Raw genomic sequence first — 72,089 nt, 5'->3', positions numbered from 1 at the left:
AGATAGGAGATAGAATAATAAATTTGATTAACAGGCTTTTAGAATTTTGTTACCAAATACATAATTATTTAAAAAAAGATGATTAATTGGATTACTTATATTGCATTTCAACCGTTAAATTGTATAAATTTAAGGAAACTTTAATGAAAAACTCTTATTACTATTTATTTTAACGAAAAATCATATTTTTACACTAAAAAGTCAATCCTAATACTATTCATTTTACCCTTTATTTTGTTCTTATCTTAAAATTCAAAATTTTAAACTATTTTCAGTAGTTTTCCTTAAATTTAATTATTTAAGATTTGTGTCAATATGTGTCAAAAATTTGGTGTCACTAATCCGTATCCTTTGTAAAACCCAAATTATGTGTCAAAATTTGGTGCCACTGATCCGTAACTATTGCGAAACCCAGATTCACTTGTTTTAAAAAGTAGCAACCTTCCAAATCAAGCCAATTTGTACTCAAACTTGGTCAACTTAGCCATGCCTAATAATATGGGATTAAGATTCTCTCCCTTCATCTTTTCATCCCCTTCCATCTTCTCTTCTTACATTCTTTTATTTTATTTTATTTTTGTTATAAAAAATTAATATAAGATGTTGACGTGGTTTAACCGTGACAATTCAAATAAAAAGAGAGGGAAGGGGAGAAAAAAGAAAAAAGGAAGAGAATCCTACTTCAATAATATGATGTAATGCCACCATATCTCTGACTCATAATCTTCTAATTGCTATCATTATCGTATACTTTTCTGGTAAATATGCAAACAATAAACTCAAATATCTAATGGTTGATATAAATTTTGTATTTATTTTTGATAATTAATTAAACACTGATGTCGCTTCTTGTCTAAAAATTAAAAACATAACTTAAATTCGCTAACCTCTTTCAACATTGAGAAACGATGTGCTTCAAGAGCTAATTCATACTTGATACTTGTTGTTTGTGAATAATCAGCACATTTTGATTACACTAATGAGGTTTATGGCTTATAAATTAAGGTGCTCTTTTTGACTCCAAAAGAGAATGTTGTGGTAGAAGGGGATAACAATATAAGATCATCTCCAAAAGAAATGTCAAATTATAGCACTATGTTTGGATGAGAGAAATAAACTTGGAATTTTGATAAAAGTCAGAATTACTATGCACCCATTCCCTTGTTTGGATTCATAAACATAGAAATTTAGAATTTCCGTGTGGAAAAAAAACTTGGAATTTGTGACCTCTAATTCTCAAGTTTAAATTACATGTAAATATGTGTCATTTTTGAATTTCCATGAGTGGAAGTTTAAAAATAACAAATTCTGTTTCAAATTCCATTGTTCTTTTATGTTAATCAAACAAGAAAACTCACCTATTCTAGAAAATAAAATTATGTTATTTCAATTTCCGTCATTTTAAAATTCTTTAATAATTTTAAATTTCCTCATCTAAATAGAGTATAAGAGTCAAATTACAATTGATGGCTGATGTGACAATTTAAGTCTTATGTCAAATTTTGTACTTCTCCAACCAAATTGTGAAATGTTATTTTATTATTTAGACCTAATTGGTTTATTAGTCCCCGTGGTGATAGGGTAGTTAGAAGATAACCCTATGGTAAAATAAATCAACTAAGATTTAAGCCCCTGTGGTGAAGTTTGTTAGGATTTATTCCCAAAAATTGAAAATTCCGTCAACTCTCCATTAATTATTAGCACGTGAGCCACACATATTAGGCTAGAACATAACTCTCAGTTAATTGTTAGTATTTGAGGTTAACTTTATCTTTTTAGATTCACATGTGAGCCTCTTGTGCTAACAATTAGTAGAGAGTCGACGAAATTTTTAATTTTGGGCTTAAATCCAAGAGACTTCCCTAGGGCTTAAATACTAATTTTTTTTTTTTAATTAGAGAGACTATTTTCCAACTAGTCTATCACCATTAATCCAATTAAGCCTATTATTTAAATAGAGTTTTAAATGGTTGTAATTATTAAAAAAATGTTGAAACAAAATTTTTATTGGTTGAAATGTGAATGAAATAAGGGATTCACCATGAATGAATTAAAAATAAATTTGACATTGATGTCAAATTTAACTCTAAATCACCAAGCCTTTAAATTCAGTTAGCAAATAATATTTCAGTTGAGAGACTTTTGATATCAAATATGCACAGTGGCATACGACCTAGGATTTTGACATCTCCTTTAGAGATGCTCAAAAACACAAAAGACTAGTAAACTTACATAGTCGTATAAGTCTACTTTAATATATATAAACATATATTTGAACCTTTCACGTGCCCCATTTGAATTTTGATATGGTCCACACGTCTCAATTAACGATTAATGTTTTTTCTCTTTTGGCTAGCCGTCTCCCGATTAGACTGCTTCTTCTAGCGCCTACTTCCAAGGAACAATTCCAAACCCCAAGTCCTCCAAGTCCCCCACACCTTTTTTTTTTTTGGAAACTTAATTTACTTATTATTTAGTCCCCCACACCTCTATATATACATACACATTACAAACTCTCCCTCATCACCTCACAATTCCAAACGTCTCAAATCTCTTTTCTTTTCTTTTCTTTTTCATCCGATATATACCCAATATACAAAATCCATTAAAATTAGAAATGAGGACCTCTAGCAAAGCAAAGAAGCAAAGCAAGTTCATGTACATTATTTGTGCACCCGTTAGGATCTTAACCAAGGCAAGAAACTTTTACGTGAGGGGCCTGGAAGATTATGCCGGCAAGGTGGGTTCTGGTGGCGGTGGTGTGAGTGGTTACACTGCTTCACAAGTTTTGCCCAGGAGCTTCAGCGTCAATTCTTCGAGTTCTAATGACGATGAGGACTTGAGTCAGCTTCTAAGAACGGCGTCGTCCAAGAGAAGTAATGCAGAGAAAGAGAGAGAGAACAATAATATTAAGTCTGTTGGGAGATCAGATTTGCACAGAAGACCAATAGTTAGACAACCCACAAACACTATGAATGGAATGGGGTTGAGGAGTTACAGTGTTGGGTTGAAGATGGGAAGAATTGATGAGGAGACCGCTTGTTCTTTTAGGGAAGATGAAGTGGATGTGAATGCTGATTTGTATCCGAGAAGCAGAAGCCATGCTGTTCGGAGAAGAAATGTTGGGTTTGCATAATTAGCCAGCCAAGAACTGATTTCTGAAATATTTTTTTATTTGGATGTAAAAACAAAATGAATTCATTCCAATTCTTTGTTTGATTTTTTGGATGCCAAATTATTTTCGATACAGTATTAGAGTTAATTTGAATTACCCTTATTGGCCGCAAATTTGTACTTTCTAATTCCTAATTATATTTAAAAATGTTACTCAACGGTGAAGCTAGAAATTTTTCACCGGGTATGCTAGCTTAAAGATTTCAATTATAAACAAAGAAATTTGATACTATATTTTTCATATTATTAGTTAGTTTAAGGAAATTTTCACAAAGTGAGCCAAATAATGTTTCGTTATTAAGAAAATACAGTGTTAAAATTCAAATAAATCCAAACTTGAAACATATACGTACAAGCAGTGTTCTAAAATCGCTCTAGGCTGGCCATGGTGGAAGCCCGCTGCGATTTGGGACAGATCGTTTGAAAAATTGGCGAGGACCTAGTCACTCTAAACGTCATTAGGCAGCCCTTTAGGCAGTCTGAAATTCTTGCCGTTGCACAAGGTGCTCTGTAACTCTCCCCACCACAAAAGGCTTTGCAACTCTTGCCACCTCGAACTCTCATCACATCTGCAACTTAAAATTTCCAACTCCCACATTGCATCTCGCATCCTTCACCTTGCATCTCGCATCTGCATCGCAGACTATGGTTGCTTGCTAGAGGTTTATGGAGAGAGAGAGAGAGAGGGGGAGAGGTTTTGAGTTTTTGTGTCATGGGCTCATGGGAAGAAAGAGGATCCTCTAATCACATATGTTCATCATACATCGTGCGGCCAATTTTTGTCATGTATTGTTTATATTCAATTTTGAATAAAGAAGTTTACAATAATTTATGACTGCATGATGTACGATGAATGAATGTGATTAGAGGATCCCCATGATCCTCAAAAAGAGGATTTGGTGAAGATCCTCCTGCTCATGGGAAGAGTGAAAAATTAAGTAGAAAGAGGGATTTTTGTTTGACTTTGCCACGTGTGTGATTTTTTCATGACTAAAACATAAGGGAATAAATTTATTTTTTAATGGGGAAACCAGGTCCAATTAGTGGTGGGCACGGTGCAGTTCGGTGCGATTTCACCCCTAAACCGAAAAATATCTACGATTCGGTTTGGTGCGGTTCCATTTAAAATTATTACTAGAACTGTACGGTTCGGTCTACACTAGTCCCAATTCGGTTCTTACCGGTTTACGATTCTGAATACTAAATTATTTGAACACCAAATCATCATGCATTCAAATACATTTTCTAAAATTGATTATATTAAATTGCATACAACACATATCCTTTTTAATGCAAATGTCTTTGGTTAGTAACACCAAGTCAACAAAAAGGGACAATTAAAAGAAATATGCATTGGTCAGTCAACAAAAGAAAAAAATCAAGAACTCAAAGCAGCATTAGTCTCCTGATATTGGCAGCAGCAACAACAACAACAAGCAAAAGGAAATATTCAATTAGCATTAAAGGAAATAGGCATTGGTCTCTTAATATTGGCAGCAACAACAAGCAAAAACAAAAATCCAAATGTCCTTGGCAGTGGCAGATTCTCTTTCAAACAGTAGCTCCTGTACACAATTAAACAACATATAATCAAATCAAACAACTTATTTCAGAGAGCAAACAAAATCAAACAACTTCTTATTTCAGAAAGCAAGCAAACAACATACATCAAACAACAAGCTTACAATTCAAATTAGTAAGGAAGTTGCTAAAAAACTAAAGTTACATACATACCATCAGTAGTAAAATGTGACAAGTTAGGACTGAATAGTTTCTGAAGTGTCACCATTCTTTTTTCTAGAACATATAAAAATCAAGAACTCATTAGAAAATAAGAAAGTAAGCACACATACATCAACACCTTGTAATATCTCATCCTTGTAAAACACCAACCCACCCCTCTAGCTTCCCTCCCCTTCTAAGTTATAATCCAATTTTCAATACAAACAACAAATCCATTCACACATATACTAAATTATAGAATATACATTCATACATTAGGTGTGGGCATTGTCCTTAACAACCCATGTGATTTTGATTCTCCTTAACGTTGTGTTACCAATGTCGGTTTATAAAATCCCAACCCATGAAAGCCCAACCCACCCGCATAGTATTAAAACAAGCTTTTATCTTTAACGCATGCCACATGGCATGCTCTTAATGGATGCAAGTTAGAACTTTGTGGTCTTTCCCACACCTTAGCATTTTGATTTCTAAAATATCATAAGCCGCTTTCTTTCTCCAAAATCCCTAACTTCAATTCTCTCCATTGCATCGTCCATAGCCACTCCGTTAAATTTCTTCTAAGATTTCTAGTTTTCTATGCATCTTTGTTGGTATTCTGAGCATGTCGGCTCGGCCTATGGGTTGAGGGTAAACCCCGCCCAGTCTACCCAATGTCCAGCCCTACCTTTTAATTCTTGGCAGAAATAATAGATGCTCTTATTGATTACCAAAAGATGGTAGTTTTAAGTGATACTATTACAATTTAGGCTACACATCACTCAACACGAGCTAACCTCACAATAATACAGTAGTACGACAACAAAACAAGAGTAAATTTAATTTAGCCCAAGAGAAAATGGAAACTAGTAGAACTCAACCATATTCCTAATCTCAATTATGAGAAAAGATAGAGAAAATACCAAGGAGGGAGGACGAAAGACGAAGAGTCGTGAGCTTTCGCGGTGGAGGGATGACGTGGGTCGTCGCAGAGAGCTGAGGTTGTGGGCTGCCTGAGGAATCGCTAATGAGAGGTTGTGAATGAGGTGGTCGACTGAGTGAAAAAAGAATGAAAGTCTAAAAGTGTGAAATGGGGGATGTGAGGCCGTGAGTAAGGTGAGGGTGAGGTGGGTGAGCCCTAATTGGGATGGGATCCACTGCTTTGCAACTTGGTGAAACTAATTTTTCAACCTTTTATACCATGACATGTGTGTATATATATAATTTATTTATTTATTATTAATAAAGCGGTTCGGTTTGGTTCCAGCTGGCACTTGTTCATTCGAAATTGAAACCGGTTTGAACTGGTCCGATTCGGTTTTTTACTCAAGTTAACTTTTCCGGTCAACACGGTTCTTTTCGTTTTTTTTTTTTCATACGATTCGGTGTGGTTTTGCGGTTTTTATGCCCACCCCTATGTCCAATTGTTTTTCAAATGAAAAGCAAAGTACAACAATGATTAATATAATGGGGTGAGTAAATGTCACAAAATTAACCAAAAAAAAAAGTCCTAAAATTGTACACATATACTCATAGTTTATAATATATTATAAATTTATGTAAATCCACCTAGGCCGCCTAGGCATCCGTCTAGGCCCCGCCTAACTGCTTAGGCCCTAACCTGCCGCCCAACTAGCGCTTAGCGGTTTTTAGAACTTTGTGTACAAGAAACAATGAGAAAAATGATGTAAGAAAAAAGAGATGGTTTGTAAATAGTATTATATAGTTTTATATAATTAAAGTGAGAGAACTAAGATTAGTGACTAATTATATATATGGTGGGCTACATTAAATTTCACCAAAAGCTACTTGGGTAGCCCTTAATGTGGTTTCGCCAGTGCTTACTAATTATTTGTACCATTATTTGTATCATATCTCTAATGAAACTCACAAATGTTGGTGGACCATAGAAATGCTCTCCTAAGGTCCTCATTTTGAGGACCTGTGAGGTCCTATTTCATTTCAACCCTTAAGATTAATCTGATTGTGAAATAATCCAAAATATGATATTATCCCTATTACAACATAACAAAATAATAATTTTGACTAAAAAAAAGTAAAAAAAAAAAAAAAAAAAAAAAAAAGAATTTCAGGCGTGAATGTCATATATCTGGTATGTTGTAACAAGGGATAATATCATATTTTGGATTATTTCACAGTTAGATTAATCTTAAGGGTTGAAATGAAATAGAACCTTAGGAGAGCATTCTTGTGGTGGACCATACCTTTATTAGATAAATGATACAAAAAATAGTACAAATACGTAGTAACTGTAGCTCACTGAATTATATTACATTTGGATTGGTTTTGCCAAGATGTTAGTCAATTGTCCGAAAATGATATGGTTCGTTATTAGTGGCATCAAAGTAGGAAACAAGAAGGTGGATTTTATTTATTGATAGCATTGAACAAGTCGTCAAGCAATGAGCTACGATCTGCCTGTCGGCCTGACCCTACTAGCCATATGCAATGGAATTGACTCTGTAAATTACTTCCTTTTCTTCCCCTGTTTTAATTAGTTATACTTTTTTTATAAAATAAAAAAAAATATTTCTTAAGTCAAATATATTTTTAATTAATCAAATTTTTTATACAAAGATATACTTCCATACAAAGGGTTTGGAAGAAAAATTGGTTACAAACTCGCTACTTTCGAGATTCAAATCTAAAATCTCTCACTCACAAGTAAAAACTAATACTGCTAGATTAGGATTGGCAACGGTTTGGTTTGGGACAAAAATGCTATGTCCATCTCCATAACCACGAAAATTAATTATATTCATAACCATAAATTAACCAACGAAGTTTATCCATAATCATACCCATTGAATAATGGATTTCCCATCAATTAACGGTTATTTCCATTTTCGTCAATATAAATAATGTATTTGTTCAGTTAACGCACTATAATTTAGTAAATACCAATTTCGTCATTAAATATCCACAAATTTCTTGATTGTAAGACTCTTGAAAAGAGATGATAAACTTGGAATATTTTATAAAATGATTCAATGAACGGATCTTGTAGAGTAGAAAAATTAAAGCATTGAATTTAAAGTATTGATGATGTTGGCTCATCTTTGACATCTCCCACAAGCACCATTGAATTCTCATTGATTTTGATTCAAAACTTTTGAATTTTCCGACAAAATGCAATTCACACGATGCAACTTTTGTATTCTTAAGGTAATGAGTTCGGTGAATAACGATTATAAATATGTGGGAGGCCTTTAAGGGAAAGGATCCCCTTTTTTTTTTTTAAATAATAAAAATGGGGATAGTTGTGAAGTTCACACCACATCGAACTTTAACAATACCAACTATCTATTTTTCACGTTGCACCTCATGGATCATCCTTACAAAAGATTAGCAAAACCGAAAATATTTGAGGCATCTATTTGAGTTTAAAAAAAAAAAAAATTGACAAACACTTTGTTCTAAGAAAACATATAAATTTCATTGTGATAATTAAAAAGGTAGATGGTTTCAAATTAAATAGAATTTTTGCAAAGATAATCTATGAATTGAGACTTACAAAATAGACTATTCAGATTGTTGAAGTTCGATGTAGAGTGGGTTCGACAACTAAGCCCCATTTAAAAAGAAGATGGGGATCCCTTCACTTAAAGGGTCTGTGCATAGGTTTTAGAACCCAAAGGTCGAGACGTGTTCCTTATTTGGCCATGATCACTCATATATCGGATCTACACTATCACCACATTTATTCTACTCGCCGATCGAGTTCAGGTGGCAAATTGGTACACTCACATTCACTAGAAAGACATAGTTAGCTCATTAGCCATTTACTCTGCGCATCACGCAAGCTAAGCAGTTTTTAAGTTCAACAAAGTTTTCCCTTTTACTCCTAAAGAAAATGTTGTGATAAAAGGGGATGAGAATAAAATACAAAAGACCAGTAAACTTAGTTGTACAAGTCCACTCTAATATATTATACACTTATTTGAACCTTTCACATGCCCCATTTGAATTTTGATATAGTCCACACGTCGCAATTAACGATTAATATTTTTCTCTCTTTCGTACTAGCCGTCCCAATTAGACTTTCTAATGCCTACTGGCTACTTCCAAGAAACAGTTCCAAACCCCAAGTCCCTCAAATCCCCCACACCCTTATATATTCGTACACGTTACAAACTCTCCCTCATCACCTCACAATTCCAAACCTCTCAAATCTCTTTTCTCTTCTTTTTTCATCCCATATATACGCACTACAAAATCCATCAAAATTACAAATGAGGACCTCTAGCCAAGCAAAGAAGCAAAGCAAGTTGATGTACATCGTTTGTGCACCCATTAGGATCTTAACCAAGGCAAGAAACTTTTACATGAGGGGCCTGGAAGACTATGCCAGCAAGGTGGGTTATGGTGGCGGTGGTGTGAGTGGTTACACTGCTTCACAAGTTTTGCCCAGGAGCTTCAGCGTCAACTCTTCGAGTTCTAACGACGATGAGGACTTGAGTCAGCTTCTCAGAACGGCGTCGTCCAAGAGAAGTAATGCAGAGGAAGAGAGAGTGAACAATAATATTAAGTCTGTTGGGAGTTCAGATATGCACAGAAGACCAATAGTTGGACAACCCTCAAACACTATGAATGGAATGGGGGTGAGGAGTTACAGTGTTGGGTTGAAGATGGGAAGAATTGATGAGGAGAAGGCTTGTTCTTTTAGGGAAGATGAAGTGGATGTGAAAGCTGATTTGTATCCGAGAAGCAGAAGTTATGCTGTTCGGAGAAGAAATGTTGGGTTTGCATAATTAGCCAGCCAAGACTGATTTCTGGAATATTATTTTATTTGATGTAAAAAAAACATGAGTTCATTCCAATTCTTTGTTTGATTTTTTATGCCAATTTATTTTCGAAAATGCAATTTACAGTGTTAGAGTTAATTTACCCTTATTGGCCATAAATTTGTACTTTCTAATCCTAATTATATTATTTTCCTTTGGATTGATATTTGCCAAGATGCTAGTCAATTGTCCGAAAATGATGCCTAATTCGGCCTGATCCTACTATAGCAAGATACAACGGAATTGTACTTTCTATAAAAAATAAAAAATAAAAAATAAATTATCTTTTTGTTGGGTCAATATGTATTTTTAATTAATTATTTATTTTTACACAAATATGTAATTACATACAAAGGATTAGAATATTTGTTACGAACTTGTCACTTCTTAGATTTAAACTTAAGACATCTCGCTTACAAATAAACAAGAATACTACTAAATTATAATGCTGATAATATTATATTTTAATCGTTAACTTCAGTCTAAGTCCGATATAGAATAGGAGGGGATCGAACCAATTGGGCCAAGCCTTCCTCCCCTATGTACGTTTTTCTAAGGGCCTCTCCTATTAAAGTTATTGAGTGCGACAATTATATTGTTATATGATATTATTAATTAATGTGTTATAATTTCAGTAGACGACATGGTTGATTTGTTATTAAATTAAGATATATTTTAATATGATATTTAGGATATATTATAAAAAAAAATGGACATTCATACTCGTGTTATAACATGAGTAAATTGATTATTGCATGTAAATCGGCTGGAAAGAGCTTGGGTTTAGATTGAGTTTGACTCGTTTTCGGCTTGTCAAATCTCCTCTCGTGCAAGAACAAGCCAAACCTATATTCCGCTTGATATAAAACAAACCAAGCTTGAATGTTGATATGTTGGGCTTGTAAAGCTCGTGAACAACTTTTACGAAAGAGCTCAACCTAGATTCTATTAATTAACTTTTCTTGGGATAAAAGAAAAGGGAACTTTAACAAAAAGTTTTCTCATTTTAACAAAAAACCACATTTTTATACTAAAAAGTCAATTATGGTACTATTCATTTTACCCTTTATTTTTCCCTTATCATTAAAACTCAAAATTTTCAAACCATTTTTATTAGTTTTCTTTTAAAAAAATGATGTTGGACTTTTCCTCGTAACACGGAGCTTGATATATTATATCCCCTATAAAATATATAAATAAAAGAAAATTATGTGATCGTCCTCAAGTACTATATATGAAATTTTTTTGTTATATTGTTTGTATATTATATATTCTATTAGTAAAATGTGTTGCCAAATTGCAAATTTGTGTTATAATACCAGACCATCTTATTTATAAAATATAGCTCGATACAACTTAAGTTCGTTGTTGAGCTATAAATTTTAAAGCTCGGCTAATAGAAGAAGGAAGCCAAGCATGGCTAATGTTTGGAAATTAAATTAAGTAAGTTGAACTTGAGGAAAGTGAAAATCAGTTTGGCTCGGTTTGTTGCTGGCCCTACAATGTGACAGTCACACTAAAAAAATTATTTTTCGTTAGAAACTAAAAAGTTGTTAATTAGATGAAGCTTTTGATTACACTGTTATTGTAAGTATTTTATTTTTTTTGTTACAAAGGGACCCAAAGCCCAAGCAGAACCACTAAACAAGGAAGAACATTAGCCCAAAAGGCTTACACAAATAGCTGAGTTCTAGCAACCCCAGAAATATCATCTAGAAGTAAGCCACCAATTGAAGGAGGAGGGTCATCCAAAATAACATAGCCTAGGTCCAACGAAAAACTCAACTTGCCAAATCATCAGCACCCATATTCCTTAAATTATTAAATTATAGATTTTTTTATGATAATTATTTATATAATAAATAATAATATAGTATATCATTCGTGTCTCTGTTACAACACGGCGAAACAAAAAGGTTCGAATGAAATCCAATGAGAAAAAATAATTGAGTAATCGAGTGATTACAACCATATAACAAAGAAGCCAATGGATGCAACTCATGCCCAGTACATTTGACAAGTGACACTAAAATAGTAGAGTCAGATTCCACAAGTATTCTCCTAGCACCCTTTTCCAAAGTCATTTTCAAACCTAAAAAGAGATCCTACAGTTCAAAGTCAAGGACTTCTCCTACTTCCATATAAGCCGAAAAACCCCCAATCCAACTAAGTACTCCTCTGAATCGACAGCATGGTTTTTCCCTTGGCGAGAACCATCAATAATCAATTTCAACCATCTCTCGTTTGGAGAAACCCAAGCCAAGTTTTCAAGAATTTTGCGGAGCACTTGTATGACAAACCTTGTTAGCATCAGTCCACTCCCAAGCATACTTCAAAATAGTGTTCACAATGTCCAAGGAAGCTTGATAGGATGGATTGAAGACAATACAATTTCTCCACTTCTAAATATGCCAACACGCAAACCAGAAAAGATTACATCATTCTAACCCTCGATGACTGAGAGTTTTACAATGTATGTTAGTAGTAATCCATCCTTCCAGGTCTAAATTAAAAGTATAGAGGATATTACTAGGAACCTTCAACGAATTCCAAAACAGCTTTAGCTTTAGAGCACTCATTCAAAAGGTGAATTAAATTTTCAACAGACCACTATATATATAGTAACAACTAGTATCCAAATTCATATTCCTCTTAAATCTTTGGTGGTTAGTTAGAATATTATCTCGAGTGACCAACCAAGTAAAGACCTTTAATTTTGGTGCTACTTGTGCAACTTCCAAAGTGGAAGCCAAAGAGATTTAGGTAAACTCTCAGTAGGAAAGAACAACTCATAGCAGATTTAACACTAAAAGTACCTTATTAATGAGTGAGATTCAAACTTTTAAAAATAATAATAATAGTAATAATAAAACCTGCTTCCAAAATGTCCTAGATCAAATACTAATACTAATTGATACTTCATAACTGTTTTTTGTGCATAATTTTCACGTTATGGTTTCCTATACCCAATGAAGGTATGACTTAGGAAAGAGATCTTCTTCGGATCTCTTCCTTCAAGGTCACTGGATCAAGTGATGACTTTTCAAATTTCATCCAACGACAAAAAATTATCACAGTTTTTCAAGGGTCAAAACAGGTGAGCCGTTAGATAAAATTTGAAAGATTCGGTGCCCTTTATAGCAAAGATCCGGATAAAATCTATTTCCATATGACTTATAAAACAAAAGATTTTGCGTCGGATAAAATCTATTTCCATATGACTTATAAAACAAAAGATTTTGCGTCCGAGAAACAAAAACATCACAAAATACTAGTAGAACAATAGAAAAAGGCCAAACCTCAACTTTGGAAATTTGGGAGGGTCACCTTTACCCTACTATGATTAATTTATTATATTATATGCTTTGCTCATGTTGTTTTCATTTAACACCATTCTAATATATACTATACATATATTATATGCTTTGCTCATGTTATTTAATAGCATTCCTCGTTCACTTATAAGTGAGAGATTTTATATTCGATTAAGACGAATTTGAACCATATTATTGCTAACTCATTGTGAAGCTAAACCCACTTCTATCCCTCTTAATATAGATTACATCGATTTTTATATGTATGTGTGTGTGTGTATATATATGTATAAATTATACATATTCCGATCAATAAAAATATACTGTACAAATATTTGAGTACCTTTCACATGTCCCATTAGATTTAGATTGTTGAAAAAGTCCACCCGTCACTATTAGTGATTTCTCTTCTCTTCGCCTTGCCGTCCGTATTGGACTGCTTCTACAGTTGTACTGCCTACTTCCAAGAAACAAGTCCAAAACTCAGATCCCTTAACACCTTTATATATCCACACATATCAGGAACTCTCAGCCAAAGCCCAATATACAAAATCCAGATCAAAGTTATGACGACGAGCAAAGCAAAGATCTTAACAAAGTAACCAGAGTTGCAGAGAGAAAATTAGAGAGAAGAAGAGAGATATTGCACTGATAGAATGATTTCTTGATACAAACATTAAGCCACAATCAGCCTTTTATACCTCTCTAGTAGCCTAACAACCTTTCTTACTGTGTAAGCTACTTATAACCATCCTAACTAACTCTCAACAGTAATATCGATGACATGGCAGATTATGTGGCATTTCCTTGAGTCAATATCAGTCAACATCCCCCCTCAATCTCAACTAGGGTAACCGAGTTTGAGATTGAAACAATATCAAGTGAACGTTGGACTGTGTAGGCCTTTAGTAAGAACATTGGTTGTCTGTTCATCGGTAGGTAGATACTCAACCAACAAATCACCATTATGCACCTTTTCTCGAACAAAATGATAATCCGTATCAAGGTGTTTAATTCTCTAATGATACACCGGATTAGCACTAAGGGCTATTGCTGACATATTATCATAGAATATTGTTGGTTGAATAGGTAATGCAACCCCCAAATCTTTCAAAAGCAACCGAATCCATGCCACATCTGTTACAGTATGTGCAAGTGCCTTGTATTCTGCCTTTGTAGAACTTCAAGAGACTGAGGATTGTTTCTTTGATTGCCAAGAGATTGGATTTCCCCCAAGATATGCCACATAGCCAGTCACAGACCTTCTTGTGTTCAAATCGGTAGCCCAATCAGCATCAGAGAATGATGTCAAATGAATATCAGTATTAACTGAATATGTAATTCCACATTCTGTCGTGCCTTGAAGATATCTAAGAATCCTTTTCACAGAAGTGAGATGTACATCTGTTGGAGCAATCATAAATTGACACACTGAATTCACAGCATAAGCTATATCCGGGAGTGTAAAAGTGAGGTATTGCAGTGAACCAACCAAACTTTTGTACAATGTATGCAATGGTGTGCCCTCATTCAATAGCATTTGATTGTGTGGTTTGCATGGAGAATTTGCAGGTTTGCAAGACTCAATTCCAGCTTTATGAATAAGATCTTTAACATACTTTGATTGATTCACAAATATGTCTCAATTCTCCTTGTAGTGAATCTGGAGTCCCAAGAAGTAGGTAAGTCTTCCCATATCCTTGTCAAAAAAACCTGCCAAATCTTCAACGACTTATTGAACTTTACTAGCATCTAAACCTGTCAAAATGATGTCATCCACATATAGTAAAAGAGCCACCATATCCTTGTCATCACTTTTCACAAATAGACTTGTGTCAGATGAAGATGCAACAAATCCCAAAGCTAGTAAATAGCTTGTGAACTTTGAATTCCATGCCCGAGGTGCCTGTTTCAACCCATACAACTGATTTAATCAACTTGCAGACATAATTGGGTTTAGTTTGATCAACAAACCCTTGAGGCTGTTTCATATACACCTTTTCTTGTAAGTCACCATGCAGAAATGCATTTTTGATATCTAACTGCCTCAATTCCCATTTATGTATAGCTGCTAATGACAAAATGAGTCTCACGGTAGTATGTCGTACCACTGGATTAAAAGTTTCTGAGTAGTCAATGCCTTGATCTTGGGAAAAACCTTGAGCCACAAGTCTAGCTTTATACCTGGATACACTTCCATCAGGATTTTTCTTAACTTTATATACCCACTTACTTCCAATAATTGTTCTATTATGTGGAGAAGGAACCAATTGCCATGTTCCTTGAGCTTTGAGTGCATCAAACTCTTCTTGCATTGCACGTTGCCACTATGGGAGTGTAGAAACTTTTATGAATGTTGATGGTTCCTCCAAATCTTTTGTTGCAGCAATGAAAGAAAAACCCCCAGTAAATTCACAATAATCTTCTATCTGTAGTGTTTGTAATTCTGGAAATGAAGCAATGTACCCTGTGTAAGATCTTCGTGGAACTGCACCTGACTTCATCCTTGTGACCATATGTGAACTGATTCTTCATTAGTTTCAACCAAAGGAGAGGATATTGGTAGTATTACCTCTAATTGTGAAGGACTGTGGACAGGCAACAATGATATTGTACTTGGAGTTGATGTTGAGAAAGTTGGAGAGCTATGGGTATGAGCATTGAGATCCTGTGAATTTTGACTTGATGAAATCCTGTGAACCTGCAAGCTATCCCTTGATTGTTCTACAACACTTTCAACTCCACAACATTTATTGTTTCTCAAGAATATCTTACATGTTCCAACTATTACTATTAATCTTTTATCTGTCAAGAAATTGTGTAAAGATAATCATTGTTGGTTCATATGTGATGAGATTGTATTCTTTATACAGGATAAGGCAACAGGAATGATATGATTAACAGTCAAACCTTCCACATTACCAATAGTGATTTTCTCATCACCATTGTACTGCACAGGTTGATTTAGGTTCCCAAGACTAGGTGTCATATGGTGTGATGCACCAGTATCTAACACCCATGTATCAGCAGCAGAGAAATGTTGAGCATTCTAACCAAATTCTGTTGCAGTCATGTGAGATGAAGCTTGAGCAGAAAATGCAGTGAGAAAAGGAGGTGGAGGCGCACCTTGATAGGAATAATTGTTTCTGTGCCTACACTCTAAAGCATTATGTCCTCTTTTCCCAAAAATTTGGCATATAGTAACTTGGTATCCACTTGAACTGCTATCACTCCTATTTAATCAATTTGGAGCAGTGTGCCCCCTTCAAGAACATATTTGACACTCAACTGCGACACCAGATTTGAAATTCCTATTTCCATTCCAAGAATTTCCATTCCAAGAGTTCCTAGATCCATGATAATTGCTTCTTCCTCTCTGTCGATTACCCTAATAAGGCCTCGAGTTCTTAAAAGAACCATATCCCCCATAAATGTTCCTTTTATAATTCTGTGAACTATAACCATTTCTGTTATTATAGGACATGTTGTTTCCTTGATACCCTTGACCATTAACAACTTTGGAAACATTACTTGAACTCTCTCCTTGTGAGTAACCATCAGTTTGATTCCCACTTTTAGACTGATTCCCTTGAACATACATCACAGCCATTCCACTTGTCAAAGTGTTTTGATCTTTGCTTCTATAGTTAGTTCAGCACCAATCAATTGTGCCCTGAAATCTTTCAATGGAATCAAAGTTTCCCTTGCTAGAATCAATGTTTTAACTACATCAAGCTCAGGCGGCAAACCAGTCAATGCAGCAATCACCAAATCATTATTTGTCACTCTCTCCCCTGCAGCAATAAACTGATCTCGAATTGCTTTCAATTTGAGCATATATTTATCTATAGAATCACCACCATTTTGAATCATATGAAATTCAGTCTTAAGTTGATTTATTCTAGCCCTGGATATAAAAACATATCTGTCTTGTAAGTTTGTCCAGGCTTCATGAGAAGTTTTGCACCCAATCACATGCTCCATTGCATCATAGGAAAGAGTGGCAATTAGCAAGCTCAACAGTGCCATATCTTTTTGAACCTAAGATTTACATGCCTCAGTAATCTCTTTAGTAACTCCAATTTCAGTATCAATCATGAGTTTTGGTGGACAGGGTGACTCATCAGTAAAGAAATCCAAGAAATCATACCCTCTCAAAACTGACCGAAACTGATAATCCCACTTCACAAAATTATCATCTTGCAGCTTAACTGTTAGCATTCCCAGCAAATTCTCAATTCTCACTGACTTATCAGACATTTTGATGGCTAAACACTTTCAAGAAAGAACAATATATTCCTAATTTCCACAAATTCTCAAAGACAACAACTCACTGTACATCACAAATGCAATAAAGCAACAACTTCAACTCAATATGCTTGGCAAATTCACCAACTTTCTAGTTTCAACTATCTGCAATTATCAATTTCAATAAGAACTATATACCCAAACAGTCTTGGCATCGGCCTTTTTTCACAATACACCATTCACAAACTTCAATCTTGTCAAACATTCTTGGCATCGGCCTTATCAACTTCAACGAAAACTTTATACTCAAACATTCTTGGCATCGGCCTCAAGCATATACGTAAAAGAATCTAGATACAAACAACCAAACAAACACCCAAAATCACCATAATTCTTCACTGATGCAAAAACACAAACACTTAGTGTGCAGAAATAAAGGAGAAAAGTAATCGACCTGATACGTTGTTCAGCAACCCAAGAATCAAAGAAAACCAATCAGCAAATCTGCAAGAACTGCAGTGAACCACCAAGAACTTCAACGAACTCATCAGCGGAAGAGATAGAACCAAGGATCGTTCGGGCAATTGATACCATCTTAACAAAGTAACTAGAGTTGCAGAGGGAAAAAGAAGAAGGAAGCAATACAAAGAATATTGAAAGATTAGAGAGAAAGTTAGAGAGAAACTTATAACCATCCTAACTAACGCTCAATCAGTCAACAAAAGAAGCAAAGCAGGTTGATGTACATTATTTTTGCACCTATTAGGACCTTGACCAAGGCCATGAATTTTTACATGAGGGGTCTGGAGGATTATGCCGGAAAGGTGGGTTAGGGTGGGTGCGGTGTGGGTGGTTACACTGCTTCATAAGTTCCACATTGGCCAATGAGCTTCAGTGGCAATTCTTCGAGTTCTAACAACGATGAGGACTTGAGGCAACTTCTCAGAACAGCATCGTCAAAGAGTAGTAGTGCAAAGAAAGAGAGAGAATAATAAGGCTGCATCAGTAGAGAGTTTAGATGTGTATAGAATACCAATTATTAGACAACCCACAAACACTGTGAATGGAATGGGGATGAGGAGTTACTGGGTTAAGGATGGGAAGAATTGATAAGGAGACTGCTTTTTCTTTTCGACAAGATGAAGTGGATGTGAAGGCTGATTTGTATCCAAGAAGCAGAAGTTATGCTGTTAGGAGAAGAAATGTTGGTTTTGCTTAGGAAAGAGGGTGTGAGGGGAATTGAACCAATGTTCTCTCTAATCCAACCCATTGTTTATTTTTTCTTTCATTGCCAATCGCTATTTAGAAATGAAATTTATGGAGCAAAAGTTAATTTAAATTTTCCTGAACCTGATTATATTATTTTCTTTTGCATTGACTCATTGAAATGGAAGTCAACCACTAAGAAAAAAGGTTGGACTTTGAGTTGACTCATTGAAAACATCCAACAAGTCGTTAAGGCTTAAGGCTTAAGCAATAAGCTGGGTTCTTACTCACGTAATCACATCCAACCAAACAGAAAAATAATGCTCACAAACACAAAGTCTTGCATCAATTTTTATGAACTTGCAAAAGATATCGCTCCTTTGGCAAATAAGCTACAGCACGGAAAAGTCCTTATAACTCTTTGCCAAGCAAACATACACCAAAACCACACGCAAAAAAAAAGAAAAGAAAGTAACATAGCATATAAAACTAACTCCTCATAAATACGATTCCTTATCCACGGAACACCCACACTTAACTAACATGAAAAATAAGCTTACAAAGCCTAAACTTTACAAGTCAGACCCAGCACCATTAAGACAAAGATAAATATTGTATGTACCATCACCTGGAGACCTAGAAATGACAAACGACAAGAAAACATGGCTATGAATTCCTCAAACTATTGCAACGGCGCCATGACGGAAAGACCGCACCACTCCTTTATGATTTTGGAATTGTTAGGAGAAAGCCTACCATGAATCATCTGTAAGGTTTTCTCAAATAATGCGAGTTGTAACAAAACCATGTTATTGTATATGTTATGAAAATTTAATGGACTTATATTATTTATGGACTTGTAATATGTGTTTTAATCATGATAAAAACACTTAAAAGGGAAGTGACTACCACACAAACTCAAGAGGATGAGTAGGCTAAAAACTTTACTCATCGTGGCATAACTGCACCCACGATTGATGGAACAGTTATGGCTTTGTGCGATAAAACTGCTGCATGGTGTCTCTTCTTAGACACCAGTTCATTTTGATACAATTCCCATCATTTGTAGAACATACTCGAGTCCTAGAGAAGAGAAGAACAAAACCTTCATGTACTATAAGTTTTTGCAGTAAACCTGCTACTGCCACTATTCTAAAAATCCCCGCCTAGGCGCTAGGCGGTTGGTTACCACCCTAATTAATGCCTAGGCGTTTGAAAATTAAGAAATAGTACCTAGACATATTGAGGTGCCCTCCTAGACAGCCTAGGCACCCGCCTAGGTTACAACTCACTTAGACAGAAAATTGATAACCTTCATTTTGCATTTTATTTTTTTCAATAAATTGTAAGAGACTTGTTGAATATTTAAATGAACACACATTATATGGTTGTTTCCTATGTTCATTATGTTTCAATAGCTCATAATATAATGTCAATCTATTTTGTAATTTAATATGAAATTATATATATATATATATATATATATATTTTAAGTATATATAGACACTTATTTACCTGAAATATAATATATTTAATTAAATCCGCCTAGTCCACCTAGGCGCTGGCCTAGACCCTACCTAATTGCTTAGGCACTAGGTCCCAGCCCGCTGCCTAGGCACTAGGTCCCAGCCCACTGCCCCACTAGCACCTAATGTCTTTTAGAACCTTGGCTCGTTCCTTACTTTCTGATTATTATGGCAAACTCAGCAAGTAAGTGGTATGGGTTCTCATTAGTTTATATTAGTGTAATCACTCCAATCCTTCATATTGACATGTGTCTAAATATTAGGTTGATTAAATTTCAATTCCACATATAAAGGTTTACATGTGGTATCAGAGCAGGTCAACTTAAATTTTGGACTCGTTTGTGATCATATGTTTACTATTGCAATTCTTTTCAGCTACATAATTTGACGATCTCATCTAGTTTAAGTTATGATTGTAATATAAACACATTTCCATCATGCTGTGTTCAATTTGTTTATGTTTTGGGACTTTCCTGACTATCAAATATATAATCATACTTGTTGCGCATTTCTATGGCAACACATTGTTTATCATTAAGAGATATAATGGTATTGTTCAATGATTTCATGAAATATTTGGTAGAAGACCACCAAAGTGGCAAGACTACTATTTTGATTTCATGATTATTCAATAAAGACGAACAATAAGCAATTTATAAGCACTAACAAGTAAAGTATTTTCCAAATAAACTATTTACTGGGATTATCTATAAGTTGATGTATAGTGAGTTATGAAATCAGAGACATATACATGCTCATTATTGTCCTAAGACATTACTTTATATGTACTTTGGTGTTTATACTTGGCTATCCAAATGTATAAGATTCATACTTTTGATTATATGGACAATCTCTTGCTCTAAAGTGTGATTGGATCCATAGTTTCTGAGTGATATTGAACTTCAGTTTTCATTCATTAGTCACAACTTAATGAATCTTTACATACCCTAATGGCAGGTTTTAACATGCCTCAATCTTATGAGCATTGAGAAGTTAAATGGCAACAACTTTAAGACCTAGAAGCAACACATTGAAATGCATTTTGGTATGCTGGAATTCAGCATTGCCTTCACTCAAACTCATCCATCAGCGTTAACAAACTCCAGTAGAGTTGCTGAGAAAGAAAATTTTTCCAAGTGGGAAAGGGCTAATCATATGTCCATGTTGATCATGCAAAATTCCATGGAAGAGCACATCAAAGGTGGCATTCAAAGTTGAAACTTGGCAAAACAATACATGGCCAAAATTGAAGAAAAGTACAACAGATTTGATAAGGCGGAAACTGGGGCATATCTCTCATAATTGATTAATGCCAAGTTTGATGGTGTGGGGAGCATTCAAGAGCATCTACTTAAGCTTGTCAATCTATCTAACAATCTTATTCATTTGGCCTTGTACTCTCTGCCCAATGATTATGAATAGATCAAGGTAAGTTATAATACTCAGAAGGAAACATGGGATATCAATGAATTGATCTCCATTTGCTGTCAAGAGGAGGAGAGAATGAAGAAGAGTAAGCTTGAGACTGTGAATATGGTGCAGCATGGGAAAGGAAAGGGAAAAGTTTTTGGGACAAGCCAACCTGCAGCACTTAAGATTGGCAAAGCTGCAACTAAATCAGGTTCTCCTTACTTTGTTTCCAAGAAACAAGCTTCCAATTTTGCTATACCTGTTAAAACTGATCTTACTTCCACTAGCACTGGTCTTAAATTTAATAAAACTAATCTTGAAAAGTGTCATTTCTGTGGTTCCACTAAGCATTTGAGAAAGGATTGTGATGGATTTATAGCTTGGCTTATTAAAAAAGGTATTCCAGTCATAAATGTCTTTGTTACAGTAGAATCAAACATGGTTTTTATTCCTTAACATTCATGGTGGTTTAACACTAGTTTTCTGTGCATATCACTAATTCATTGCAGGGATTTCAATTTCAAAACATGAAGGACCAAAGTAAGGAGCATTACAATGTCTATGTTGGAAATGGAAATAAAGTCACTATTAAGTCAATTGGTCAAGTCATGTTAAAACTTTCTTCTGGTTATGTTTTAGTGTTGAATAATGTCCTTTATGTACCTTTCATGCGAAGGAACTTACTTTTAGCTTCAAAGTTTGTAAAGGATGGTTTTTCTTTCATTGGTGATGACAATTGTATTCGATTGTATTTCAAAAATCAGTATGACAATTTGCTTGGTTATGCATCACTCAATGGAGATCTTTGGCAGTTGCAATGTTCTTATTTTCATGAATATCTCAATGCAGAATCATTAGGTCCTAAGAGATTAGTCACTAATAATGATTCTTCCATGTTATGGCATCAAAGATCAGGACACATCTCAAAGGAAAAAATGCTTAGATTAATGAAAATCAAAGTACTACATATTTAAATTTTGATGATTTTGAAACTTGCTTTGACTGTTTTAAAGGAAAAACCACTGCATCAATCAAGAAAACTAATTCCACTCGAAGTGAAAGTCTATTAGAAATCATTCACACCGATGTTTGTGGTCCATTTCCAACAAGGACGATTTGTGGCAACTATTACTTTGTTCTCTTTATAAATGACTACTCTAGGTACACTTATTTGTATTTGATCTCTGAAAAATCTCAAGTATGCTTTAAAATTTATAAACTAGAAGTGGAAAAACAACTAGGGAAACAAATTAAAGTGGTAAGATCAGATAGGGGAGGTGAGTATTTTGGAAGGTATACAGAAATGGGACAACAAAAGAGACCCTTTGCTTTATTCTTGTAGCAAGAAGGGATTGTAGCACAATATACTACACCAGGAACACCATCTCAAAATGGTGTTACAGAAAGAAGGAATTGCACTCTTAAAGACATGGTCAAAAGCATGCTTTCACAATCACAACTTCTTGAATTCTTGTGGGGGAGAAGCCATTAAGACTACTAATTATATTCTTAATAGGGTGCCAAGTAAAGCAGTTGAATCAACACCTTTTGAATTATGGACAAGTAGAAGACCAAGTCTAGCACAGTTACATAGTTGGGGATGCAAATGTGAAACACGATTATATAATCCAATGGAGAAAAAGTTGGATCTTAGAACTATAAGCTGTTATTTTGTAGGTTATCCTCAGAAATCCAAAGGTTTTAGGTTTTATTGTCCACACTCTTACACAAGATTGGTTGAAACCAATAATGCCAAGTTTGTGGAAGACTCTGGTTCATGCAATTCTCACTCAAGGAACAACTATACCTTTGAAGAAATGGAGCAATCGAATGATAATGATGCATCACCTTTGGTTTTGCCAATAACTGTTCCCTCCAACACTTCATTTTTTCAGCAATCTCAAGAACCAAGTGGTTAGCATATATATCCACCACTGCTATTGCAAACCGCTACACTTGTCCTTATGGTTGAGACTTTAACATTTCAACAACACACTTCAAATCAAAATGGTACAGGCTCTTCCAATCCTACAGAAATTATGCCTTTCACCACTGAATTAAGAAAATCACAGAGAGCAAGAAAACCTGCATTATCCAGTGATTATGTGACCTATCTCAATGAAGTGGAGTATGATATAGGTGATGATGATGACCCTACAACTTTTGCTGAAGCTATGCACTGTTCACACGCTACATTATGGTATGCTGCAATGGAAGAAGAATTGAACTTCATGGCACAAAATGGTGTTTGGAGTTTGATTGAAGGAACTAGTGACATGAAACCAATTGGGAATAAGTCGGTGTTCAAAACTAAGAGAAACTCCAAAGGCAATATTGAACGGCACAAGGCTTGATTAGTAACTAAGGGGTTTACACAGAAAGAATGGTTGGATTACACATAAACTTTTTCTCCAGAGACTCATTCAGGATTATCATTGCCTTCACAGCTCATTTCAACCTTGAGCTGCATCAAATGGATGTGAAGACTGCCTTCTTAAATGGCAGTCTTGATGAAAAAATTTACATGAAATAGCCCTAAGGATTCGTTGAAAGGGGGAAGGAAAGTTTTGTATGCAAGCTTAACAAGTCTATTTATGGACTCAAACAAGCTTCTACGCAATGGTACAGAAAGTTTGATTAAGTGGTAACCTCATTTGGTTTCAATGAGAATAAAATTGACAACTGCATTTATTTGAAGACAACAAGATCAGAGTTTATCTTCATGGTATTGTATGTTGATGATATACTCTTAGCAAGCTCCAGTGTTCAACTCCTTACTGAAACTAAGAGAATGCTTTTAGCAAATTTCGACATGAAGGACTTAGGTGAGGTTCACTTTGTTTTAGGGATTCAAATTGTGAGAAATTGATCCAAATGCACCATAGGTCTTTCACATAAGAACTGCATTGACAAAGTACTTAAGAGGTTTAACATGTCCAATTGCAGTAATGGAGATTTCCCTATAGCTAAATGTGATAAACTCTCTTTGGCTTAGTGTCCAGTGACAGACTTTGAAGTGGAAGGCATGAAGAATAAACCTTTTGCCTCACTTGTAGGCAGTGTAAGTATGCACTTGGACATATTTGACTTTTGCATTAAGTGTACTTGGAAGGTTTCAACCAAATCCTGGTATGGTGCACTAGAATGCAGGTAAGAAAGTCTTGAGATATGTGAAGAAAACTCAAGAGTATATGCTAGGGTTTCATAATGTGGAGAATTTGGAAGTGGTGTGTTACACTGATGCTGATTTTGAAGGTTGTGTGGATGATAGAATGTCAACCAGTGGTTATGTATTTATCATGTGTGGAGGTGGAATCTCATGGAGAAGCAAGAAGCAAACTACACGGGCTGTGTCAACAATAGAATACATTGGTTGTTTTGAAGCAATGAAACAAAGTAATTGGTTAAGAAACTTAATTCATGAAATGCAAATTGTGAAAAGCATTGAAAAACCTTTGAAGATATACTGTGACAATGTAGCAGCAGTCTTTTTTGCCAAGAATAACAGGAGATCAGAGGCTTCAAGATTAATGGATATCAAATATTTGAAGGTACAAGATAAAGTAAGGGAGAAAGTGATCAAGATAAAGCTTCTTGACAATTACAACATGATTGCAAACCCTTTAATAGAGGCTCTACATGGTACAACTTTTCAAAGACATGTCACGAGCATGGGTTTACAAGCATGTCTTGATCATGTTTAAATGTGGGAGTAAGTTATGGTATTTTACTTATAACAATGAATTCATAATTGTGAAGTAATTGTGTTTGGTATAGTTGCAAACATCTCTTACAGTATGCATATTTTGTTGTTTCATGAAACTCATGAAATATTGGGTAATGCAGAACTACTAAAGGATACAGAAATGTATTAAATGAGACCAATCATATGTGGGAAGATAGTTGATACAATTGAAGCTCTCTACTAAAGTTCCCTGATTCACTACATCAGTGCTAACTTCGATTAGTTTGTAATTCTAAAGTACTTATATAATGATTGTATACTGTTTTCTTGAGTTCAACTAATAAGTTGGTAATTTGGTGTTCAACTCATTATGAAATTTGTGAATCTAAGTCAGTGATCACCATGTTTTCTTAACATAATTTGCATATGGTTTTAGTTACACTTATGTAGGAGAATGTAAGGTTTTCTCAAATACTGTGAGTTGTAACAAAACCATGTTATTGTATATGTTACAAAAATTTAATGGACTCATATTATTTATGAACTTGTAATATGTGTTTTAATCATGATAAAACACTTAAAAGGGAAGTAACTACCACACAAACTCAAGAGGATGAGTAGGCTAAAAACTCTACTCATCGTGGCATAATTGCACCCACGATGGATGGAACAGTTATGGCTTTGTGCGATAAAACTGATGCATGGTCTCTCTACTCAGAGATAAGTTCATTTTGATACAATCCCCATCATTTGTAGAACATACTCAAGTCCCAGAGAAGAAAAGAACAAGGCCTTCATGAACCACAAGTTTTTGTAGTAAACCTGTTACTGCAAACCCTAGTTTCATCGGGATCATATCGTTCCTTACTTTCTAATCATTAGTTTATATTAGTGTAAACACTCTATTCCTTCATATTGACATGTAGTCCAAATATTAGGTTGATTAAATTTCAGTTCCACATATAAAGGTTTATATCATCTCCAACAACGTTGATGTTTCTCTTCATACTTTCTTGCCAAGCGCACGAACTACCAAATCACCACCTCAAGTATGAACAATAATTGTCACTCTAAGATCTGGAGATGCCACAACCAGAAAGGCTCTTCCCGACAGAGCGAGAAAGCGACTACTACCGAAAACGTGAAGACGAGAAGAAAGAGAACAATAAGGATTGCCCCCAATTTCAAGACCAAAGGTTGAAGTCGGGGAAACTAGATTTTCTCTATGGTTTTCTCTTTATATCAGCAAGTGTTTATTTATTTGACCAATTTGTAATATTTTAATAAATCTAATGTGTCCAAATTACATAGTCAATAGCTTAAAGAGAAATAAAGGAACTAAACTTTATAAGGAGTTTCATGGGTTAAGACAAATATGACTTTGCTTTTTAGAGGTCACTGATGGATCCACTCATTATCAACATGAAACGTTAAGTCTCCACTTTAACACCTAATCTTAATCTTTTGTGCTTGTTTGGGTATGATTTTCGGCTAGTTTAGTATTGATGTGCTTTTTTAAAATAAAAAAAAAAATTGTTTCTGTTACGTTGTAAGAATAAATAGTTGTAAAAATAAAGTAGTTGAATGTTTGCTTAACCATCTAAACGTCTTTCACAATTTTGGTATATTATGTTTTCCTATCATTGTTTTTCCCACTTGATGAAAGACTAGGATCATTTGTAGACATGTGTTAAGCCATTTGGAAGAGTGTGGTTACTTTTTTGCATTCAAGTTTGAATTCTCCTAATTTAAGTTGTGTAGAATAGTTCTTTCTAAATAATAAAGGCTAAGTATGCCTCCAGTTCAGAAAGCAAAAGTTTTATAAAGTCATATTTGACTCTAAATATGGTACATACTCAAGTTATAACCTTTCCAATGCGTACAAAATCATATTATGGTGGGATTACAAATAAGGGCTTCCAATCTAATTTCAAATGCATACATGAAACAAAAAGTTAACAATTGAGTCAGCATTATTTGCAAAGCTATGCTTGGATACTCAAAGATGAGAAGGAGATCATATTCAAAAAAATATGTGTTTGATTCACAAAACTTTGTGCTTATAATCAGAACGATTCAATAAAAATCATCTCTACAAAAAAAAATGAATTGTAACTAAGTTTATTAAGTCGATCAACTGTAACAAATAGATAAACAGTTCATAATGTTTTTACCATTTTTGTCCATCTGTTCTTATACAATTCGATGACTCAACCTTAGTTTTACTTAATTTTTTGCAGACTTGATCTTTATAGAGTGATTTATAATATGGATAGTTCTGGTCATAAACATGAAGGTCTCTAAATCAAAAACGAAAAACTTTGAATAGGAGCTCCTACTCATTTTTTTAGTACTCAAGTATTGCATTTGTGAAGTGTGAGCGTTGTTTGGGGTTGGTATTGAGTGATGTGTGATATAATACGAGCTAATCTTGTAGTGACAAGTGTCACCATTTGGTTAACCTAGTTAGTAAGGTAGCTTGCTTATTACGCTACTTAGTATACTATAAATACTAGATAAGGACCATTATGTAATAACTGTCTTTATCTTGATACAAAAGCTACATTGCATTTCTCTCTCTCAATTTATATTTTCTTCTTTGAGCTTTTGTATTTCTGGGTTATTGTCATGGTATCAAGGTAGGTTGGCCCACATGTGAAGCCCAACAGCCACACGTGCTCCATGTCACCCAATTCGTGTTGTCCACTTGTTTGACTTGAAAATTTGCCACACGTGAGGAAGCGTGTGAGAATGTGAAGGTAAAAGAGTCCTACATTGGTGAAAGGAAAAACTTTACATGGGTTTATAAGTAAGCTAGGTTATTCCTTATAGTTCTAATTGATCTTGATTTTTTTGAACGGAAGGTTAATGGAGGCAGGAAATTGTGGATGTTGGTTAACTTTCTTCGTCAACATGAAGTATGATTCTCTATGGTTCTCGACTAGAATCAGGTTTTTGCAATTTTTCTAATTTTAGTGACTTATCAAATACTTTTGCTTTTTGTTTGGTACATTGATTGAAATTTTGATGAATTGAAGGCACGAAGCCATTATTGTATGAATCTTGATGTTCGATTTGATGAAATTCTTGAAATCTTGGAAAAAAATTTTGAAGCACAAAGCTCATATTTCTCAATCTTGAATGATGAATTTGGTTGATATGCATCTATGTTTGGACATAAAGCTCAGTTGTTTGCTTAAGATTTGTGATCCAGTTGAAGAATATCTTTGAGCATGAGGCCCGTTTTTCAAAATTTGATCTTAATATATTAGGGCACAAAGCCTATATTCTGTCAATTCATGAAATTAGTGAGATTTAAGCACAAAGCTCCTGAATTGTGAATCTATTTGTTTGAAGTTTACAATACATTCTCAGTGTTTAAGATTAAAGGCTTATTAGGCATGCTTACTATGTGGTTACGAGATAACAACTTTGCAAAATCATTGTTTCAGTTTCGATTTGTGTTGGAAGGATATGATCTCTTTGATTACTTTGATGGTACCAATGTGTGTACCCCCAAATATGTAATCTCTTTGGATGAGGGGATTAATAAAGAACTCACTACATCCTATTGTGAATGGGTTAAAACAGATAAAGTTCTACTGAGTTTACTTATTGCAACTCTTGGACATGAAGCTATTGAGTATGTAGCGGGTAGCAGACTGTTTATGAAGCATGGGTTAATCTCATTGATAGATATGCTACAGTTTCAAAAGCAAGAATCAATCATCTTAAAATTGAATTGCATACAATCAAGAAAGGTGTTGAGTCTATTGAGAAGTATTTGTTAAGGCTTAAAAGTTTGAAGGATTAATTGTTGGCTGTAGGGGAAATTGTTCCAGAAAATGACTTAATTGTGGCAGCTTTTAGCTAGATTGCCTTCTATGTGTAGTGTGATCAAGACTGTTATTATGGCTAAGGAATCATCTATCACTCTCAAAGTGTTTCGTGCACAATTACTGAGTACAAAGAAAACTACAAAAGAGTCTCAAAGTTCAATGCAAGTAGAGTTTCGTGCATAATTACTGAGTACAGAGAAAACTACAAAAAAGTCTTAAAGTTCAATGCAAGTGTCAATGGCTAGAATATTTTGTCAAGGAGAATCTTCTCAGAGTGGTGCTAATAGACAATTATATCAATGAGAGTCATCTAATGCTAGAGCTCAGCGTGGTTTTCAATCATCTAATGGTTTTGGCCTTGTGGACAATCTCAGAGATCTAATGGCACTGGACCTACTGGAAGTCACTTTTCTCAAGGCAATATGCCACAACAATTTTCTTCACATAGAAACAATGGTGGCTTCAATGGTTAAAAGTATAATTCTAGACCTTGATACAATGGAGGAAATGATAGCAGCAGAGGTAATGTGTTTTTCTGGTAGTAATCAGTTTTAGTCTAATGGTGGTTTAAGCTAGAGTAACTGGAATGGTAACAATGGGCAGAAGTTCAGAATCATCCATGAATGTCAAATTTGCAATAAACGAAGACATACAACTCATATCTATTACTATAGGAATGAGCAACAGTCAATGAATATAGCTGGTATTCTTTGTGTGCCAAATTTGTTAGAAAATGGGACACATGGCACTTAGTTGTTTTCCTCGCAACAATTATGGTTATCAGGGAACACCTTCACCACCAACCTTAACTGCCATGACTGCTTAACCTACACATGATTTCAATCCCAATCAAGATTGGATCATGGATACTGGGCTACTCACTATATGACAAGAGAAGACAATGATCTTGATATGATTACACCATTTGATGGAAACCAATCACAGTTGGAAATGGAGAATGTTTACTAGTGAAGAGTTCTAGTTCATCTTCTCTTAAAACTCATTCTAAACCTTTATATCTTGCCACTGTTTTACATGTTCCATCTCTTGTTGCAAGTTTATTATCTATTTATGCTTTTGATAGGAGCATATTTATGCGCCTTAGTTAGCTAGTTCTTATGCATTTTTGTTATGTTTTATTCGTTAAAGTAGTCTTTTAAGCTACTTTCATGTGTTTTCAGGTTTAAAGGACATATTACATGAAATGATGCAATTGGGAGCTTTTGGAGCAAAACTGAGCTGGAATGTGGTGTATGCAAATGGAGCACGAGGAATGAACGAGGTTGAAGGTCAAAGGAGCTTAAGAAATGAAGAAATGAAAGTGAAGAGCAAGGAAGTCGGAATTGGTAACCAAAGTTTCTAAAGTTGGAAGTTTCTATTCTTGGAGGTTTCCATTGTCGTGAGTTTCTATTCTTGGCTTTGGGCTTTTAGATGACCTAAACCCTAACTCTTTGTGGACCCTAAGCCTATGCCGCACCTAAACCCTAACCTTAGCCCATTTTAGAGTCATTGCCGTGGGCTTTAGCCCAAGTCCTTTCCCTTGCCATGCAAGGGGGGGCATTTTAGGCCCAAATCCATGCATTAAGCCCTTCACCCTAATTGGCCCAAATCCATGCATTAAGCCCTTCACCCTAATTCTTCCTCCTAATTAGTGCATCCCACCATTCCATTCCATAATTTCCATTAGTGCATCCCACCATTCCATTCCATAATTTCAATTAGTGCATCCCACCATTCCATTCACACTTAAATGCCCATTATCCCATTTTTTTTAGCTTTTAATTCCACACCATCCCATTATCCTTTACATCCACTAAACCATGCATCCACATTCACCTAAATAAACCCTAAATTACATCCACTAAACCATCCATCCACCATAATTCCCACCATCCACACCTTTTCCCATCCACCAAATACCTTAAACAAACATCCATTAACACCCATTCTCTTCCTATAAATACCCATTCATTCCATTCACCAAATCATCTCATTTTCCATTGTAATACACAAACACTTCCCCTTCTCCATCTTCTCCATTTCCACTCCATTCCACACTTCCATCCCCCCAACCAACCTATCCTTAAACCTTGTGCTACAATAACGAGGAAGAGAAGAGTGCCTAAACGTTCATACAATTCAAGTTTTGAGTTGTTGGAATGTTTAGGTGTTTCTTTGATTTCAAAGTTTCATTTTAATTCTCTTTGTTTTGTACGTATAAGGAATGGAAGAGAAGAGTGCTTAAACGTTCATACAATTCAAGTTTTGAGTTGTTGGAATGTTTAGGTGTTTCTTTGATTTCAAAGTTATGAGGAACTAAACCCCCTTTAGCTAGGGGGTGATTCGAAACTATGTTTATATTTGCAATATGAATTGATTAATTTTCGTTGGAATTTCATAAGTTGTGGATTCAATTTGTTTAACCGTTTGATTGATAACTTATTTATGAATGTTTATTAAGAATGCGCGCTTAATTTTCATGCATAAATATGACGCTAGAATATAAGTGAATTTCACCTAATCGTTATGAACTTATATTCACAAGTAGTGGAGGTTGCTTATAAACAATCGCGTTAAATGAATTCTTGGCACGAGTTTCATGCTCATCATAGTAACGAATGCCTCGTCAACACTTATAGTTTTCATAATGCTTAATGATCTTTGATTGTATCTTTATTGTGCTGTTCACGTAAAGGACTTTTGGAGAATGTTGTGAATTGCGTTGCGCAAACCCATCCAATTCATTAACTTAAGGAAAACTTGACGGTTAATTTAAGCGGACCTAATTAATCCGGAGTGTTGAGTTTCATAATTTATCGAAAGACCAACTGAGAATCAATCTTGTATGCAAGTATAACATGTGTGGAGAAGAACCCCTTAGCTAGCCTTCATTCCATTCATTCCATCACAAATTCATATTTACATTCCGCTTAGTTTATTAACTTGTTTTGTTATTTCAATTTTTGTCAAATCAAAACTTTTCCCCCCCCCCCTTTACTTTCTTGTTCTTTAGTGCTTAGAATCTGTTTAGTTTATGTTTTAAAGTATTTTGAATCAAGTCATAATCTTAAATTCGTCCAAAATTAGTTTTGAGTCTTTTGGTTTGTTTTAATGTTTTAAATTTTAGTTTTGCATTCTTTGAGTCTAGTTTAGTGTTTTATCTTGTTTTTACGTTTTTGAGTCAGTTTCCAAGAGATTAACAATCCCTCCTAATCCCCGGTCCAGAACGATCCCTACTTACGTACTTACTACAATTGATAAAAAGAGGGTTTAATTTGAGTGTCAAGTAATTTTCGCATCAAATTTTGGCGCCGTTGCCGGGGATTAGCAACTTTGCTAATCCCTTGGTTCTTTTCTTTTTGGTTTAGTTGTTTTCATTTTAGTTTCTAACTTAGTGTTGTTTTCTTTGTTTGTTGCTACTTTTGATAGTTGATTTAGTTCTCTTTCTTTGATGTTAGGTACTAGAGAAGTAAGAAATGGATTTTGCTAGCATTCAAGCTCAATTGGCAAATCTTACTTCTCAATTGTCGCCGTATGCCGAAGGGACCACAATGTAGAGTATCCCTACATTTGGTGCTTCATATAGGCAAGGATTTCAAGCCAATCAATGTCCACAAAGAGATTGGAGGGATCATTCAAACTCTATGTGGTGGGAAGCTCAACAAGTTCAACGTGAAGCATATTGGCAGCCATATGAGGAGTTCTATTCAAGACCTATGCAGCCACCACAACTTGATATGCAATATGTTCAATTAAATTCAAGTTCGTCAATAGATTATAATCAAATTCTTAATGAATTAAATTCTTTGGTGCAGGGGTCACAAAATCAAGCCACGGAGGCTCTACAAGAAGCATATTGGCAACCATATGAGGAGTTCTATACAACACCTATGCAGCCACCACAACCTGCCCAAAGCAATGAAGTCCAAACTCAAAACAAGGACGAACAAAATCAAGACAAGAAGTTGGGTAAATTGGAGGAGCAAATTGAGCAGATTATGGGGTTCATAAAACAAATTCAAGAGCAAAGTGAACTCTCCAACTCAACTATTGAAAACTCGAAGGACGATTTTGAAATCCATAATGCTATAACTTTGGGAAATGCTATGGAGGTTGGAACGGACCTTAAATCAAATTACAAGGAAGATGAAAGGTTGCAATTTGAGGAAGAGGAACACACGCAACCTATGGCAAGGGTGGAAACACCTTTGCCGCAGGCACCTATTGCTCTCACGCCATCTAATTCAAGTAAGGTTGTTCCAAATTTAATTAATTCTAACCCCATTCCACTGAATGTCCCTATTCCTTGCAGGATCATGCAATCCAAGGAAGAAGAGGGTGAGAAAGGCATCTTCGAATCCTTTCCAAAGAATCAAGAGCAAGATGTGACCGGGGAATGTCTAGAAGAGGATATACTTGAGGCAAACAACCCCAAAGAAATTGAATTTTATGACACAGGACAAGGACCAATCCTCACACCACATCTGGGCGAGTGCAAAGTCCCTGAAACGTTCAAAGAAGATGTGTTTATCCTTGAGTTCTTGTCGGAGCACACAGGTAAGCCGCCTCCCCGAATTTCAATTTTCTTTTATACTAATATGTTGTTAATGATCCAGGCACCCACTTTAGAATTTGAACCATTACCGGATCATCTCAAGTATCACCCCCCATTCAGAGATAAATTCCATGTCATGAGTCCTAAATGAGCTTAAGAAGGTTTCGTCCGGCTGCAAGACGTAAAAGAAAGCGCTACTTGGGAGGCAACCCAATACAGTGAATAAAGCTTGTTTATTGATTTCCGAGTGATTAAAAAAAAAAAAAAAAAAAAAAAACTTGTTCATTTATTTTTGAGAAATTACAATTGTATCTAAACATGGCAGAAAGATGGAGCCTTCACAAGGGTTGTGTACGTGAGGCCTCACTACGTGGCAGCACTCTCGGAGCAAGAGGCATCGGAGCGGAAGGCATCGGAGCGGGAGGTACCAAAGATAGATCATTCAAGGCCTCAAACCTTGGTGGAACGCTGGATGACCCAGGAAAGAGGTGCCTCTGGAAGAAAGCCGCAAGCTTTTGACGGTCATCAAGCTCATCAAGCTTCCTCTTCATGCCTGACGAATAATTGTTGGCAAGCACGTGCAAACTTCGGTTCTCGTACTTAAGCTGTTTGATCTCCTGCTTAAGACTCTCCACCTCCGCCATCAAGGATTCAACCTGACGGGAGCGAGCAAGAAGGCGTTGGCCCATGTTGGACACAGAGCCAGCGCACTGAACGCTAAGAGCCAAGGACTCTTGAACGGCCAACTCATCAGACCGTCCAGAAAGCAGCTGACTGTCTTTGGGAGTGAGGAGGTTCCGAGCCACTATCGTAGCCGTTGTGGGATCCGTCATCACAGAGTCCTCATCTGTAAGAGGGCCATGGGAAGATAAGAAAGACGGGCACCATACCTTACCCTGACGAGACGCGACCGGATCACTGCTTAGACTCAAATCTAAGCAAAGGTTCAATGGGTTGGATGAGCTAGCCATTGTTCACGAAGTTAAAAGAGAAGGGGTGGACGGAGTAGATTTTCAAACGGGCCGGAGACGATTTCTGGGCAATTTTCAAGTGTGCATGCTAGAGGTGATCAATTACCTCTATTAAAGGAGAGGCGTTCACCAATTCAGAATGAAGAGACACCACTCTTCAAAACTGGAATTTCCGGCGTAAAGATCGCCAGCTCGTCAGACGCAATCCCAGCTTTTCAGAAGACGCGTGGAAGGCGAGAAATCAGCTGCACACTTTAGCCGACAAATGTGGGAGACAAAGCCGAAAGCTCCCGGCTTTCCAGAAAGCGTGTGCATATTTGTAGAAAACTCCCGGCTTTGCAGAAAACGCGTGCCACTTGTCAAAAGATCTCAGACAGAGCCGCATCCGCGCTACTACGTGTCGTTCAGAAAGCGAAGGGCATCGTTCAGAAATCGAAGGGGCGACTGCTCAGAAATCGAAGAGGCAAATTCAAAGATCGAAGAGTCGTCACTATTTCAAAAAGCCGGATTTGCGGGATCAAAACGTTTGTCGACAACGATAAAAGAACAGTACCACCACTTGCTATTGAATTCCCTATATATGTCGACCTTCATTTTTTGGCAAAGCAGAACTGAAGAAAATGCCCAACTCTTTCTCACCTCTGAGGGCGCACTCCCAGCAAAGCCTTTCAAAATACTCAATTTTTTCTTCTTCCCCAAAGATGATACCAGATGCCTGGAGTACAGATGACCCAGGAGGAAACAGCACCACAAATACATGTGCTGATTCATTCACCGCTTCTTCAAAAGCAAAGGTATCTCATATCATCAAGGGCAAAAGCAAAGGTATATCATATCATGCTCTTTCCCTGTCTTTTCCTTTGTCCTTGATATTACTTGCATGGCAAAGTGAAAGAAGCAATCAGCCGGCACTTGGAGTCTATCTGGACTCTATTCCCTGGTTGCTTACCTAGCTTTGCTGAGCTATCCTCTAACCCTCTTCAATACGAATTGGAGAGATTGAACAAAGAAACAGATAAAAGGAGGAAGCTCAGACCTTCGGGGGAGACCAAAGGAAGCCTGCTACCCAGTTCACGAGTAGCACAAAGGAAAATCAACGATGGGAGCAGCACATTTCAAAAGTAAGCCTGTGGAATCACTCAAGATGAAGCCTCACTGCAATCACCAAGGAGAAGATGGAATTTACACTCCACAACCAGATTTGCATCTCTAAAACTCTTCTCTTTGATAGATACATTCTGCCATGTTTAGTATGTTTAGTATGTTTAGTATGTTTAGTTGTTGTTTTATATGTTTTCTTTTGTTTGGTGTGTTTTAAGCTTAAAACATTGAGGACAATGTTTGATTTAAGTGTGGGGGGGTAACTAAGTATGTTGATGCAAATTTGTTGGATTTTATCACCCATAACTTCAAGTGTTGTTCCTTGCTGTTTTAAAATGTTTTTAAACTGTTTTAGTGTGTTTTGACTTAAAAATTCGAAAATCCCATAAAAATTTGAAACATTGTTTTGAAAAACCCAAAAAGAGTTGTTTTAAAGTTGTTTTTGTGTGTTTGTGTCGTAGGGTACCTTCCAACGCAATGATGAGGATTTGGTTTTTAATTGCATGATGGTTAAAGAAAGTTACAAACATGGAAGGACGTTTGATATACTCTTTGGTTTATGCTTGGTTGTCGTTATAGTTTACGAATTCACATGTAATCACAAATGATAAAAATTAGTTTTTGTAACATGCTTGAAGGAATGAACTTAAACAAACGATACATCCCTGTGAGACTTGAGCCTAAACGTTATTTGGAGAGTAATAATCTATGCGTCATTGTTTTCTAAAGTCGTTGCATGATCTCATTATTCTTTGCTTGGTTACTACTTAGAAGGCGTTTCATCACTTAGTTCCAAATGCTAGAACTCATGCCCATTTCATTCAAAGCATGTCATTGATTTGCATACCACATATTCAAGATGAAGTTGTGTAGTGACCACCATCAAAGCCAAACAGCCATGTGCCCTTCACTCATTTTGTGTTTAAGTTTAACCCCGTTGAGCCGTGTTAGCCCATGTTCTTTGTTAACCCACATTATCCTCACCTAGCCTAGATTAGGACCATCCTTACCCTTGTTCTCAAAGCATAGTAAGCAATGAATTCCTTTTTGATTAATATGTTGCAGAAAATAAGTGTGGGGGAAGGATTATTGATGTGAGTTTATGTGCCATAGGCACGGCTAAAAAAGAGTCAAAAAAAAAAAAAAAAAAAAGTTGAAAAGTATTGGTTGTTGAAGTAAGGGCCCAAAACAATGAATTAGGCCCTAAGAGTTGTTTGAGTTTCCCCTATTTGTCTAAAAGTTGATTTTTGCATTCTAAGGGAATTCTAGGTCTTAATTTCATTGCTTTACTTGCTATTGCTTAAAGAACTTTTGTTTATCCCTACCTTTCCTTGTTAGCCAACACCCCAAGCCCCGTTACAACCTTCTACTTCTATCTTGAGTGTTGTGCATTTCAATTGTGGAGTTTGAATTTGGTATGAGCATATGGTGTCACTGGTTCTCGCATCTAAGTAGTAGCATTCTATTCATGAGATCATATCTAAACATGCTTCTTAACTTTAGAAATTGCATTCGTTGTGAAACATATATGTGAGCATTCGTTTTCATATCTACATCAATCTTCTCACATATGACTAGTTTAGGGTGTGGAGTTAGAAAATCTGAGTGAAAATAGAGTGTATATCTTGTAAGGAATTGAGGGAATTCTCTAAGGCATGTTACTACATTCAAAGCATTGTTTTAATTGATTACTTGTGAACAAGTGAGTAGTGGCTTTAATTAAGTATGTGCTTGTGTAAAGAGGACTCAAATCTGTAGGGATAACGATCTTTAACATGTCATGTGCATTGGAAATCCCTGAGGCGAACATTGGAAGGTTTAGTTTTTGGTTTTGGTTAGTTTGTTTCGTTTTGTTTTTCTTTCTTTTGTTTGTTTTGCTCGAGGACTAGCAAAAGCTAAGTGTGGGGGAATTTGATAGGAGCATATTTATGCGCCTTAGTTAGCTAGTTCTTATGCATTTTTGTTATGTTTTATTCGTTAAAGTAGTCTTTTAAGCTACTTTCATGTGTTTTCAGGTTTAAAGGACATATTACATGAAATGATGCAATTGGGAGCTTTTGGAGCAAAACTGAGCTGGAATGTGGTGTATGCAAATGGAGCACGAGGAATGAACGAGGTTGAAGGTCAAAGGAGCTTAAGAAATGAAGAAATGAAAGTGAAGAGCAAGGAAGTCGGAATTGGTAACCAAAGTTTCTAAAGTTGGAAGTTTCTATTCTTGGAGGTTTCCATTGTCGTGAGTTTCTATTCTTGGCTTTGGGCTTTTAGATGACCTAAACCCTAACTCTTTGTGGACCCTAAGCCTATGCCGCACCTAAACCCTAACCTTAGCCCATTTTAGAGTCATTGCCGTGGGCTTTAGCCCAAGTCCTTTCCCTTGCCATGCAAGGGGGGGCATTTTAGGCCCAAATTCATGCATTAAGCCCTTCACCCTAATTGGCCCAAATCCATGCATTAAGCCCTTCACCCTAATTCTTCCTCCTAATTAGTGCATCCCACCATTCCATTCCATAATTTCCATTAGTGCATCCCACCATTCCATTCCATAATTTCAATTAGTGCATCCCACCATTCCATTCACACTTAAATGCCCATTATCCCATTTTTTTTAGCTTTTAATTCCACACCATCCCATTATCCTTTACATCCACTAAACCATGCATCCACATTCACCTAAATAAACCCTAAATTACATCCACTAAACCATCCATCCACCATAATTCCCACCATCCACACCTTTTCCCATCCACCAAATACCTTAAACAAACATCCATTAACACCCATTCTCTTCCTATAAATACCCATTCATTCCATTCACCAAATCATCTCATTTTCCATTGTAATACACAAACACTTCCCCTTCTCCATCTTCTCCATTTCCACTCCATTCCACACTTCCATCCCCCCAACCAACCTATCCTTAAACCTTGTGCTACAATAACGAGGAAGAGAAGAGTGCCTAAACGTTCATACAATTCAAGTTTTGAGTTGTTGGAATGTTTAGGTGTTTCTTTGATTTCAAAGTTTCATTTTAATTCTCTTTGTTTTGTACGTATAAGGAATGGAAGAGAAGAGTGCTTAAACGTTCATACAATTCAAGTTTGAGTTGTTGGAATGTTTAGGTGTTTCTTTGATTTCAAAGTTATGAGGAACTAAACCCCCTTTAGCTAGGGGGTGATTCGAAACTATGTTTATATTTGCAATATGAATTGATTAATTTTGGTTGGAATTTCATAAGTTGTGGATTCAATTTGTTTAACCGTTTGATTGATAACTTATTTATGAATGTTTATTAAGAATGCGCGCTTAATTTTCATGCATAAATATGACGCTAGAATATAAGTGAATTTCACCTAATCGTTATGAACTTATATTCACAAGTAGTGGAGGTTGCTTATAAACAATCGCGTTAAATGAATTCTTGGCACGAGTTTCATGCTCATCATAGTAACGAATGCCTCGTCAACACTTATAGTTTTCATAATGCTTAATGATCTTTGATTGTATCTTTATTGTGCTGTTCACGTAAAGGACTTTTGGAGAATGTTGTGAATTGCGTTGCGCAAACCCATCCAATTCATTAACTTAAGGAAAACTTGACGGTTAATTTAAGCGGACCTAATTAATCCGGAGTGTTGAGTTTCATAATTTATCGAAAGACCAACTGAGAATCAATCTTGTATGCAAGTATAACATGTGTGGAGAAGAACCCCTTAGCTAGCCTTCATTCCATTCATTCCATCACAAATTCATATTTACATTCCGCTTAGTTTATTAACTTGTTTTGTTATTTCAATTTTTGTCAAATCAAAACTTTTCCCCCCCCCCCTTTACTTTCTTGTTCTTTAGTGCTTAGAATCTGTTTAGTTTATGTTTTAAAGTATTTTGAATCAAGTCATAATCTTAAATTCGTCCAAAATTAGTTTTGAGTCTTTTGGTTTGTTTTAATGTTTTAAATTTTAGTTTTGCATTCTTTGAGTCTAGTTTAGTGTTTTATCTTGTTTTTACGTTTTTGAGTCAGTTTCCAAGAGATTAACAATCCCTCCTAATCCCCGGTCCAGAACGATCCCTACTTACGTACTTACTACAATTGATAAAAAGAGGGTTTAATTTGAGTGTCAAGTAATTTTCGCATCAGCTTTGTGCATAAATAATAAGGATTATGTAATTCTTGATGAATGGGGTTTTTGGGTGTAGGACAAGCCAATAAAGGCAATCTTAATGAGAGGAAAGAGTAATGGAGGCTTGTACTAAATTCCAAAGAGTCTTTTCTTTAAGAATAATCAGCAGCAGTTTTAGTCAGTTCCAAAGGCATTTCTGGGTCAAGTTGTGAAAGCTTCTCTGTGGCCACATAGACTAGGACATCCTACAAATGATGTATTACATATTATGCTTTCTCATACTTAAATCTTGTATAAATTAGATGCGGATAAACATGTGTGTACTTGCTAGGAAAATGACAAGTATTTTCTTCTAGTTCTCATGTCTTTGTAAAACCTTTTGAAAGAATAAGTAATGATGTATGGGGGCCTTCTCCAGTTGTATCAGTTGAAGGATATAAATACTATGTGACTTTTGTTGATCACTATACCATATTTACTTGGTTCTTTTCTTTGGTGTATAAACCTTAAGTATTTTTTATCTTTGAAAAGTTCTATGCATTTACTCAGTATCGCTTCAATATTACAATTCAATATTTCCAGTCTGATGGTGGCAGAGAAAATACTACTTTGGTATTTAAGAAGCTTTTGGAGTTAAAAGGAATTGTTCATTTGGTGTTATGCCCTCATAAACATCAGCAAAATGAAATTGCTGAGAGAAAGCATCAACATATTATTGAGATTGCCATTACACTTTTGTCTACATCATCTCTGCCTCATTTTGGGCTCATTCTTGTTCTCATGCTATATTCATTATCAATAGAATGTCATGTAAGGCTTTGGCAATGCAGTCTCCATTTTACAAGTGATTTGGTCATCGTCCTGTGTTGAGTTCTTGGAAGATTTTTGGTACAGCAGTATATCCATTTTTGAGGTCTTTTAATAAGAATAAATTGGAAGCTTGAACAAATCAATGTGTGTTCTTGGGATTTGTTTTAGGTTATAAAGGGAAGGTTTGTTATCATAGGGCTAAAAAAAGGTCGTTTATCTCTAGGCATGTGATTCATGATGAGAAAGTTTTTCCTTTTCATAGTCTTGTAACTACACAATATTTCCAAAACAGTGCTCAGACCAATATTAGACATCCCATACTTGTTCCAATTGTGTTTCCACTTCATTCAAGGGGTTTATCTTGGTCAACAAGTGTTGGTTCTACACAACAGTTATCTTAATCTGGTTCTTCTATGCATAGTTCTTCACATTCACAGGCTCAAGATTCTTCTTAAGTGGTTTCAAGTCCTTTGGTTTCTTATTCAAGTGATTCTTCTCAACTATAGGCCTCTTCCCAAGTTACAACTCCTTTTTCCTCTCCTGCATCAAATGCCATGTTGCCTGTCCACAACCCTGCTCAATTAGAAGTACATCTTTCTCTGGAAATTAATAGCTCTACTTCTCTAGTTAGTCATAGTCAAGATCATGATTCTGTTTTATCTACCTCTGCTCATCCAATGCATACTAGACTTAAAACTATGCAATCACTAGAAGGGATTATAAACCTTTTCCTGCAATTAAGCATGAGTTTGAAAATTCTGATTTTTCATCTCATATTGATGTTCCTTGTATTGGTTTCACTACAGTTCTGAATATTGTTGAGCATATTGAACCATCTTCATTTAAACATGATGTTGCTACTCTTGAATGGAGAGATGCCATGATTGAGGAATTCTTAGCACTTCAACAACAAGGAATTTGGGACTTAGTTTCTGTACCCTTTGATAAAAATATAATTAGAAGTAAATGGGTGTATAAAATTAAGAAGGATCAAGAAGGGAGGTTATCTAGCTATAAAGTTAGACTTGTAGCACAAGGTTTCAGCCAAGAACATAGCTTGGATTATGAAGAGACCTTTAGTCTAGTTGTAAGACACAATACTGTGATGATTGTTTTAGCACTTGCAAGCTGCTAATAAGTGGTCTCTTAGACAATTAGATGTGAAGAATGCCTTTCTTCATGGAGATCTACATGATGAAGTGTTTATGAAGCAACCTTAGGGTTTTCAGGATCCTCATCATCTAGATTATGTTTGTAAATTGGTCAAGTCTTTGTATGGACTAAAGTAGGCACCTAAAGCCTGGAATTCTAAGTTTGCATCATACTTGCCAACTTTGGGATTCATTGTCTCAGATTCTAATACTAGTCTCTTTGTCAAATCCATGAATGGACATGCATATATTATGTTGTTGTATGTTGATGATATTATCATCACTGGATCTGCTTCAACATTACTTCAACAAGTCATTGATGAATTAGGAGCAGTGTTTAATATGAAGGACATGGGCAAGCTCACATTTTTCTTAGGGTTACAAATTACTTACAGAGACAATGGTGATTTGTTTTATTTCCTAGTCCAATTGGCCATGAATTTGATTAAGAAGGCTGGTATGACTTCCTGCAAAGCTTCACCGACACCATGTAAACCTTATACACAGTTACTTAAAGATGAAGACACAACTTTGACTGATCCCACAATATTTCGAAGTTTGGTAGGGGCTTTACAGTATATCACATTTACTAGATCTGACATAGCTTTTGTTGTCAATTCTTCTTGTCAATTTATGTCTCATACTACAGATGCTCATACTATAGTATGTCTCATACTACAGATGCTCATTTCTTTTTTTTCAAGTGGATTATCAGATATCTTTAAGGCACTAAGGATTATGGGCTTACATATTCCTATGCTCCTAATCTTAATATCATGACTTACAGTGATGCGGACTAAGCCTCTGGTATCAATACTAGAAGGTCTACCACCAGTGATGTTGTTTTTCTTGGTCAGAACCCGGTTTCTTGGCAATCTAAAAAGCATGCAAGTCTGTGTAGAAGTTGTATAGAAGCAGAGTACAAGGCTTTGACCAATACTATAGTTGATGTTGCCTAAATTCGATTAATTCTCAAAGATTTAAAGGTGCGTTTGCCAAATCCTCCACTCTTACATTGTGATAACATTTCAACTCTTGCACAGTGTTCAAACCCAGTGTTTCATACGAAGATAAAGCATTTGGACACATACTTTCAATTTGTGTGAGAAAGAGTGCAACAGGGAGATTTGCAGGTTGAGTATGTTTACACTTCTGATCAAGTTGCATATATATTTACAAAGGGTCTTCATGGTCCAATCTTCTTGCAGCATTGTTCAAACCTCAAATTAGGTTTCCCTAGTTGAGTTTGCTAGGGAGTTTTGAGTGAGTTTTTTTGTTTAATGTATCAATCTCAAACTGGAGTTCCCAGTTTGGTTTGAGGCGGAGTATTGAGTGAAGTGTGATATAATCTGGGATAATCTTGTAGTGACAAGTGCCACCATCTGGCTGACTTAGTTAGTTAGGGTCACCTACTTATTAAGCTACTTAGTATACTATAACACTACTAGAAAATATTGTTTTGCCGACAAATTCTTAACCGACAAGGCACAAGAGTCATCTACCAACTAAAATTATAATTTATCGGCTAAATATTCAAGCCAAAATCAATTTATAGCATTAATTTTAGCCGAGAAAATTCGAATGTTAACCGACGATCATTTTGTCGGCATAAATACAATGTCCTGGCGAGTTTAATTTTGACGGGTAAACTGCCCCCTTCCCTGCTGTCATAGAATACTAGACGACGACTTCGGGGCAACAAAAAATATTTCCTCCGCTGAGGAAATAACTACTAACCAAAAATAAGGCGCGGAATAAAAGCGCGGTTTCAAAATAGTAGCGCGGAGTTAGAAAAAAAGAAAAAAATTAAGGACTTTAGTCAAACACGAAGCTGTTATTTCTCTCCGTCCCACTCCCTCTCCCTCGCCCTCTCCCTCTCCCTCTTCCTCTCCCTCGTCGCTGCAAATACACAGACTGACCGACTGCCTCCTTCGGCTGGAGATCGAAACTGCCGTCAAATTCAAAGCCCTCAAAAAGGTTTTTTTTTTTTTTTTTTTTTTTTTTTTTTTTTTTTATGTCTGCCAGTTCTATGTCTTCTCCTCTCTAATTCTATGTCTGCCAGTTCAATTTGTAGGATTTAATTTAGGGTTTTAAGTTGGAAAATTTAATTTAACATTTTAAGTTGCAAGGCTTGGTGTATACGACAATTTGGGTTGTTAATTTTGATTATTGATCCACTTCCTAATCCCCACATGTTATTTGGGACTCGACCGAACACAGAGGGGCAAATGTTTTGTGGAAGGGACTGAGGAACAGGGCAAAGGTTTTGGAATCTGCACTAGATGATGCTAATAGTAGAGGTTCGTGTAATGCCACATCTTAATTTTTTTTGTTCCAAGTAATGTTGTAATATATTACTTTTTCAATTGTGGTTTCCTGTTATCTATGATTGGTTGTGATGTTAATGTTAAATTACATTCTTTTTGGTGTTCTAGCTATGTTGATTGCGGTTTCTGGTTTTGATTGTGACCAAATTTTTGTTGTGGTTGAGTCTTAGTTTACTATGTAACACGCAGGATCCGACATTGAAGAATCATGCAAGGCAAGTGATGTAGAGAAGACGAGAGCTGCAACTGTGATTAATAAAATCTTGTCCAGAGTTAATGGCCATCCTAGCTGGTTTGTGGGAAGAGATCCAGCTTATCAGGGGTAGGCCTTCTCAGTTCAGCCTTAATTTTATCTCTTACAGTCGTACTGATGATTTTATTTTTTATTTTCTTTGATATGATTGTGTTGCCTTGCAGAACTGATCTGCACTTGCCAGACATGAGCAAGGAGTTTATGCAAGTGATGCCTTCTTCAAATTGACAGGTAACATGTACAATGTTAGCTATTTGCCAGGATCTCTCTAAACCCTTCTAAACTCCTTGTTGTTTGCAAATCTTTTGAATAATCCAACATATGTAGTTGTTACACAACTCATATGTAGATGTGTACAATCTTGGCAGAGCTGTAACTATGCGTTTTGTGTTGCACAAGTAATCCTGTTCTTAAGAGCGGTTCAGTTTACTGCTGCAAACTTTCATCGCGTATTGTTGACAAATTGGTTAGGCTTTCATGGTTTATCGTAACACTATGGTGTTATTGCGGCCCTTCCCCATTTTCTAATTTTTAACAGCTTGTTGTATCAAAGTGTCTTCTATTGAATGTGTTTTCTTCATGCCAAGGATGCTTGTTTGCTATTGGTTCTTTATACGATTCTCTCTCCTATCAGAAACCCAGACCCAAACCAGTTGCCGACACCCAGATCATTGTAAGTCTATAAGCCTTTCTCTTGTTTGAAATTTCAATTTTCAAGGTTCGATCCATCTATACTCGCTTAATCTGTAATTTGGAGTTTATTTCTTCTTTTTTAATTTTCTGGTCAATAGATGTTTTCAGGTCCAGTGTTCTTCTTTCGAAAGATTTCTAATAGCTTGGTTTGACAAGTGCAAGTCTATATTAACTTAGTCTTCTCTTCATCAAAATTATAATAATAATACTATTAAATTAGTCTTGTTATTTTTATTCCAGGTGCGTGTGCTTGAAATTAATGTAGTTGCACTTGCTTATGAGGCTGGTGATGGTGAATTTTATCTCAAGTATATCGTATGAATTATCCCTCTGTCATGTTTTCTCATGGATTCCTAACTTGTGTTACTCTACCATTCAGCTAATGACAAGAATATATTGTATATTTTGTCCCTCTATTGTGCACAACACTCTGAGCAAGGAGCTTTGTACTGGTAAGTTTGATTGTGCTAGGAATATATTGTACGCTTTGCTTGCTCTGCCTTGTGTTTATTCCAAGTACATAGACGAATAGTTTGATTATGTCTATGCTAGACATGAGCAAGGAGCATTGTGTAAGCAATTTTGATTCCCCAATAAGTTACAACTGTCGTCATTAATAAAATTTGATCAAGTTGTGAGAAATTTTTTATGTTTGAGGATTTTCTTTGTATTCTTGAGGGCAACTAATTAATCCCAGAGTTGAATATCTTTTAATTATTATTGCGTAACTTATTGTACCTTCCTTCATTCATTTAGAATTGCATCTTATTAAGGTTTGGAATATCTTTTACTATATGCCTGATTACATGAGTACATGCTTTATCATCCAAGATGCAAGTGAAACTTCAAGTCTTGATTCAAGTCTGACTATACGCTTGATTACGAGATTACATGCTTTCTTGTTGACAAATTGGTTAAGTTTTCCTTGTTTAGTGTAACTATGGTGTTAATTGCAGCCCATCCCCATTTTCTAACAGATTGTTGTGTTAAAGTATCTTCAATTGAATGTATCTTTTTCATGATCTAGTGTGAATCAGTGCAGCTCCATAATGTTATTACTTGTAGAAAGATTCCTAGCTACAATTTGATTGTTTCGGTTTTAAGGATGCTCTTTCTTATGTTGTCATACATAATAATTACCATTTGTATTATTTTTGCAGGATATTATTGCGAAGCTATTGCTAAACCGATATTGAGGAATGAGAGTAGGATAGGATTATGGTATAATATAATACTTTGTATAACCACTGTACATATACATATTACTAATCAAAGCAGCATTATTAGAAATTATTTTGCGTTTTCAAGCGTTTATTTATTTTTTTATAAATTAAAATTCTCTCCCTTGAAGCTAATTTTGTTGGTAGAGTAAGGCTATGCCGACAAAAAATCTTTTCCGACATAATTTCTTGTTGGGGTTTAAGAATGCCGATGAAATATGTTTTGTCGGGAAAGAACCACTTCATAGCTGACGAAATGTTGAATTTTATCGGCTAGTCTTGCACGACATGCTTTGGACGACAAAATGGCCGACAAATTTTTTCGTTGTGAAAGAGTCTTTACCGACAAATTCATTTTGTTGGTAAAATCAAAATTTCTAGTAGTGTAAATACTAGATAAGGACCATTCGATAATAACTGTCTTTGTCTTAATACAAAAAATACATTGCATTTCTCTCTCCCTCTCTCTCAGCTTATATTTTATTCTTCAAGCTTGTGCGTTTCTGGGTTGTTATGAGTTGGGGCTCACATGCTTAATTGGGTCGTCGATCACTGCACGCAGCACCGACAATATTTTCACCAATCATTTGTCTCAAAAGGCCTTCATTTTGCCACGTAACTTGTATTTTTGAGAGAAAAGTTTGGTGACATAAATGTGATGGTTGGAAGTTGGCACCAGATTAAGGTGCATTGCAGATCTCTATGAATACGTGGTGCGAAGAACTTTTACTAGATAGTAGGGGGGCGTTTGTTTGCCCTCACTAAGTTGGACTGGACTGGACTGGACTAGCTTTTAGTCCAATACTGTGTTTGTTCCATGCTGGGACTAACGTTAATGAGACTAAAGGGGACTAGCATGGACAAAACCCTTCACTAAGAGGTCTTAGCGAGACCCCCCAATAACCATGGACTAGCTAAGACTATCCTCTCTTTCTTGTCCTCATCATGCTCAACGACCACTCTCGACAGACTCCTCGTCATCTCCGGTCACCTAGATCAATCATTAACTTTCCGACTCTCTTTCAGATCCATTTCACAACCAACTTTCATACAAATATACCAAATTGAAGCTGGGAGTGACAAGATTACGATTTTACCTGAATCGAGGCCAAAATGTGGTCGAATGTGGCTAGAAAATGGCCTGGAAGTCTCGGCCTGTTTGGGCTTCTTCAAATCCATGACAGATTCGAGCATTCAAGCTAAGATCTCGGTCCAGGGATGGTGATGAATATTTTGGCGGTGCTAACTTCATCCAATTTAACGAGGAAATGGTAGGAAAAAATGAAGAAAAAGATAAGATCATTATAAATATTAATAATTTATATATTAAATAATATAATATTATAATTTGTTATTATCCAGCTTCTTAGTCCAATACTGCACCAAACGCTTCACTAAGTTAGTCCAGTTTAGTCTAGTCTAAGCCAGTCTAGCTTAGTCCTTGAAGCTAATCCAGTCCGAGATAGTCCGGCGCAACAAACGCACCCTAGAATTATTATTATTATTATTTTAATTTTTATCATCGATCACGTACATTTGGGAATCACTTCATTCAAATGGACCCCAACAAACCATAACATTAATTTAGAATGACGATAAAGAAAAAGGAAACCACTCATGAGCTTTACAATTCTACCTAGATCGAGCTAACGGTAGATGGGAAGGGATAAGTCGAAAGGATAACAGACCACTTATTACGGGGTCCTTATCTGATGAATAGTTTGACCTAATTGATTAAATTTTATTGGACCCCAGCTGCAGACTACAATCCCTTCATATATATATATATATATAGTTTCAAGTGCTTCTTCTGAGTAGTTCTTCTCCTGATTCTCCTTTTTCATATAATCCACCATGTTTCTGCAAGTGCTTCTCCTTTTCCTCCTTTTTCACATTTATGTTGCTGCATCAAGTTGGTCCATCATCAACTCCCTACCGGGCTTTCCCGGTGATCTACCCTTCAAACTTGAAACTGGGTTGGTATATATTTATTTATTTATTTATAAACTTATCATATTCTATTTTTTATAAGTGCACTTATATTCATTCCTTTGAGTACATGTGAAACGATAGAGTTCGGGCCATAACTTTTGAAGTTTGAACCAAGTTTCGACTGAAACTTTTTAGAAATCACCATTTAAAGATTATCTCAGCACAAACAAACAAACAAAAATAAAATAAAATGAAAAAATAAAAAATGAACGTTCTCACATATTGAAAATGAATGGTTTGATTATAACATTTTAGACAAATAGGTTCACTCACGAAGTGGACACAAGTATTGTCCCTAAAATATATGAATAATGTTAGGGAGACTAAATTTGCAAACTAAATGATATGTCACAAATATGAATAAGCATGTTTATCAACTTTTAAGTAATAAACCAATCATCAACTTCTATGTCCTTTAGTGTTCAAAACTCAGTCTCCAAATTTAGTCTTACTAGCATTATCCAAAATATAATGTGTCATTTAGACCAACATTGTTATTAATTAGCACTTGAAAATTATAATCATGCATTCCTTCCTCCCTTATAGACAGAGATTAGAGATTAGTGTACGATAACTTTTCAGTATACTAACTAATACTGTTGAAATTAGAACTTTGCAGTGTACCAAAACTGTTTTATTTGGTAAACTTGAACTGTTTTGTGAAGTTTAATCTGGTGCCAGATGTATATGGCTGCGATGAATGGGTTTTGACTTAGAAACCAGCAGATAGATTTGAATGATCACTAGAAACAAAATGCTCTCTTTCCTGCACTCTGTTTTCTGCAACAAAGCTGCTCATATTTGTTATATACATATACATATATATATATGCATATAAAATATATATATATATATATATATAATATATGTTCCTTCATCTTTTGTAATATAATCTATGTGTTTAGTTGATTAAACTAATATAGCTCCATTAGTTATATTGCAATATATACATCAGAAATATCACATTATGTCTTTAATTATATGAAGGTACGTCGGAGTGGGCGACGATGATGATGTGCAATTATTTTATTACTTTATTGAGTCTGAGAGGAGTCCCGAGAACGATCCTCTTGTGCTTTGGCTCACCGGAGGTCCTGCGTGTTCTGGTTTTCATACCCTTGTATACGTAAATATCGGTACGTACATATTTCTGTTTCAGTACTGTTATGTATATATCCTTTTACTGATAAGTAACCCTACCCCTTAAAAGGCTTGCCCGAATATTTGTGACTGGGTAATTCACCAAAATAAGCAGCTCTATACGCGATAAGTACATAATAGTTTCGTATAGTTAATTCTTACAAACAGGTTTAAGGTATGTACTTGTAATTTTGCTGTAGGTCCACTTTCATTTGACTACGCACATTCCATTGGCAACAAGCCAAAATTGAAGTTGAACCCATACTCATGGACAAAGGTGCGAAACTTCGATTGCCTTGTGCCTGTTTGGGATTTTATGTTTGATAAAATAGCTAATCTTTACCATCTTGTGTGAATCTCTTTCTTAAAAGATCACGTCTTTATTTTTCTTATATAACCCTTATGTACAACAAACATTATTTACAAAATAAGGATAAGACAATTATTTATACTAATTTGAAATTGAAATAAAAATAAATTTCTTCAATATTTTTCTCCCACCTCCCTCTCCCTTTCATATATTTCTTATATAACCCCAAAAATTTCAGGTTGCCAACATAATATTTATAGATGCACCTGTGGGCACAGGATTTTCATATGCAACAACTTGGAAAGGATACAATATAAGTGACACGTCCCATGCCGCACAGACATATCAGTTTCTTAGAAAGGTTGGAGAATTCACTAAAAGGGTTATTTTAGGCTTTTGGTAAATGAATTGTTGGGCTTAAACCCTAGTAATTAACTGTTGATTTTTCTTTTCACTGTTGTGGAGCAGTGGCTTGTAGATCACCCCAAGTTCCTCAACAATCCACTCTATATTGGTGGAGCGTCTTATTCAGGCATAGTCGTTCCTGTTGTTGTTCAAGAAATAGCCGATGGTAATTAATCCTCTTGCATTTTATTACGTTCGGACTAATTTGTTTTAATTTGTTTTCTATTAATTCTTCTGCAGGTAATGAAAAAGGAGTTGCGCCAGCAATGAACCTTAAAGTACATTTTTTGCCATTGAATTTTTAGTCATTTCGGTTCCTTTCTACTTAAATAATTTCTAGTCATCAATGACGTCTCGGATTCTCAGGGGTATGTGCTTGGCAACCCGGCGATACATTCAGCACACAGATATAGGAATTATGTTGTACCCTTTTCTCACTTAAAAGCACTAATATCAGATGAACTATACCAGGTGAATATATACCCTTTGCTTTGTTTGCTTGCATGCATGTACCTGATGTAAGAATATTTTTGTGCTTGCTAAAGTATGGCCGGCCAGTATTACGTAACAGAGAATGCTAGCTATCTTTCTAGTTTGTTTTATTTTATTTTTTATTTTTTATTTTTTTTGGGTGGCCTTTCTACTCATCTTTTAACTCGCGAACTCTACTCTTTCATCTAGAACTCAATGTTTTGAAATTACTAATTAAATAATAAGAACTAGGTCCCACCACCTATCTCTCTATGCATTCACTTCTTCACTAACCTTATGCTCTACCAAGTCCTCTCGGAGTAGAGATTTTCCAGTGTAACCGTCACACAGGTTGGTACATCACGTGTCGCTATATAAATGGTGAAATATGTATATTAAAAAATTAATAACTTAAAAATAAAATTTCCCACCACTTACATAAAAACACATGTACCACTCGCGTTTCCGTCACAACTAAAAATTTCTCCTCTCAAAGTACAAAGAATAAGCTAAATAGAGAAGGTAGCTAGCATTCCTTCGTATATAATACGCACATGTTTCAGTGGGTTGTCCATATTTAAGTTACTATTATGGAGTCATGGATAAAAACTATTAGACAATTAACTCTTGAAGTTATTATATGTATGAAGAAGGTTTGCTTTTCAGGATGAGGCATAATGTGAATATTTGTTTTTCATGGTTTCATCACCTAAAAGTATTATGATTTCTGTATGAATAGAACTCTTGAACACGTGCATGCTCCTTTGAGCGTTTTTTTTATTTTTCTTTTTCTTTTATAACGATATTTGGGAGGTAGGGAGTAGAACTGAAATTGCTACTTCTGTTTGACAAAAAAAAAAATAAAAAAAATTGTGACTTCTGGTGCAAATATGAATGCTTTTAAATAATTGAACTACAAAGCCTGTACATGTACTCTTTGCAGTTCATTTTATGCGTGACAAAAATTTTTGGAGATGATTGTCTAATAAGATTGCCAAAAGCTTTTTTGATTAAGTTATACGCATGTATTAGAATGTGAGCATCCAACGCTATCCAAATTGACAGTATAGATGGGAGAACCCAAAATTATTTGACTCATGTTTCAATGTAACAAAATATTCAACAATACATCTCTATATGTAATGCTCTTGCACGAGGGCGCACACACACATATATCCAAACTAATTTTTTGCTAATGAGATATTATTGTCTCTCTTATGGTGGTCATTGTTAAACTTTCGTAGTCAACTAAAACAAACTGCAAGGGAGAGTATATCGATGTGGATCCAGACAATGACTCGTGCCTGGAAGACTTGGACCTTGTCAAAGAGGTGAGTATAGAATGGTCCTAGTGAGGTTCAATCCTGATCAATTTCCTATTTCGTTAATAACTACCTATCTAACTCACTAAAAACTATCACTTTACCCTAAAAAAAAGTTATGGTTTTACTTGTAAGAGTAATATTGTGAGATATATCAAGAGGTACTGACTTTACATTTGAATCAACAGTGTGTCAAAGACATAAATGACGTGAATATATTGGAACCAAAATGTATTGATTCATCCCCAACCCCGAACCATCTCAGTAATGACTCTGTAAAACTTCTCCTTCCTTTTTCTCAACTTCCAAGGCAATGGTGCCGGGTGAGCTGCCCTCTATATATTTCTGCACGCACACATGCATTAGTCAATGTAAACTTTTTATTAACTCAGCATGTATCTACATTGCTTTTCATGCAGAAAGACAACTATATCTTCTCTGATATTTGGGCAAATGATAAAGCGGTTCAGAACGCTCTCCACATTCGGGAGGTAATTATTTAGTTATATTCTAATGTTACCAAAAAGAAAAATATAGTAAAATTTAATTAGAAATAATATGATACGAAATCCCGTTGATAACAATTTCATTTTTAGTTTTAGTTTGTGTTAGAGATAGAGGGGAATGCATGACAGAAATGAGGGATATAGAAGAGCGAGGAAGGATGGAAGATAGTGAGAAGAAATGTATAAGCAAATGTGCACAAATTTAAAACTAAAAACCTAAAACTATATGTTTTCAATTTGCATATTTTGTTTTAAAACTAACCACGAAATAGTTATCATACGTGACATAATTTTCTGATCAAACTGAGTTTTTGAAATGAAAATATCAGGGGAGTATTGAGGAATGGGCGAGATGCAATACGAGCGTACAAACTTCATTTATACATGATATTGCCTCTAGTCTTATTTATCTTGAAAACCTCATAAAACAAGGCTACAGAGTTCTGGTGTACAGGTAATGTGGTATACTCTTACATCAATTATGTCTTATACTCAAGCTTACAAAAGTTTTAACAAGAAGCGCTTATTTGTTCGTTAATTCCTTATCCTTGGACAAAATCTTGGGCTGAAAAATCGACAGTGGAGACCAGGACATGAATGTTCCTTATATGGCTACAACTGCTTGGATAGAATCTCTGAACTTGACGGTTGCTAGTCACTGGAAACCATGGCTCGTCAATGGACAAGTTGCAGGGTTGATTTCTAATTCATTTTCTTGTATTTAAGTTCAATCTAGCAAGAAAATTAATTTTCAATTTTCTCAAGCTACACTATGTAAAAATTCTTCCCCAGATACCGAGTGCAGTACACACATGAAAGCTACCAGTTGACACACACAACTATAAAGGCAAGAATTAAAAAAACCATCGTTAACTTTGTTTTTATATACAACAGTTTGTTTGAGCAAAAGCTAAACTAAAATTTCTCTTCGAGCAGGGAGGAGGCCACGCAGCTCCGGAGTACAAACCTGAAGAATGTCTTGCTATGGTTAGCAGGTGGTTCGCGTACTATCCTCTCTAGTCAGTAATTTGAGATTACCAGTCAATCTATTGAAAGATTAAAATTGGACTTAGCTTTTTTTTCCATAGCAACATTTTCATCCCATGTTGTACCTGCAAAAGTTCATTAATCAATGTTGTACTAGTGCATCCTCTTTATCGATATATACTGGCAATTTAAGTAGTACCCAATGCCAAGGTGTTTCATGTATACAGTCACTGCTGTCCTCTAGCTCTTTCGTGAGAGTTCTCTCTCCTTTGTGTGAGTTTCCCAGTTCCATCCATTTCGTAGCTGCAGGCTCAAATTCTGTAGCAATGTAATGCTTTCTCCCCAAATTGATGATTTTGGTAATAAGTAGCGTTTATATGATGAACCCTCCATTTGTTTGATGCATAAGCTTGCATCCAAGTTCGAAGGGATCTATACTGATGAGAGGCCCTAGCCATGGCTAGGATTGGTGGCAGTACTCTTCTCCTCCTCTCTCTATTTTCCTTTCACTTCCTTCTCCTTCTCCTTCAGCTTCTATTTTCCCCAATCCAAGGGTCTGTTCTCCACTTTCCTCCAACCCCATGTGCCCCTGATTTCTCTGTTTGTAGCCCCTTCATTTCATTTTCCATCCCAATCGGCTCCATCCTTCATCGACTCCAAAATCTGGTTAGGCTCCTACTTAAGTTCACCGCGATTAATCGGGATCTCACCTGGAAGGTGTCTTGAGCTCTGGTTCGGGTCTTCATAACACCTCCTTCGTTGGGTTTGCCTTTGACGGCACTATCGCTAGTGGGCTACTTCTTCCCACTGGCTTCCTTCGATTTGTGGCGGCTACCGTTGTGGTGCTCACTAGCGGTGTTTGAGGCTCTGTTCTGGGGTTATGCGTTGGCTCTGTTTTCATCTAGATTTGGGGCTCTTTTTAGCTTGATTTCGGGTGTGTGCTGGGACGTTGGTTCAGTTGGTAGGCAAGCAGATTTCCAACGGCGACGATGTAGAAAGCTGTTAGGGTTTGCTTCGTTGTTTTGTATGTTTTTGGCTCTTGGTTACAATGGAGGTCTATTTTTTTGTTTGTGTGTTTGTTGTAGTTAGGCCTCTTCTTATGTAATTATGTTGTGTTGGTAAGAGTAAATCGTAGTTATAATCTTTTAATTTTAACTCAATTGGAGTAATGATCCTTTAATTAAAAATTTATTACCATTGGTCCCTTAAATCATCAAAACGTATACTTATGACCAATCAACTAAAAATTCATTACCATTGGTCCCTCAACTTTAATTCAACTGGAGAAATGATCCCTTAACTTTAACCCAATTGTAACACCATTCCAACATAACTCGTTTTGACAAAAATTTTGACGTAGTTGACGAAAATGACCATAATTACACACTTTGACGAGTTGAGGGACCCTAATTATATAAATGGTTATTCCAACATAACTTATTTTGACAAAATTTTGACGAAATTGATGAATAGGACTATTACTACACATTTTGATAAGTTGAGGGATCAATGGTAATGAATTTTTAGTTGATGAATCATTACTCTAATTTGATTAAAATTAAAAGATAATTATTACAATTTACTCTCTTGGTAATAAAGTAACCTTTCAACTAAAAAAAAAAAAACGTCTTTCGGTTAGTGGCACAGCTCATTGACTAACCGAAGTTGGCTTTGCATTTTTATTATAATTTTTGTTCGACTAACTTCTTGTACTGTTTAATTTTATCAATAAAGCTATTATTTAGCCTTAAAATAAATATTTTCTTCTAATGAAATTTTATGTTTGACAAAACAGTAAGAAAGAATACAAACAGAAACGACTTCAATAACTCACAAATCTCTGAACCTCAAATTAAAAATAATCTAAACACCGACAGACCATTTTAAGCATATTTGGAAGCTGTCATTGGATCTATTTTGCCCTAAAATTAAGGTTACCATACATCAAGCAAGTTTGGTATAGATTTGTTCATCAGTTGTGCGTTGTGGTTGTTCACATGATCGCAATAACAATATCAACATGTTAGATGATCGCAATAGCGAGATTAATATGTAGGAACGTAGTCTGAGCTATGCTTAGTTTTCAGTACCGAATCACGTTTGTTTTGGTCATACCTCATTCAAATCCCTCCCCAGAATGCCTTTTCTAAATGTTTTCATTTTCTCTAGCATTATATTTGAATGTGAGAAATAAACTTATACTTTTGATAAAAATCAAAATTTATAAATTGACATACACTAATTCCTTTGTTTAGATTCATAAATATAGAAAATTTAGAATTTCCGTGTAGGAAAAAAGCTTGCAATTTAGGACTTGCAATTTCTAATTTTAAATTTCATATAAATAAGTGTCATTTCTAAATTTCATGAGTGAGAATTTAAAAATAACAAATTATGTTTCAACTTCCATTGTTCTTTTAGGAAAATCAAACAAGAAAATTCATAAATTTTAGAAAATAAAATTATGTCATTCCAACTTTCTCATCCGAACAGGGTGTAACTTTATTTGTATCGTCGATTTGAAGAACTTAGCGTGATTTCCCATTTATTATTGCCCAAATGTCTGATGACGACTCGTATGCCCTATTACGTGACTCTTTTTTATTATTGTGCTATTCATACCATGTTTTTGTAGATGGCATGATGTGGACAATCATATCATTTGAATTAATCATATTTTTAAATTTCGTTCATTATTTAATAAACTAATAATTAAGAAAAATTAGTTAATTAAATAATGATTGTGGTATACGATGAGTCTTTCTTTTTCATTTCCTTGAGTTTTACAAATTTTTCAAATGCTATGACTGTCTACATGAGATGTCATAATATAAAAATATAATATGAATAGGATTAGTCTTTGTCAAATGAGAACGAGCATGACTCTAATAATACCTCACTGAATTTTGGGCTCACTGCAAAATCTCTCCCCTAGTTGAGTCTGGGATATTAATCTTGTCTACCATCTCTGATCTCATCTTTAATTCTTTATGACAAAATTAGAGCAAAACTTGAACACAGCAAATCATCCCAGCTCTTACAAAACAGAGAGGGATTCAGGAGAGGTTGACCTGCAAATCCCAATTCCCAACCGCCGTGATGAGAATCCCTCATCCCAATCACCACCCATCCAAGTCGGCCACAGTCCCAGCGGAGGACGACTCTGACCCGATCCGACCCACAATGCCCGGCCTCGGCATGTCGGTGGCCGGCGGGCTGCGGAAGAAGGGGCTTGGCGTAAGGCCATGGCTGCTTCTGGACTCCAGCGGGCAAGCCCAGGTTGTAGAGGCCGGCAAGCACGCCATCATGCGGCGGACCGGTCTACCCGCTCGGGACCTTCGTATCCTGGATCCGCTTCTTTCGTACCCATCTACGGTGCTGGGTCGAGAGCGAGCTATCGTGATCAACTTGGAGCACATCAAGGCCATCATCACCGCCCATGAGGTCCTGCTGCTCAATTCCCGAGACCCGTCTGTCACACCATTTATTGAGGAGCTTCAGCGGCGGCTTTTGCGCCACCACCAAGCCACCACCAAACCCGTGAAAATCCAGGTTCCAAAAAGTTTAAATATTTCGTCTAATGGCCATTGTTTATGATTGCAATTGTGATTTCTAGTATTGAGCTGTGTTGTTTGTTGAGTTTGCTGCAGCGAAAACAGCAGCTTGCTGCTTGTGTAAATCACAGGAAATAAAACACAAGTAAACTGAAATTAAAAGTGAACAAAAAGACGCCAGAATTTTGTGGAAAAAGCCCTCCGATGTGAAGGGAAAAACCACAGGACAAGGTCCAAAATACGTCTACTATTGGAATGGGATTACAAACACTAATCTCTCTAAACTTTAGAGGCTGACTAACTCAACAGCACGCACACACTCTTGGATGAACTCACTATTTTTCTGTTACACTCACACTTTGTAGAAGAGCTCCAGGCTAAAAGCATATATATATATATATATATATATATATTATATTCATAATCAACTCCCTTCAAGAAAACTATGGAAGGGGATAGACAAAGCAATCAATATTGAGCTGCTTTACATTTACTCAGTTCTTGAAACTGGAAAAACCTTTCTTTGTCCAAGGATTTTGCTTCTTAGACAGCTGCGCATTAAAGATGGGCATTTAATTTCATGAGGAGGGAATTCTAACAATCTCCCCCTTCCCGACTCAACTCCTGATGTTGTGCACTGCTCATGTTTTCTTTTAGGAAGAGCCTTCGTCAACATATCAGACTTGTTGTCGTTGGTATGAACTTTGTCCAGCTGCAACAAGTTTTTCTCAAGCACATCTTGAATCCAATGATACTTGATATCAATGTGTTTAGACTTATAGTGAAAGCTTGGATTCTTACTGAGATGGATGGCACTTTGATTGTCGCAGTAGACGACAAACTTTTTCTGGTGAAGACCAAGTTCTTTGAAATATCTCTTCAACCACGACATCTCCTTGCAACATTCTATAATGGCAATGTACTCTACCTTTGTAGTAGACAAGGCCACACATTTTTGCAATTTAGATTGCCAAGACACTGCTCCCCCTGCAAAAGTAAATAAATAGCCTGAACCCCAGCAAAAGTAAATAAATAGCCTGAAGTTGATCTTTTTGTGTCTCTGTCTCCCACCAAATCTGCATCCGTGAAGCCTTCGAGAACAGGCTTATTATTTTCAAAACAGAAACATAACTTTGAAGTACCTCTAAGGTACCTTAGAATCCATTTAACTGCTGCCCAATGCTCCTTCCCAGGATTTGCAAAAAACCTGCTCACCACTCCTACTGCATAGGCAAGTTCTGGCCTAGTGCAAACCATTGCATACATTAAACTTCCTACGGCTGAAGCATAGGGAATTTTCATCATTTCTTCCATTTCTTCCTTTGTTGAAGGGCATTGGCTGTTGCTTAGCTTGAAGTGAGCAGCAAATGGACAGCTTACAGACTTGGCTTTGTCCATGTTGAACCTTTCAAGTACTTTCTCAATATATCTTTCTTGAGACAACCACAATTTGCCTTCTTTCCTGTCTCGAGAGATTTGCATGCCAAGAATTTGTTTCACAGGTCCCAAATCCTTCATATCAAAGGATTTGCTTAACTTCTTCTTCAACTTGTCAATCTTACCAGCATCTGGACCAACAATTAACATATCGTCCACATATAGAAGCAATATAATGAAATCCTTACTGGAAGATTTTTGAATGAACACACAATGATCAGAAGCTCTCTTCTTGAACCCATTATCAACCATGAAGGACTCAAATTTCTTGTACCATTGTCTTGGAGCTTGTTCAAGTCCATATAGACTCTTTTTCAGCTTGCAGACCATATGCTCCTTCCCTTTAATTTTAAAACCTTCTGGCTGCTCCATATAAATATCTTCATGCAAATCACCATGTAGAAAGGCTGTTTTGACATCTAATTGCTCAATCTCCACATTCATGCTTGTTGCCAATCCCAGAACAACACGAATTGAAGTCATTTTCACAACCGGCGAGAATATCTCATCAAAATCAATGCCTTTCTTCTGTGCATACCCCTTCACAACCAATCTCGCTTTGTACCTCGGTTTTGAGTTTTCAGTTTCTTTTAGCTTGAAAACCCATTTGTTTGGAAGAACTTTCTTTCCCTTTGGTCTTTCCACCAAATCATACGTATGATTCTTATACAAGGAATTCATCTCCCCTTGCATAGCTTTCAACCATTCTTCTTTGTGAACATCAGACTGCACTTCTTGGAAGCATTCGGGTTCACCACCACCTGTAAGTAGGACATATTCGTGCGGCGAATATTTCATGGATGGTACACATTGTCTTCTGGACCTTCTTAACTCCACATCTTGTTCACGTGTGGGTTGTTCTTCTTGACTCTCTTCGATATTAAAATCTACCGTTGCATTTTCTTGGCCATCATGATTATCATCTGTAATTTCTGGTTCAGCTCCCCCTTCAACATCGTGAGCTACAACAGGAGAAATTGGATCGAAATGAATCAGACTATCAAAATAAGGCTGATCACATTTTACATTCTTCTCAAAATCTTCAATTGTTTGGTCTTCAAAGAAAACCACATCTCGACTTCGAACCACTTTCTTGCTTACAGGATCCCACAATTTGTAGCCAAAATCTTCATCTTCATAACCCAAGAATACACATTGCTTGGCCTTGTCATCAAGCCTTGATCTCTCTTCCTTGGTTATATGCACAGATACTCTGCAACTGGAATGTCTTCAAGTGTCCATATGAGACACCTTTCTTACTCCATACCTTCTCTGGAACATCTCCATTTAAGGGTGATGAAGGAGAAAAATTAATGAAATAACATGATGTTCTCATCCCCTACCCCTAAAAAGTTTTGGGCAATTTCGCATGAGACAACAAACATCTTATTTTTTCCACAATGGTGTGATTCATCCTTTCCGCAACACCATTGTGTTGTGGAGTTCTCAGAACAAATTGCTCATGTCTAATGCCATGCATTTTACAATACTCATTAAATGGTCCCAAGTTCTCACTACCATTGTCGGTGCGAATACATTTCAGTTTCACTCCTGTCTCTCTTTCCACCATATAGCATGAAAGCTTTTAAATGTTGACAGCACCTGGTCTTTTATTTTTAAAGCATATGCCCAAACTTTTCTTGAATGATCATTTATGAAAGTGACAAAATAAGCCAAGGATTTAACTTTCAATGGCCCACACACATCTGAATAAACCATGTCTAAAATATTTGATTTTCTTTCATGATTTCTTTGAAAAGAAACTCTATGCTGCTTGCCAATTAAACAATGAATGCAGCTGTTTATGTGTGTACCTTTAATTTCAGGGAGGATTTCTTTCTTTGCAAGAATCTGCAAACCCTTCTCACTCATATGACCCAGCCGCTTGTGCCATAGATCGATCGAAGCATCCTTTTCCATTGCATTTAGCTCCCCCTTCCATAGTTGAGCATGGGTTCTGTATAGAGTGCAGCATTTTCTTCCACTTGCAATTACGAGGGATCCCTTTTTGAGCTTCCATCTCCTATTTGAAAACTTATTCTTGTATCCGGCATCATCTAGCTTTCCAACAGAAATTAAATTTAGGTGTAGGTCTAGCACATGTCTTAACCTCATTGAGCATGAGTTTACTGCCACGATCAGTTTCTAGATTCACTTCACCAGCCTTATATGATGAAAAAAATGCCTTGTTTGAAGTAGCATGAAAGGAGGCTCAGGAGTCTATTGTCCAAGTGGTATCTTCATAAGACATATTCAAGCATGATTTTTCACACTTCGAGAGAACAATAATATCATCATCTGAGGATACAGCAGCAGTATCTTTCTCTTCTTGTTTTTCTTCATTTTCTTCTCCTTCTTGAGTTTTCTGCATTCTCTTCTGTAGTGACCTTTTAAACAACAATAATGACATACAACATCCTTTCTTGGCCTTGATTTGCTTCTTGACCTCCCATGAGACTGAGGATAAGCACTTCTATTTTTATTCCTCCCCCTCTTTTCTACAACCAAAGCTTATGAGCAGGAAGAATCTGTGGATTTTCATCTTGTTTCTTCGTTCAGCAAACTAGCAGTGACTTGATTCATGGACAAGACTCCATCTGGAGCAAAGTTGATCACAGAAATGGCCAAGGTTTCCCAACTGTTTGGAAGAGAACTGAGAAGCAAGAGAGCTTGTAGTTCATCATCCAACACCATATTCATTGAAGAGAGTTGATTGACGATGTTTTGCATCCCGTTCAAGTGTTCGTTGACGGAGGTGCCATCTTTGAACTTTAAATTGACAAGTTTTTTCATCAACAAAACTTTGTTGCCCGCTGTCTTTCTTTCGTATATGTTTTCAAGCTTCTTCCACAACGAAAGTGCGTCAGTCTCCTTCGAAACGTGATGATACACACTATCATCAAGCCATTGCCTGATAACTCCAATGGTTCTTCGGTTTTGTTTCTTCCATTCCTCATCGGACATTTTTTCTAGCTTGTCACCTTCAATTGGACCGAACATATCCTTGCAATGCAGTAAGTCCTCCATTTTTGACTTCCAAATAATGTAGCTTCTTCCATTTAGGCTCACCATTCGACTTGTGTTGACATCCATTATCTACAAAGCAACCCGGCTCTGATACCAATTGTTGAGTTTGCTGCAGCGAAAACAGCAGCTTGCTGCTGGTGTAAATCACAGGAAATAAAACACAAGTAAACAGAAATTAAAAGTGAACAAAAAACACCAGAATTTTGTGGAAAAAAAACCCTCCGATGTGAAGGGAAAAACCACAAGACAAAGTCCACGTCCACTATTTGAATGGGATTACAAACACTAATCTCTCTAAACTTTAGAGGCTGACTAACTCAAGAACACGCACACACTCTTGGATGAACTCACTATTTTTCTGTTACACTCACACTCTGTAGAAGAGCTACAAGCTAAAAACATATATTAATATATATATATATATATATATATATTTATTTATTCATAATCAACTCCCTTCTAGAAAACTATGGAAGGGGATAGACAAAGCAATCAATATTGGGCTGCTTTACATTTACTCAGTTCTTGAAACTGGAAAAACCTTTCTTTGTCCAAGGATTTTGCTTCTTGGACAGCTGCGCATTAAAGATGGGCATTTAATTTCATGAGGAGGGAATTCTAACATTGTTAATTGTGAGTATTGTGGCCACTTAGTGTTAAGTGAGAGGTCTTAGATTCAATTCTCGCCAAAGGCTAATTTGAACCACATTGTTGCTAACCCATTATGAGGCTAAACACACCCTCTCCCTCTTAGTACAAATAATATTTTTTGTTCCAAAAAAAAGCTGAGTTGTTGATTGTGGTGTTGTTTAATTAAGGTTCTAAAAAACACTAGGTGCTAGTCGAGCGGTGGGCAGGAGCCTAACGCCTAGGCGGCTAGGGGCCTAGGCAGATTTATGTAAATTTATTGTATATCTTGTAAATAACGATTTGCACTAAGTCGCGGTAGGCCTTCACAGCCTAACCCCTAAGCCGATTTTTAGAACACTGTATTTAATTGTGATTTTGTCATTGTTTTGTGTTGTTAATTTTGGGTAGGAGAAGGAGGGCAATGACAATGAATCAAATTGGTATGAAATGGAAGAAGCAGAGGCAGATGCACAAGTGAGAAGAGCTGCTGGTGGAAATGGGGAAGGTGGGGCAACAGAGAAGCAAGGTTTGGAGGAGAATCGTGATGGTTTGAAGGTTCTGCCTTTTGAGTTTGTTGCATTGGAGGCATGCCTTGAGGCTGCTTGCAGTGTCTTAGAGAATGAAGTAAGTGATACTGTATTCCGGATTGGATTGCCTCATTTAATAATTCATTCCATTATGTGTAACTTGTTTTCCTTGTTTATGCAAATTTGAGAACAGGCAAAAACATTGGAGCAAGAAGCTCATCCAGCTTTAGATAAGCTCACTTCAAAGATTAGTACTCTCAATTTGGAACGCGTGCGCCAAATCAAGAGTCGCTTGGTTGCAATTACCGGCCGTGTTCAGAAGGTTAGCATAGCATTTGATAATCCATACCCTTTCCTTTCACGGCAAAGATTAAATGGAGATCTTCCTTCGTAGAGGCTTGTGGTTGTAAAGTTACATTTCTGATGACATGATTAACCAATGGATAAACTAGATGGCTTTCTCAGTGCTAAATTTGTCATCTATTACTTCTAGGTGAGGGATGAACTAGAACACTTGCTTGATGATGATGAAGATATGGCTGAAATGTATCTAACTGACAAGTTGGTTCAGCAACATCTTGAAAATTCGTCCACTTCGTCCTTGGGTGAGAGAGATGACATGGATCCTGAAGCTCCAGGATCAGACATGGATGACATGCAAGGGAACTTAAAATCTCATTCTCATTTTAATTAATAGCGATGTCAGTTCTTCAGTCGTAACTTTCCTGTTGTACTGTATCAGGGGTCCCACTGAAATCTCAATGGAAGCTGGTGGGGATCACTTGAATTTTGAAGGTGATCCTCAAAACACTGATGACCCCCGGCATCAATTTCTTAGAAGGGACAGCCTTGGGACCGCTACTAGCTCCACGCATAGTGCTGTAGGAAAGGAACTCGATGTAGAAGAGCTTGAAATGCTTTTGGAGGCATATTTTGTGCAAATTGATGGTACACTGAACAAGCTATCCACGGTATGCAAGTACATTTTACCTTTCAATTTTGTTCGGTGCAAATATTTTGAAGTGAACATAATTTAAAATGGAGAGCGGTTCTTTAACTTCTATTGCTCTAGAAGAAAGTGGGATGTCACAAAAACTTATGTACGAGAAAACTAATATAAAGTTATGTTGCTTTGTTTAAAACATGTAACCGGATCTTTTTATAAAGTCTTCATTCAGTTCTTGGAAAAAAACACGTGTTGCTTTCATTGCCAATATCCATTACTACTCTCCAAAATCCTGGACCAAAATTTCCTTTGCCTGACATCCTATCCTTCTTTCATATCATAACTACATAGTATAAAATTTATGCATTCATCTTTATATGTGGAATTTGCTCCTCTTATCATCAATGAATGACTTCATTCTTGTTTAGATGTGTAACATTACTGTTTTTATTTCATGTATATTTATTGTATATTGATTGTTCCTTGGCAGCTGAGGGAGTACGTCGACGACACAGAGGATTACATCAACATAATGTTGGATGACAAACAGAACAATCTCCTCCAAATGGGGGTCATGTTGACAACAGCAACCCTGGCTGTGAGTAGCTTTGTTGTTGTAGCTGGTGTCATGGGCATGAACATCCATATTGACCTATTTGATAAAGAAAAAGCAGGGATGCCACAATTCCTGTGGACAGTTGGTGGCAGTACTGCCGGGACCATATTCCTATATGTGACTGCTATCGGATGGTGCAAGCATAAGCGCTTGCTGGAGTAGTGAGGCGTGGCAGTTTATCATCATGAACGCACCTAAAACTGAAGTGTGTGCTGCCTCTGGTAGATGTACTTCGGCTAGACAAACACGACTCTGTACAGCTTCTTCGCTTACCCTATGCATGCAATAAATATCATCATTTTCATTGTACTTTATGTTTGTAAGAGAATAATGTTTCAGGGTGTAGAGATCCAAAAGGTGCGATCCCTCCTCCTATCATCTGGATTACTAGTCGAGGAAACGGTAGCTGATAAGAAGATTGGGGTCAAAGTTTGAGGAATCTTAGGCGACCTGAATTGGCAGAGCTCGAGTCACAATGCATCCGGTATGCCATTGTGAGTTTTGCATGTATATATGTAAAAACTTGAATGTGGCCGGAGTTCCGTCTTACTGTGTTGGTGTTCAACAGTTTACGTGTAATGGAGAAAGGCGAATGTTCCTATGGAATTTATCTTTTGTTTTTCTCTATACAACAATATATTTTAAATTACGAGGAAGGGGGAGGAAGGGGGAGTTCGGGTAAACCACACAATAGGCAATTTGATTTGATATCGAATTCACCATCTACGAGATTCAGACATTAGACCTTTCACTTGCAAGTAAAGGAGAATACTATTAAATCATTCTACTGAGTTTCGAGTGAGGATTGGAGATCAGGAAGTACCAAATAGCGGTTGTTTTCGCTACCTAAGATCTATCTTGCAAAAGAAAGAAGAGTTGGATGGAGACCTTAACCATAGAATACAAGTTGGATGGATGAAGTGGAAGAGTGCATCCGGTGTGTTGTGTGACCGTCGTATGCTATTGAAGCTCAGGGGGGAATTTTATAGGATGGCAATAAAGCCAGCAATGCTTTATGGCACAGAATGTTGGCCAGTGAAGCATTAATACGTACATAAAATGGGTGTAGCGAAGATGAGAATGCTTCGTTGAATGTGTGGGCACACGAGAAATGATAACATTAGGAATGAGAATATATGAGGTAAAGTAGGAGTAGCTGAAATTGAAGGAAATATGAGAGAAAATCGGTTACGGTAGTTTGGACATATGGAACGAAGGCCTACTGACGTTGCGGTTAGAAAATGCAATTACTAGACAGAGGTTCAAAGCCAAAGGGGTAAAGGAAAACTTAGGAAGACTTTGGAAGAAACTCTAAGAAAAGACTTGGGGCGTGTTTACTAATCCGTAATCAAATTGAGAGGAATATAATTGAGGAGGAATTGGATTGAAGAGAAATTTAAATGAGGTGGAACCAGAATTAGATTTCTGTTAGAGTTGTTTACTAAAACTGTCTGGAATCGGAATGAAAACTATGATTACTAAAATACCCTTAGTTAAACTAATCTATTTTATATGCTAATTATTTTTAATAAAACTTTTAATCTTTCATTTTTTTTATTTTTTATTTTTGATGAAAAAGGGCCAAAACCCATCATTTTTTTATTTATTTTTAGTATAGAGAACAAATTTCTTTTTTCTTTTTTAGTAACAGTTCTTTATTCTTCATTTTTCCCTTTTGTTTTTTTTAGTGTGACCCTCTCTCTCTCCCTCTCTTCCCCATCTTTCTGCCAACCCACCTCCTTTCTAAAATTTATCCCATCTTTCTCTACTGCCTACATACTGCCCGCCCAACCCATTCTAAAATTTCCCCCCTTTTTCTCTACTGCAAATCCACTTCACCTTTGCGAAGAACCTTTCATGCTCCCTCCCTCCATATCCCAGCCTTTATTTTTTACCCCTTTTTCTCTGTTGTAGATTCACCCCACCTTTGCTGTTAAAGAAAATGACAACATACCAACGGGAAATGAGTCCTTTCCAAATGCTTTTTCACGAATGGGCAATGCCTCATGGGCAAGCTGTTCAGCTTCTTCATCTCGTTCCAAATGGTAGAGTGTAACGGTGAGGTGCAGCGTTAGGAACGAAGATGCAAGGGTGTTTTGGGATATCAAAAGAAGTACAAGTGCAGTTTGGAAAGAAAAATTTGATTGTTGATGGTCCCTTTCTTCCAGAATTCAATTACCATTTATTTCTTGGTAATTGGATTCTAGGTATATCCGGAATTGAAATCCCCATTTTGGGTGGACCCCACATAAAATCTGATTCCCCAATTGCTAGTAAACAGCATAATGCTTCGGGAGAATTCAATTTCGTTTCTCTCCATTCCACTTCCGATTGGTAAAGAAGCCATTAGAGTACTTGGATCTAATAGAAGACGTGGCACAGAACCGAGCGGAATGGCGTTCTAGGATTCATACAGCCGACCCCACTTAGTGGGAAAAGGCTTTGTTGTTGTTGTTGTTGTTGTTGTTGTTGTTGCTCGACTCCTTAGACCTACTCCAACACTTCGAGTAAAAGTTAAATTTTAGGTTCTAAACATATCATAACTTGCTCTAAGTCTCCAACCATTGGGTCAACTATGAGTTTTAACTCGAAACTCATTTCTAGGGCAAATTTAGTTTAGAATTCCCCTCCGTCCGGGTTAGTAGGTTGGCCCACCATATATGTGAATTTTTTTTTACTTTTATATTTATAAATTCATTGAATCCAACTGCTAAGATCTAATATGATCAAATCTAACGGTCAAGAAAAAGATCTAATGATCCAAATTTAAATCCAACAGCTAAAATAATTAAAAAAATTCTTTCATGTGTTTTATATTCTTTTTGACACACCTCGATCCGGAATGTCCACTAGGACCCCGAATCGAGCCGTGTTGGCCGACACCTGGAAAGTGACGAAGCTATAAAATGTGATAATGTATAAAATGTGAATAAATTAAAATCTAAAAGTGCTTAAGTACACGAGTGTGTGGTGAGCAGGTCTGGACCCATTTCACACGTGATACAAAGCATATGTATAGTACAGTAAAGTAAGATAATGATTATACCATCATAAGAAGACATCTGTACTGAAAAGTGTTACGAATCCTCGTAGATACGGAACTCTGCTACTAGAACCTGGAGGGGTGCACAAATAGAAAATGTGAGTGAGCGAAACAAAACTTTTCAAACCAATTTCAATTACCCATCGACGTAACACCTGTATAATTTCCCAGAAAATAACAGGCGTGACTATAACTCAAAACCATAACCAAAATAACAATCTCACAGCTATGCCGTGTCAAATAACTCAACAAGAATAAGTAACCCAGGTGAAATAAATCAATATGAACTGGTATGTCAGCCGGATCCATCTATTGTGGCCTGTACGGCTGAACCAATAATTCATCAATATGCTAGCCGAAGTCACCTCACGTGACCTGTACGGCTGAATCAATAGCTCATCAACATGCTAGCCGGAGTCACCTCATGTAACCTATACGGCTGAATCAATAGCTCATCATCATGCTAGCCAATAGCTCATCAACATGCTAGTCGGAGTTAGCTCATCAACATGCTAGCCAGAGTCACCTCACGTGACCTGTACGATTAAATTAATAGCTTATCAACATGCTAGCCAATAGCTCAACAACATGCTAGCCAGAGTCACCTCACGTGACTTGTACGGCTAAATTAATAACTCATCAACATGCTAGCCGGAGTCACCTCACGTGACTTGTACGGCTCATCCATAGCTCAATAAGTATACCTGTACATGAGTCGGAACCACCTAAAAGCGGTCTATAAGACAGGACTGGGTGTAAATAAATACACTCAAGTGCTACTATCACTTGAAGACTGTGCGTGCTACGATCACTTAAAGACTGTGCGTGCTACGATCACATGAAGACTGTGCGAATAATCGTGGATCACCTACGAGTCGGAACCACTTATTGTGGTCTGTATGACAGGACTGTGCACCTACCTTGGATCCAAGGTGACCGTAAGGTGCAGGAGGTGAACATCACGTGAAGGACTGTGCCCTGGCCACGGGCAGGAGCACTAACACCGGGATGCAGGTTTATGAGCTCTAACTGCATCTAATATAACATGTACGACTCATGGGCAACCTGTACGACAAGGTCGGAGTTGCCTATTATTGCAACCTATATGACAATGTTGGAGTTGCCTAAAACATAAATGTAGTCATGCCATAACTCCATCATTTCAATTAATACCATAAGCTCACCTGAACTTACCTGTGTGTCCTGCGTTCACCTTTGCACTTCAAAGCATTCACAATAATTATGTGCACATAATATACATATGGATATGCCATGATGCAATCTAATACTCAACCATAACATAGTGTTTCCAAATATATACACACACACACAACATGGCGTGAAATGCATAATCTATAACGCTCCACTTCCAAACTATTTATTTTCGGGAATAATTATCGGTGATAAGCCCAACTAGACACTAGTTTAATTAACTATCATTACTTACGTTTCCTTACTTTAATTTCTTGATTCTTCACACATTGATTTATGACCAATATTTAACCACCAAATCATAAGGTTAAAGCTCACATTTTCCACCAATGTCCCTCACATTGCTCAATTCCCCAAGCAAGGCTATTGTCTCAATTATTTAGTCTCATTTATTATATATGGTTGCATCTAACGTCTAGTTAGACTGCCTACGTACCCTAAACAGAGATCAAGTCATTCGTAGTTCGTACTAGTCCTCCAAAGCATTCACAGAAATTATATGAAATATTCAATTTATAAACGTTTGTGGAGATGTCAATCTTATATATATATACACGATAGAAGGGAAAAGACCCACTCACCTTAGGTCCGTGCTACAACTCCCAAGCACGAATATCAAGACGTCATGAACGATCCTCACCTAGAAAAATTATTTAGTCACGTCTCAAAACTCTTATTTATAGAACCCATAGTTTACGTCAAACACATTCCAAGGATGTTCTTAAATGATTTGAGATCCATTGACCAAAAGTCAACCTTCGGTCGAAGATTAACAGTAGGGTCCACAACCCTACGTAACTCAATCCCGAAGATCCACATCTAGGACTTCCGATCCGAAACTTCTAAAGATCCACATTAAACTTCTAGAACATAATACTAAAGTTTCATTACGATTCAACGGTTGGATCTCCGTCAATTTCCAATTCAAGTGGCGGTCAACGTTTTATTTTACGAACTTACAAATCCAATTTGGGAAGATCAATACATCAAATTTCCAATCTGTAAGTTTCTAATATCCTCAAATATTACATACCATAATGTATTAAAATTTGGTGATGATCCAACAGTCGGATCGTCAATTCATGTAAGGATCTCTTAATGGCCAACTAGGTGGTCAACTATGAAACTATATTAAAAATCATAATTTCACTAAACGGATGTTAAATGTGGAATTGGGGCTTCAAAATTAGCCTAGGAAGGTCAAGTGGAATCTCGGCCCACGCGCCGTTGCGCGTGGTGGCCGGCCGCCACAGTTCGTAGAAAAATTTCACTATTTCTAAAAATTCTCAATTTTCATAAAAATGAAGATCTCAAAGAGAAGAACAACTTTTATACCTGCCACGAAGTCCAAAAATGGACGGAAGTGGTTAATTTTGCCCACAAAGCCGGCGGGTGCTTAAAGCTTCCCAGCGTTGATTCGTTATGTACGATGGTCCAACGGGGTCAAGGTTGGTTGGGATTTTATCCTGGGATGCTGGGCTACAAAGCCCAAGTGGTGGCATTGGTCATTACTTTGCCGATTTGCCGAAAATTTGAAAAGAGTGGCCGAACATGGTTTTGACGAGTCGGGTTTCGCGGCTTCTCCCTGCCACATGTGGTGGTGGTTTATAAAGGTGGTTTATGGTTGGGTTTCATAGAGGAGAATGAGAGCTTCAAGATGGTGGTGGTGGCATAAAAAAACTCCATCGGAGTTGGCCGGAATTGGCCTTAGAAAATGGAAGGTCGCAAAGGTGGTTTTGGGTTGTGCATGGGCTGGGAGCTTCTCTCCCTTTCTCTGATTGGTTGATGCCCTCCTTCCTCCCATTTTGATTGGTCACTCACTCCTTTATCTAATTGGTCCTTTACTAACACAAATCTGATTGGGCCACTTTCCCACAAGGTGGGAATTCAAATAATTTATAACTAAACTTTAAATAACCACTTACAAACGTCCATAACTATACCGTTATAATCCGGACTCGCAAACAACTTTCGCATGTACGTTCGTACCAACGAGTACTATGAGGATACGCGAAAAAATAAGTCTCACATCTCTCAAACCGATGGTCAACAGAAGTCAAAGTTCTTGCCTATAGGGCATTTTCGTAAATTCATGCTTTTAAAATTAATAAAAACGTAAAATTCAGGACGGGTTGTCACACTTTTATAGTGTTTTAGGAGTTTCATGGTGTCCGTTTAGTATTTTTCAATATTTATCAAAATCTAAATATTTTTAGGTTAAAATGTTCATAAAATTAAACTAGGATAGTCTACATAATAGTTTTTTTTTAAGTTACTTTAAGAATCCAAAATTCATTCTTTAAAATCTTGGACTAAAAATTTAACCCGGTGGGTTGGAGCATAAAACATGTTTCTGAGTTAAAAATTTTAGGTTTTAATCCAAAAGTTGGAGATAGTGTTATTGAGAAAAATCATGATGATTATCAATTTGTTGTTTGACATATGCACTAGTAACCCATTAAAGCACAAAAGTAAGAATTTTAACAAGTGTGTCAAATTGTAATTTGCTTTGAGTGAGGAATGACTCTTTACTTTAATGAGCCAAGTTTTTTTTTTTAAATTTTTTTTTGGTATTTTTTTTTAATTTCGTTTTGTTTGGTTAGGTTTTGGTACGGTTTCGGTTTTTTTTATTTTATAAAACTTAATCTTTTTTTTAATATAGAATTTAGAAAAGAGGCATTGGTAGACTAATAATAAGAAAATGGAGAAAGTGAAAAGTGGGAAGGTAATTGTACATATACAAGATCATATAAACTAATCCTATTCTATCAACAATCTCAATTGCAAAGAAAAAGATCACCGTCTCCATTCAAAAAACAAACAAATAGAGAAGCTCTTCCAAGTTTCAAAGCCTTCCAAAACTTTCCTCTATAACCAATGAAATATCCTCTCCAATTGAATCGAGTATGCTCCTTGAAAGAGCCCTAGGCTTAGTTTCAAATTTGGCAACAAAGTTATCCATTCAAAAAACAAACAAATAGAGAAGCTCTTCCAAGTTTCAAAGCCTTCCAAAACTTTCCTCTATAACCAATGAAATATCCTCTCCAATTGAATTGAGTACACTCCTTGAAAGAGCCCTAGGCTTAGTTTCAAATTTGGCAACAAAGTTTCACAAAAGAAACATCATAGGCATACATTCATAAAGTGTAAAGAGATTCAGTTCGGTTTGGTTTGGTTACATAAGAAACAGAAGTAGCATGCAGTTCACATATTTTGTTAGTGCATGCAACAAAACAAATATGGGTCTTACAAATTTTGTTATCACCTCAATGATTACAAAAAAAAGAAAGAAAAAAAAAATTAAATCAGGTTCTTAGTGTCAGTAGCAAGTAATTATAGAAGTGAAATGACCAAAATAAAATAACCATTTCTAATGCTCCGCACCAATCCATTATTAAGTCGCTTATAGCTTATTTCTTTTGGGAATGAACAGCTTCAACACTGAAATGAAACAGGGAGCATAATTGAATAAGTGTTGCTGCCATGGATATGATTAAGGTAACTGGCTAAACAATGCATTGTAATTATACCTCTCCTTTATTTTCTTTGGTTGTGACCTGTTTCTCAGTGCTGATAGGAAATTTGTCAAAGGGTTCAATTTTGGGCATAATTAGCTTGAAAATTTCACCAGATACCCTGGCCGAATTAGCAGACTGCGATGAGGTCTCATTATGATATTTGTTGTCATTCAATGTCTAACTAAAAAGGTCAGAAAGAAACATTGTAAATGGTAGCCAAAACTTATCAACTATCATGTCATAACATTACTCCAGTGGCTTTGATCAACATCAAAAGATAATTCGTATATCTAGAATTGTCTTTCGTCTTTTTAAGAG

At 36.2% G+C, this 72,089-nt stretch overlaps 4 protein-coding genes and 3 long non-coding RNA genes across 9 annotated transcripts; 5 read left to right on the top strand and 2 right to left on the bottom strand.

Annotated features, from left to right (window-relative positions):
- Positions 1–2,511: 2,511 nt before the first annotated feature.
- On the top strand, positions 2,512–3,354 carry LOC103964439. The gene has a single exon (XM_009377374.3). It carries the CDS (start codon positions 2,618–2,620, stop codon positions 3,134–3,136), a length of 519 nt encoding a protein of 172 aa, XP_009375649.3. The 5' UTR covers positions 2,512–2,617; the 3' UTR covers positions 3,137–3,354.
- Positions 3,355–4,552: 1,198 nt separating this feature from the next.
- Positions 4,553–5,981, bottom strand: LOC125472910. Its single transcript, XR_007254882.1, has 3 exons — positions 5,820–5,981; positions 4,909–4,971; positions 4,553–4,739 (listed from the first exon to the last, which is right to left on the bottom strand). It is a non-coding gene; the product is annotated as an uncharacterized LOC125472910 (long non-coding RNA).
- A 3,168-nt stretch (positions 5,982–9,149) lies between these two features.
- Positions 9,150–9,668, top strand: LOC103964464. The gene has a single exon (XM_009377398.2). The coding sequence runs from the start codon at positions 9,150–9,152 to the stop codon at positions 9,666–9,668; it is 519 nt and encodes a 172-aa protein (XP_009375673.2).
- Positions 9,669–13,299: 3,631 nt separating this feature from the next.
- On the bottom strand, positions 13,300–17,942 carry LOC125472920. Its single transcript, XR_007254893.1, has 2 exons — positions 17,718–17,942; positions 13,300–13,472 (listed from the first exon to the last, which is right to left on the bottom strand). It is a non-coding gene; the product is annotated as an uncharacterized LOC125472920 (long non-coding RNA).
- Positions 17,943–43,267: 25,325 nt separating this feature from the next.
- Positions 43,268–46,222, top strand: LOC125472913. Its single transcript, XR_007254891.1, has 5 exons — positions 43,268–43,612; positions 43,856–43,935; positions 44,152–44,284; positions 44,380–45,360; positions 46,069–46,222. It is a non-coding gene; the product is annotated as an uncharacterized LOC125472913 (long non-coding RNA).
- Positions 46,223–47,923: 1,701 nt separating this feature from the next.
- LOC103935832 (serine carboxypeptidase-like 18) lies at positions 47,924–53,483 on the top strand. 2 transcript variants are annotated; one of them, XM_009345639.3, is made up of 14 exons: positions 47,925–48,104; positions 49,108–49,256; positions 49,461–49,537; positions 49,809–49,931; positions 50,039–50,141; positions 50,216–50,253; positions 50,342–50,446; positions 51,691–51,777; positions 51,957–52,091; positions 52,188–52,259; positions 52,604–52,728; positions 52,855–52,968; positions 53,067–53,121; positions 53,211–53,483. In XM_009345639.3, the coding sequence occupies exons 1-14, from the start codon at positions 47,983–47,985 to the stop codon at positions 53,292–53,294; spliced, it is 1,389 nt and encodes a 462-aa protein (XP_009343914.2). In that variant the 5' UTR covers positions 47,925–47,982; the 3' UTR covers positions 53,295–53,483. The 2 variants fall into 2 exon arrangements, with proteins under 2 accessions (XP_048430939.1, XP_009343914.2); XM_048574982.1 differs by lacking the exon at positions 51,957–52,091 and having other exon boundaries at positions 47,924–48,104.
- A 2,662-nt stretch (positions 53,484–56,145) lies between these two features.
- LOC103935824 (magnesium transporter MRS2-3) lies at positions 56,146–64,604 on the top strand. Of its 2 annotated transcripts, none has more exons than XM_018644652.2 (6): positions 56,146–56,813; positions 62,321–62,533; positions 62,630–62,758; positions 62,930–63,093; positions 63,179–63,407; positions 63,873–64,604. In XM_018644652.2, the coding sequence occupies exons 1-6, from the start codon at positions 56,361–56,363 to the stop codon at positions 64,158–64,160; spliced, it is 1,476 nt and encodes a 491-aa protein (XP_018500168.2). In that variant the 5' UTR covers positions 56,146–56,360; the 3' UTR covers positions 64,161–64,604. The 2 variants fall into 2 exon arrangements, with proteins under 2 accessions (XP_018500168.2, XP_009343908.2); XM_009345633.3 differs by having other exon boundaries at positions 56,147–56,813; positions 62,318–62,533.
- Positions 64,605–72,089: the final 7,485 nt, after the last annotated feature.

The sequence above is a fragment of a genome, unplaced genomic scaffold (assembly GCF_019419815.1).
Source record: "Pyrus x bretschneideri cultivar Hongxiangsu unplaced genomic scaffold, Pyrus_bretschneideri_v1 Contig77, whole genome shotgun sequence".
Classification (NCBI taxonomy): domain Eukaryota; kingdom Viridiplantae; phylum Streptophyta; class Magnoliopsida; order Rosales; family Rosaceae; genus Pyrus; species Pyrus x bretschneideri.
The sequence above is the reverse complement of the archived record's forward strand: the minus strand, read 5'-3'. Positions and strand labels throughout refer to the sequence as shown.

Bases quoted from the DNA above. Each gene is read 5' to 3' on its own strand.
- LOC103964464 (XM_009377398.2), top strand. From the start codon at position 9,150: ATGAGGACCTCTAGCCAAGCAAAGAAGCAAAGCAAGTTGATGTACATC.
- LOC103935832 (XM_009345639.3), top strand. From the start codon at position 47,983: ATGTTTCTGCAAGTGCTTCTCCTTTTCCTCCTTTTTCACATTTATGTT. The intron at 52,260-52,603 runs GTAATTATTTAG...TGAAAATATCAG, and splicing joins ACGCTCTCCACATTCGGGAG to GGGAGTATTGAGGAATGGGC. The intron at 53,122-53,210 runs GCAAGAATTAAA...CTCTTCGAGCAG, and splicing joins TGACACACACAACTATAAAG to GGAGGAGGCCACGCAGCTCC.
- LOC103964439 (XM_009377374.3), top strand. From the start codon at position 2,618: ATGAGGACCTCTAGCAAAGCAAAGAAGCAAAGCAAGTTCATGTACATT.
- LOC103935824 (XM_009345633.3), top strand. From the start codon at position 56,361: ATGAGAATCCCTCATCCCAATCACCACCCATCCAAGTCGGCCACAGTC. The intron at 62,534-62,629 runs GTAAGTGATACT...ATTTGAGAACAG, and splicing joins GCAGTGTCTTAGAGAATGAA to GCAAAAACATTGGAGCAAGA. The intron at 63,408-63,872 runs GTATGCAAGTAC...GTTCCTTGGCAG, and splicing joins CACTGAACAAGCTATCCACG to CTGAGGGAGTACGTCGACGA.